Raw genomic sequence first — 72,089 nt, 5'->3', positions numbered from 1 at the left:
TTTTTTTTTTGGAGATGGAGACTCGCTTTGTCACCCAGGCTGGAGTGCAGTGGTGCGATCTTGGCTCACTGCAAGCTCTGCCTCCTGGGTTCACGCCATTCTGCCTCAGCCTCCTGAGTAGCTGGGATTACAGGCGCCTGCCACCACGCCTGGCTAATTTTTTGTATTTTTAGTAGAGACGGGCTTTCACCATGTTAGCCAGGATGGTCTCAATCTCCTGACCTCGTGATCCGCCTGCCTCGGCCTCCCAAAATGCTAGGATTACAGGCATGAGCCACCGCATCTGGCCACCCAGCTAATTTTTTTGTGTTTTTAGTAGAGACGGGGTTTCTCCAAGTTGATCAGGCTGGTCTTGAGCTCCCGACCTCAGGTGATCTGCCCACCTCAGCCTCTCAAAATGGTGGGATCACAGGCATGAGCCACGGCGCCTGGTCTACCATTATTATTATTTTTTTTAATTAAATACAGTTGTACCTAACATTTTGTGTATTCCAAGTTATGATGTGGTAAAAATTAAAATTCATATGAATAGCTTAGTGGAAAACAGCCATTATAAAGACTTTCTTAAGGTCAATGGTAACTCATCTTTTGAATTTAACCTTTTATTTTCTTGTCTTAGGTTTAAAGTTATCACTTGAGCAAAAAAATTTTATAGACTACAGTCTAGTAGACTAATGTTTCATACTTCAACATCTCAAGAAATTACATTTGTATCATATAAATACCTTTAATGTACTTTTGCTAGTTAGCTGCAAGCAGTTTTTATCTAAAGAACATATAGAAAAGTGATAAAAATAAATTATCTAATGTTTTACTGTTACTTTGTAAGTTAGTTCCCAAAAAACTGCAAAGAACGTTTATCAGTTTTCAATTTATCAAATGTTAGCATAGACTACATTTATCATTATCGTTTTTGGTAAAAATTCTTGGTTTATTCAAAAGATTTTTATTAGCAGATAAAAACTCTTCATTTTTATAAGTTTTAGATTTACAGAAAAATGAAACAACTGGTGCAGAGTTCCTATATGCCCTCCCCCTGCAGCTCTCCCCATTATTAACATCTTATGTAATATTTGTTATACAAAAATTATTTGTAACAAGTTATTTGTTACAAATAACAAACCAGTATTGATATACTAATAACATTAGCTAACATACATCATTTATTCAAATTGCCTTATTTAATGTTCTTTTTCTATCCCAGGATTTCATTCAGGTTACCATATTGAATTTAGTCATCATATGTCCTTAGGCGCCTCTTGGCTATGACAATTTCTCAAACTTTCCTGGTTTTTAATAACCCTGACAGTTTTGAGAGTAGAGGTATATTGTAACATGTCCTTCCATTGGAATTTATTTTATGTTTTTCTCATGATTAGACTGGGGTTATTGGTTGGTGGGAGGAAGAGCACAGAGATATTTAATACATTGTCATTTTCATCACATCGTCAATGGTACATACTATCAACATGATTTATCACTGTCCATGTTAACCTTGACCACGTGCTTGAAGTAGTGTTTGTCAGGTTTCTTTACTCTACAGTGACTCTATGTTACCTCTCTCTGTACTGTACTTCCTCTTTGGAAGGAAGTTACTATGGACAACACACATGGAGTGGGGAGTCGTGCTCACTCTCCATTAGAATGGAATCATTTTTATTTTTAAAGCACTTATTAGAAACTTACAACACATAAAGTTTTACATGTGTTTCAGAAAAACAATATAAATAGCATTTAAGGTGAAGTAAACAAAGGTCAAAGAAACAACAGTTCTTTTAAGGATTTTAATTTTATTTTGTCTTTACTTCAGTTTCTTGGATCACGTCTTCCTATCTCCATTTTCATCAACAACCTTCAGACTAGTCCTTAACCCAAGTTTTCTCAATTTTAGCAGTATGCATACGTTGAATATGCTATATAATGGTTTGTTGTTGGAGAATGCCCCGCACATCATAGGATGTTTATCAACATCCCTGGTGTCTACCTGCTGGATGCCTGCAGCATGCCTCCTGTACTTTGCCCAAGCTGTGACAATCCAAATTTCCTTCAGACATTTCCAAGTGGACTAATGAGACATTTGGCAAAATCAACCCACTTGAGAGCCACTGCTGTAAACTTTTACCCACCTTCTGAATTAGTGTCTTTTTCTTTAACTTATACATTTAACAAATCTATTCAGATGGCAATAAATATCCCAACTTAAACTTTTCCTATGTTATGTATACTCTCCAGCTATTTGTTATATTTGAAGATCTCACTACTCCCTAGAATGGAGAATTCTTTTCGGTGTCCCCATATCCTGAATGAAACATATTAAAGCTAACTTTCTGGTCTTTCACAACACTTTCCCACCTGTTCTATTTTTCCTTTGCAAAATACCTCCAATTTGCAGGTTAACAAGTCATCATTATACCTCTCTACCTCCTAATTTCAAAATCACTTCTTTGCATTCATTGAGGGATTTGACACTTGGCTCTCCACCTCAATCTTTGCCTGGTCTAATGGAATGCCAATAACACAGTTGTTATGTCTCAACATAAACCAAACATGTAACAATTTTATGGTGTATATATATTCCATGGTGTGTATGTAGCATATTTTCTTTATCTAACTCACTGTTGATGGGCATTTAGGTTGATTTCATGTATTTTCTATTGTGAATAGTGCTGCAGTGAACATATGCTTGTGTGTGTCTTTTTGGTAGAATGATTTATTTTCCTTTGGGTATACACAAATAATGAAATTTCTGGGTAGAGACATAGTTCCATTTTAAGTCATTTGAGAAATCTCCAGACTGGTTTCCACAGTGGCTAAACTATTTTACATTCCTACCATCAGTGTATAAGTGTTTTGTTTTCTTTGCTACCTTGCCAGTACCTGTTTTTTTTTTTATTTTTTTAATAATATCCATTGTGACTGGTGCGAAATGGTATCACATTTTGGTTTTGATTTACATTTCCCAATGATTAGTTATACTGAACATTTGTAAAATATGTTTGTTGGCTGCATGTATATCTTCTTTTGAAAAGTGTCTATTTATGTCCTTTCCCCATTTTCCAATGGAGTTTTTGCATTTTGCTTGTTAATTTGTTTAAGTTCCTTATAGATTCAGAATATTAGACCATTGACAGATGCATAGTTTGCAATCATTTTTCCCATTCTGTAAGTTGTCTATTTACTCTGTTGATTGTTTCTTGTGCTGTGCAGAAGACTTTAATTAGGTTTCACTTGTTAAGTTTTGCTTTTCGTGCAATTGCTTTTGGGGTTTTTGTCATGAGATCTTTGCCAGGGCCAGTGTCCAGAATGGAATTTGCTAGTTTTTCTTCAAGGTTTTTATTGTTTTAGGTTTTAAATTTAAATCTTTTATCTATCTTGAGTTGATTTTTACATATGGTGAAAGGTAAGGGTTCTGTTTTCTGCATATGGCTAACCAGTTAACCCAGCACCATTTATTGAATAGGCATTCATTTCCCCATTGTTTGCTATTGTTGGCTTTATGGAAGATCACATGGTTGAAGGTGTGGAGCTTTATTTCTGGGTTCTGTAACCTGTTCCATTCGTCTATGTTTCTGGTTTTGTACCAGTACCATGCTGTTTTAGTTACTGTAGCCTTGTAGTGTATTTTGACATCAAATAGCATGCTGCCTTCAGCTTTGTTCTTTTTGCTCAGGATTGCTTTGGCTATTCAAGCTCTTTTTTAGCTCTAAAGAATTTTAGATTTTTTTTTCTAATTCTTTGAAAAATGTCATTGGTAGTTTGATCGGAATAGCATTGGATATGTATATTGTTTTGGGCAGTATGGCCATTTTAACAACACTGATTCTACCTATCTGAGAGCATGGAATGTTTTTCTATTTTTTTTGTGTCATCTCTAATTTCTATTAGCAGTGTTTTGTATTTCTCATTGTAGAGATCTTTCACCTCTCTGGTTAGCTATATTCCTAGGTATTTTATTCTTTTTTGTGGCTATTGTGAATGAGATTGCATTCTTGATTTGGCTTTTAGCTTGGATGTTATTGATGTACAGAAATGCTACTAATTTTTGTACATTGGTTTTGTCTCCTGAAACTTTGCTGAAGTTGTTTATTAGATCTGTGAGCTACTGGGCAGAGACTATGGGGTTTTCTAGTTATAGAATCATATAGTCTCTGAAGCTAGACAGTTTGACTCCTTCTCTTTGTATTTGCATGCCTTTTATTTTATGGAATAGTATGCAGTCATAAGAAAGAATAAGATCATATCCCTTGCGGCAACTAAGATGAAGCTGAAGGTCAGTATCCTAAGTACATTAAAACAGGAACAGAAAATCAAATGCTACATGTTCTCTGTTATAAGTGGAATATAAACATTGAGTGCACATGGGCACAAAGAAGAGAACAATAGACACCAGGGCCTATACAATGGTGGAAGGTGAGAGGAGGGTGAGGACTGAAAAAATACCTAGCGGGGGCCGGGCCTGGTGGCTCACGCTTGTAATCCCAGCACTTTGGGAGGCCGAGGCAGGCGGATCACAAGGTCAGGAGATCGAGACCACGGTGAAACCCCGTCTCTACTAAAAATACAAAAAAAAAAATTAGCCGGGCGTGGTGGCGTGCGCCTGTAGTCCTAGCTACTCGGAGAGGCTGAGGCAGGAGAATGGCGTGAACCCGGGAGGCAGAACTTGCAGTGAGCCAAGATTGCACCACTGCACTCCAGCCTGGGCGACAGAGTGAGACTCCGTCTCAAAACAAAAACAAAAACAAAAAAACAACCTAGTGGGTATTATGCTGTTTACCTGGGTGACAAAATTATCTGCACATCAAACCCCCCTTTAACAAACCTGCACATGTGTTCCTTGAACTATACAATAAAAGTTAGAAAGTAAAAACAGAAAATGTGGTAATTGGATTTCTGACTGGGCAGGTGTTTTCTCATATAACCACATCTATTTATTCAATTATTCTGTGAAATCTTCTCCCTTTATTTATTTAAACTTATCTCTTCCCACATCCTCATGCTTTAGTTCTTATCTCAAACTCTTTCAATGAACACTTTCAACAAGGACATTCTCAATCTTTGTCCCTAGCTTTCACACTCCTTTATTTATTTACTACTATTCTACTACTCATTAAACTTATTTTCTCTTCTGCCGGAGTAATATTTTAAGTTTGATTGGATTTTTACTATGATAAAAGTCTTCTACTGCTTCCCAATGCTTGAAAAGCGAGACCTAATACGGCCATTCGAAAGCTTTTGTGATCTGATTATTATGTAACTGTAACTGTGAGTTCATCTTGTACATATGCTCTCCGACAAATAGAAACCTGGCATTGCAGTTTTATTTATTTATTGTTTTCTGAGCTGCTTTCCAACGGTTCTTTGCACTTTAATAATACTGTTTTGTTGCATAAAATAAAACTGAACCTTCAGTAAACCATAATTTTAAATATTTATTTCTAACATATGAATTTGTGGGTTAACTTGGCATCTCTACCCTAGGTTATACCTTTTTAAATCTGGGTCTGCTCTGCCTCTCTCCATCTTCTTTCAAGCAATGGGCTACCCATGGAAAGGGTAGAAGCTTATGACAGTGATAAAAAATATATGAATCATCTTTTGTCATAAGCATTATTGTTTTATCCTGTATTTTGTTAGTTAAATCAAGTTGCATGGTTATGCCCATAGATTAGAGAAGCACCTGCTGCCAAAGATGAGGCCATAGCAAGCATATACATCAGGGAGGGATGAAGAGTCTGGTCAATGTTTCCATCTATCCCAAATTCCATGCACTTTTATACCTCAGTTTCTTTGCATTTGCTGTTTCATTTGCCCCAATAATGCTTCATTGCTACCTTTCAATGATATTGAATATCGTTCAATATGCAGTTAAATAACATCTGTGAAATTACCCTTTTCAAGTGGGCAGACTAAGTTTCTGCTTTTACTGTGCTACCGTAGATAGCACCTTATACATTCTTCTTTGACAGATGTTTTATTAAATCATTTTAAATGTAGAAAATCTTTTATTATCCATGTACCTGACTCGTTCACAGAGAAAACAGGGGATTCTTTAGGTTAGGGGCTAGATAGTCCCTTTGTTGAACCCATGGTATGTATCCATCAAAAACTGCTGAAATACTAGAAAAATTTAACTCCATCTGTTTGGAGGGATGGATTTCTGGTCAGATCTGTGAGATATCAAAATCATTATGGATAAAGAGGTAACAGGAAAAATAGAAAGGAACTATTTTGTATTTTTTCTACTGTAAGACCCAAATTAATCATATCATTCTGTATGACTTTTAAGGAAAGAAAAGGCCAAATATATAGAGATAGAGAATATACAAAGATGGATAATAAAACATTAGTCATCAGGGGTGGTGAGGAAATGGGGAGGGAAAGGAAGGTCAAAAGATACAAAGTAGCAGTCATAAAGAATGAACAAGTCTAGAAATCTAATATACCACATGAAGACTATAGGTGATACAATTTTATTTTATTAGGGATTTTTTCTTGTTAAATACGTAGATTTAAGCTGTTCTTGTCATACACACAAAATAGTAACTATATGAGATGATAAATTATTTTAATTTGCTTCACTATGGTAACTATTTTACTATCCCTGTATATTCTATAACATTGTGTTGTAAACTTCAAATATACACAAGAAAATTTATTTTTTTAAAAAAGTGTATACTAGTGGCTATAAGCTTGTCTTCAAATTGATAGATCAATCTCTAAGAAGAGGACATTTTGTACAAATGTAAAAAGAGCGGTTTTGTAATTATAGAAGCTGTCCAGATAGAGATAGGCTACTGAACAGAAACACATGTTAAAATACAAAGAGAGAGATAATTGCTGAAGCTGACCTTGACACTACATCCTGAAATGCATTACTTAATAAGATAACTCCAACTCTTCTTACTTATCTCTAAACTTTATTAAGACTAAGATGGCCAGAAAACAATCACATGCATTTGACATTCAAAATAAAACGCAAAAACAACCAGACAAACTCAGAGAGAAGCTGTGAAACATTATGATATTCAGAAATTTTATCACACATCTGTTAAAACAGAGAACTGGACTTTATTGGTTTCCTTTGGGAAGACGATTTCATCTATGATACTGGAGATAAGAGATGAAAGTGAGATGTGGTGCAATTACATTTATCAGTGAGATAATCAACCTGGCCTGTAATTAAGGTGAATGGCTAGTTAGATTAATGAAAATAAACCACTATTAAATTAGTATGCTATGTACTTATGTACAGTGGGTTTTATTTTATTATTTTAAGACATCTTAAAATGTTACCTCTTTATCCATAACATCTTAGTCTCATGCCTAAAAACTCCGTACTCACATGAAAGTGTTTTTTAAAAAAGTAACCAAGCTTCCAGAGAGTCTCATTAGCAGTACTGGCACTAAGGAGTATGTGAACTATTTTAAGATTATGCATTATTTTTACATCGTTTTATTCTATTGAATTTTCTGTGAAGGTAACAAAAATTTCTCTCTATTTTCAAGTTTTAGGTAATAAAACAACATTTGCATTAAATAAGTAGTTTTACTTGAATACTGAATCTGTGCCTACAACTAAATAGATTACAGTCAGGTTGTAAATCTATCAGCAACTTAAATCAATAAGAACCATGAAATTACTGGATTTATGTTTCTAGCTAATTTATAATGATACACAAGTGACTTGTTGCTGTAGTAAGGTATTATATTTACTTCATTATAGGATGAATATATTACAATTAGTTATTGATTTCAACAAACTTTCATACATTATTTTCTTTTGTTATAAATGAGACTTATTTTGAACTTCCTCTCTTCCCCAGACCTATATATTATATTCTTAATCTTCAATCTATTGTTCCCTAGAGAAATTTTAGAATATACTGAACTATATGTGAAGCAAAGGTTTTTTTCAATAATAAAATGCTAAAAATTTGTAACTCACCAAAACTACCAAAAAACCCCTTTATTTTTTAAAGACAAGTAAAGAAATGACACAAATTAGAAGCATCTCATTAAACTTAATTCTGAGGTTAGACATGTGCTATAATACTTTTATAATCATCTTTATGATTTCACAGGCAAAATTCTCTAATTCAATGAGAACTAAGAGAACAGTCTAAGATATTTAAATGTAAATGTGAAACAAAGGAGGCACACTGTCTTAGTATGTTTGGACTATAGCAAAACACCATAAGCTGACTGCCTTATAAACAACAAAAATTTATTTCTCACAGTTCTGGAGGCTAGGAAGTCCAAGTTCAAGGATCCAGCAGATTTGGTGCCTAGGTGAGAGCCTGCTTCTTTGTTCATCACTGTCTATGTCTTTCCTCATGTGGTAGAAGTGGCAAGGCAGCCCTCTGGGGCCTCATTTATACGGGCACTAATCCCATTCACAAAGTCTCCCCTCTTATCACCTAATCAGCTCTCAAAGGCACCACCTCCTAATGTCATCACATTGGGGATTGGGTTTCAAAACATACATTTCATGGGGACACGAACATTTTGACCATAGAATATGGGGTGAATAAGCTATCACAGTGATCAGTATTCTTGAAGTTTCATCAAACCTCACAGACAATTATTTTCCCACAAAATAAAAGACATTGCTTTAAATAAACCATGCAGTTTTATATATATTACTTTAAATTTATTGTGATTGAATAACTTGAAAGGGAAAATGTCCTTGTAATAGAAAAAAAAGTTGGCTATTACTTCTTGACACATATGGTATCTATAATGATCTACTCTGTATAGATCATTTTTACTCAACCTTTCTACAACTATACTTGCTATGCAGATTTAGTTTTAGTTAGCTAAGGCTTTACAAAGCATATCTTTGTCAAATTATGTGTAGTTCATTTGAGTATATTATATACATCTGATCAACTCATCAAAATCTAAAAAAAGGTTTTGTGGTTATTGTTACTTTCGAATTTATGTTCATTAGTTTCCTTTTTACTTTTAATATTCTTATAAATATTTATATATATTTTAAAATGTTCGCAACTGCATTTAAAAAAATATGGTGTGCATGTATATATATATATATATATATATACACACACATATATATCTTAATCTTGGTATTAATCAATATTCATAAGTAATTAATAGAATCTCCTAAGACATATTGAAATATAATTTCCTGGCCGGGATGGTGGCTCATGCCTGTAATCCCAGAATTCTGGGAGGCCGAGGCAGGCGAATCACCTGAAGTCAGGAGTTTGAGACCAGCCTGGCCAACATGGTGAAACCCTGTCTCTATTAAAAATACAAAAATTAGCAGGGCATGGTGGAGCATGCTCTAATCCCATCTACTCGGGAAGCTGAGGCAGGAGAATCACTTGAACAAGAGAGGTGGAGGTTGCAGTGAGTCGAGATCATGCCATCCCACTCCAGCCTGGGTGACCAGAGTGAAATTCCATCTAAAAAACAAACAGAAATATAATTTCCCAAGGAAGATACACATATATTCCTGGGGAAACCAGTAATACCTTCATAATAATTTAGAAGCCCATCATTGCAGGAATTCTTAAATTTTCCAGAGCTAAGCACTGAGAATATGAGCAGATTTTGAGGTACTGACTCCAATAAATGAAATAGTTTACAGTATTTAGTTAATTTAGGAGGTCATCTGATATAGCCCAATGCCTCTAAACAGGCCTGCATTCAAATAACACAGTTAATTATTTGTACTACTTTTTTTAATTCTATGATTTCTGCCAGCACCTCAGTTAGGATCATGATGCCTCTGAGTGTAGTAAGATATGCTCTTTCCTAGAATTACTTACTTAGTTCACTCTCTGCCTCCATTATGGCCAATATGAGGACAAATTACCAGTTGAAATAAGACTTAATTCAGACCCATGATGATGGGCTAGATAAATACTTCAAATGCCTGATTATCCCAGAATCATCATCTTATAGAGGGTTCAGGCACAGGACTCAATGACTCTCCTTCACCATTTTCTCCCCCCACCAAACTCAGAAGACTTTGTCCAGCCTGAGAGGGGGATCTGGGATGGAAGACTACGTGGTCTTGTTGGCCATCAGTATTACATGTTCTGTCTGTAAAAAATGTGTAGATGTATATTTCACAGGCTCAACTGGATGGAGATGACACCACAGAGCACAGCATAGTCCTGTGACAACTAGTGACTATTATAATGATCACACGTAGTCGAAAGCATTTGCTTATTTAATATTTGAAAAGGTAGTCTAATTTTTTTGGTGGTATTTAGTATGTAGGCTAATTTGTGTTTCATGTATTTATTCACATAAATAAAAAGAGAAATAAACCAGATTATGTAATGACACAACTTTTGATCATGTGTTGAGTCAGGCCCTATTCACTGTGTCTACAAATAATTCTACCATTACAAGCCAAAAAAGTCTCTCATGGTGCTATGGGTTGCATATGGTTTGTCCCCACCAAAACTCATGTAGAAATTTAGTTTCCAATCTAATGGTGTTGGGAGGTGAGGCCTTTAAGAGGTATTTAGCCTGTTAAGATTGATTGATGTCTTTCTCATGAGACTGGGTTAGTACGCTTCAGACTGTCGTGAGATCAGGTTGTTTTAAAGTGAGTCGGCCTCCTTTGCCCCTGTCTCTTTTGCTGGCACTCATTTGCTGCTCTTGCAAGTGCTGCCACCCATGTGATGCCATCTGCCATATGACACAGCATGTCATGGTCCTTTCCAGAGGTGACTGCACAATCTTGAACTTACCGGTGTCCAGAACTGTGAGCTAGATAAACTTCTGTTCTTTATAAACTACCCAGTCTCAAGTATTCTGTTATAGCAACAGAAAATGGGCTAAAATACACATTTATGCTTTGAAACCAAGTAAGTAGAAAAGTGCAATCATAATATAACCTTGGAATAAGAGAACTGGCCATTTTGAACAGACCAAAAATTATTATATAGTATTTGAGTTGGCAGCTTAAACTTTTTGTTAAAAACAATAGTTGCAATTGTTGTTTAGGAATAATCCTGCCTTAGAAAAGAATTTAAGTCATATAGTTTTATAGATTAGCACCAAATTTGGACTTTAATTTTTTTGTGGCAATATGACTATTTAAAATCATCAGGAAATATAATAACTTAAGAGTTTCATACAATTAGTTGTGGATTGAAAAGTGTGTCCAAAGCTTATCTCATTTATTGAAATATTAAAACTTACTAATCATTAATGGATCTTTTTTTATGTATTTGCAGTTATATAAGCTTTGAAATTATGCAATATTTTCTTCTTTCATAGTACTTGTGACAGACATCATTGGTTAGATGATCTAAGAGTGAGCTATTCCCAACATCTTCTTAGTTGCTGATCTTGAAATACTAATAAAAGATAATAGATGAAACATATTTCCATCTGAGTCGCACCTAAGATTGGCCATAGCCGGCTAGATAAATTAAGAAGTCTGCTTGAGAGTTTATGGCTATTTTTCTCTCTTATTCATAAAAATAACATTTCTGGAAAAAAAGCCCTGTTTACTTCTGGCCACTGTTTACTGCTGCCTCTGAATGTCTTCATTAGTCATGATGGTAGGATCTGAAGTCTATTGCAACCATCGAATGAAAACTTTGGAAATGAAGACAAAGAAAAATCTGGACTCCTGCTGATATTTTTAATAGCTGAATGAATACTCAGTAAAGCCTACCTCTGACTTTCTTTTCAAGTGAGAAAAAAATACATCTCCTCCCACCTTGTTTAAATCTCTGTTACTTTTATCCACAAACATTGGTATTGCATACACTGTTCTCTGGAATAATCAAAATTAAACTCTCTCTGTAAGCATTTGGCTGTTTTGCTGAAACAGAATCATGATTTTCACTAATTTCTAAGAAATGTAACTAGTTTGATTTCCATGAATCAATGTCTTCCTTGGGGATTTCAGTTTTATCGCAAATTTTCATACTACTTTTATGGAATAAAATAGATATGCATTTCTCTTCTAGAGAAATTGATCAACATGAATATAAGCACTACTTTTTAGTTGCCCCTGGCATAATATATAATTATATTGGTTATATTAAAATACTGAGTCAATCCACAAATATTTGATTTAGAGCTTATTGATCTAGTGCTTCTTCAAATATCATTATTTTCTTTGCCTGTAGTGATGTACAAATTGTATCTTTTTAAAAAGAATAATATTGTTTATGATACAGAAAACAGCCTCCTTTATTTCTGCCACTTGTTTGGATTAGGCTGGCTTTATAGTAAAGTAAAGGATAAAGTGGAAAAATCTGGGTTCTTAGTTTGAGCTCCCAAAACATTTTCACTTAAAAATTTTAAAAGCATTTTGTATTTCTTTAGGACATTTAATGTCTTCTAAAGTCTTTTACATATATTACCACATTGAGCGTAAGAAGAATTTCATGTTTGTTTGAAATATTAACTTTATTTTTCAGGTTAGGAAATTAGAATTCAGAGATGCCAAAAAATTGCTGAAGTTCATCTAATTAATAAATGACAGACCTAGACTTGAATTTAGAACTTTTGACTCCTAGACTCTTTTGATTGTTTCCAAAGCAAAAAAGGTTTTATGAATAAATTATCTGTAGCATTTCAAGATTTTCTTTTTGTCTTTGACTCTCAGCATTTTTACTTTGGCATATTGGTTTGTGGGTCTCCTAATGTTTACCCTGTTTGAAGTTTTTCAAGCTTCCTATATGTGAACATATTGTTTTTTCACTAAATTTGGGGATTTCTCAGCCATTATTTTTTCGAGATTATTTTTTCTTCTCTTTCCCTCCTTCTAGTGGTACCATTATGAGTTTGTTGTTGTGCTTAATTGTGTCCCACATTACTCTGAGGCTCTCATTTCTTCCTTGGGTTGCCAAATCTCTATTACTCTGTCTTTAAATTTGCTTATTTTTTTCTTCTGTAAATTCAAATTTACTGAATAGCCCCTCTAGTGCATTTTTAATTTTCATTGTTACAACTTTTTAACTCCATAATTTTCATTTGTTAGTCTTCTATAATTCTTAACTCTTTATTGATAGTCTTTATTGGATGCCACATTGTTCTCATATCTGTCTTTTCTTCATTTTAGTTCTGTGAACATGTTTGTAACAGCTACTTTAAAGCCTTTTCCTGATAAAAATTGACATCTGGCATTCCTCACAGGCAGTTTTGTTGGCTGCATTTTTTTTTTTTTTTTCAGTGTACGGGTCTTATTATCTTTACATGTCTTAGAATTTTTTGTTGGGAGCTGGACATTTTAGACAGTACATTACAGCAACTCTGGGTACTGGTATCCCCCTCCTCTGGGCTATTATGATTTGCTTATCTATTTGTTTAGTGACTGAATGGATTATTTTAGTGAAATTCATCCTAACTTCCCCACCTCCCACTCCAATGTTCAGCTTCTGCCACTGTTTCTCAGGAAGATGCACACAGGAAAGACAATGCCATTGGCAGGACTGAATTTTTCTCTGAACATACCAAGCCATTACACTCCACTAATTGCTGGCTGATTGCTACATTGTTTTTGACAATGTTCTTGGGCATAAATTGCTCTGCGCACTAATTCATTTAATTCTGGCTCCTTTGAAGAAATAGTTTCTGAAGTCAGTGTGTGATTTTTGGTCTGACTCAAGGAGGACTCCTCTCAGATGTCATGACCTGGCTCTCTCCTACAACTTGCCTACCTACAGTTTAGCCTGTATTTTGAATCTCCTCAAAATTGCCTTTTACCACAACTCCACAATCCTCTGTTTTTGCTGTTGTTGTTTGTTTTTAGAGACAGGGTCTCATTCTTTTGCCCAGGTTGGTGTGCAGTGGTGCAATTATGGAAATTGATTTGAAATCTTGGGTTCAAGCAATCCTCCAATCTTAGCCTCCTGAAGTGGTGGAATTACAGGTGTGAGCCACCATGCCTGGACTCTACTGTTCTTGAGAGTACTTCTAGGCTTGAACTTATCCATTCCCTATTGCAAACACAGTCACTTTTTCTTTTTTGTCTTTCTTCTTCTTTTTTTTTTTTTTTTTTAAATTTTCCTGGGGAGGAGATTAAGAGCAGCCTGTTTTATGTTCTGTTTCTCCCTACAGGTAAAAATCTCTGAGCTAGAGCTCTGGAACTAGGGAACAGTGTCAAGCTTCTCTCTGAGTGACACAGCTGCTCTAGGAGCTTAGCAATGGGATTCGAAGGAACAAGAGCCTAGGTTCCCTTGTCTTGCCTCGCTGGCATGAAACAAGCACTCCATGAGCCCAGCACAGGTGATATGGCCCCAGGATTTTCACCATGCCACACACAAATAAATGAGACCCTCTGTTCTATACAAGTGTTCCACTTCACAATCCCACTTGTCTGGGACTTAGTCTCAGCAACAGATAGCTGGGGGTAGGATAAGAAATCCTGGCATCCAGCTCCTCCCAGGAAGAAAGCCCTCTATCTGGGCACTGGGAATAGAGGAAACCTGTGTTCCTGGTTGCAACAGTCTGAAGTGGGGTCTTTGGCTCATGGAGTTGGGAGAGGTGGGAGAGTGAATGCTCTTGGTTCAAATACCACAACCTCTTGCCTTTCTTTAAAAATATTTTGGATGTTTTTAAATAGATGTTGCTTCATTTGCTGACTGCCCCAAGACCATTTCCAGTTGCTTTAAATAGTTGTAATGTTGTTGTTGTTAGTTTCTTCACTTTCACTAGGGAGCAGATCAACCAACAGAGCTCCTCACGCTATTAAGCAAGAAGCTGGTTCCTTCTTTCTGTTTATTTGTAGATAGGGCTAAAGAGAAATGAGAAATAATAATTTGATTAGAGGTTAAAATAAAAGCATTCTAACTAACTAGAGTTTTGCATATATTTGTGGTGTGAATGATGTAATTTGTTAACTTAGATATACTTTTATGCTCTCTGTGCAAGTGAAAATACATGAAAATATAAACAGAGCTGGAATATCTGATTATAAATATAAGTATGCAAATTTCAACTTATTTGTGGAAATTGAAATATCCTGTAAAATTTACAAATAATGGCTAAGGTAGAATAAATCAATTTCAAATAAAAATTTATCTTAAATGATAATAGATGTGTAAAACAAGTGTATTACATATAAATTTGATTTTTTCTCTAAATTTCTGTCAACTTTTTATCTTTAACTGTGATACCTATAATACTGAAGTACAATCACCAGAAGGAATTATTTAAAGTCAGATTAAGAATTTGGGGAGGAAATAGACATAATATTTTATATGTTATACACATGAACTGCTTGACGGCTGGCCGGCTCAGTGCTGGCTGCGATCTCCTCCACCTTCATGATCTGGGTGGAGTGGGCCCAGGCGCGGTGCCGGGCGCCCATGTCTCGGTAGCACTGGGTGACAGCGCCCGCGGGGATCAGGTCCTGGTATTCCCGGTACATGTTGTGGATGCCGCTCCGGGAGTCATAGCGCGGCCAGATGCCGAAATTCTTCACCCGCAGGTAGGACTTCTCAAACACCTGCCCACAGTAGACAATCACCCCTAAAGACTTCTTCATCTTCTTTAACTGAGTTGCGAAGTACCGGAAGGGGGACTTGGCAACGACATGGGCGCGAAGATTCGCATGCGGTAGAGGGACGGTGTGTGGCATTTAGGGGCGGGCAGGCAGCGACTCGCCACCTTGTACTCTCGTATTGTGCCCGAGGCCTTCATGGCGTCTTTTCTGCGCTCGCCGCCACCCGCAAAAGGGAAAAATATATTTTTATATAGATGTTACATCTAGTCTGTTAAATGTCAAAAGAGGCTTCTCTTTTGAATAAAAAACGAAAACTGAGTAATTTCTAAAAAAAAATTCAAGAGAACAGTAAGATTTGATTTTCTTACAATTTTCTAGTTATAAATTTATTCTAATAATTCAGTGTCTCAGCCATCTTTTAATTTTATTATTATTATTTTGAGACAGAATGTCGCCCAGGCTGGAGTGCAGTGATGCAATCTTGGCTCACTGCAACCTCTGCCTCCCAGGTTCAGGAAATTCTTGAGCCTCAGCCTCCCGGGTAGCTGGGACTATAGGCACCTGCCACCACGCCTGGCTAATTTTTGTATTTTTAGTAGAGACAGGGTTTCACCATGTTGACCAGGCTTGTCTCCAACTCCTAATCTCAAGTGATCTGCCTGCCTCGGCCTCCTGAAGTGCTGGAATTATAGACGTGAGCCACTATGCCCGGCTAGCCATGTTTACACAGCTAACATAAACATGTAATACACAATTCTAAGAGTAAAGTGAAAAAATAATTTTTGTATTCTACTTAATTTTCATTTGAAAACCAAATGACTACTGCATAAGAAATTCGTATTCAAAATAAATGAGCACATAGATTTCACAGTTTATAAGGTGTCTTATTTATATAATCTCATTTAAGTTTACCAATAATTACCTAAGTGACATTATTATGAAATTCTTAAAAAAATTTAACTCCTCATGAGGTGCTTACTGTTCATTCATACAACTGACATGTTACTGAGCAAGTTTTCCTCAAAAAAGTAGAATGCTAGGATTCTAGAAAGATGATTAAAATAATATTTTCCCCTTAAAAGGAGCTATTAGCAAACTAGAAGGGATAGATATACATGAAAAATATATTTTACATACACATGTACAAGTATCAGATAACTTTATTTTAAATGTGTGTGTGTATACACACGTACAAATACGAAATAGTTTTTCGATTTACATTGTATCTTCTAAACAAAGAACCAACATGTTGCTTTATTGTTAAGAAATGGAAAAAAAAACATAACAATTAAGATAGAAATACAAACTACCCAGAATTTAAACAGATATTTTCCCACTTTATTCCTAAACAATTGTCAATATACAGTCAACGATAAGTCAGCATGAACCAAATGTGTTTGACAGCTAATAATGGATTTTATTTTCAACTTCTCTAATATTAAAACCTCATTTTTCATTCAAAATCAATAAACATATTAAGAATATTTCATTTTGAAACCCAATAGAAGTATGATGTCAGTCACACTTAGACTGTATTAAATTAGCAGTTTTTTTAAACTTGGTAAAATCATTTTCCATAGTTACAACTTTTAAGAGAAGAAAAGCTATAGTAGATCATTTGAGAATCTAAGAGAGCAGAATGAGTTTAAGTCAGTGTCTAATGGTCTATGGTAAGTATGTAAAAAATAAAATACATAAATTGAAAAATACATAATTCACTGTACAAGTACTTATTGAGTATCTATTATGTGTCACATACTAGTCTAAAATGCATTTATTTATTAGTTACTCTCATTTTCATATACTTTGGAAATTTTATGAATTCTGTGTTATAGTTTGGTCTAATGAGGTCTTTGAGTTCAAGCAATATTTGACTTCTAATCCTATATTCCTCCTTTGCTGCATCAACTTCTGCTTTAACGATAGCACTGTCATCCTCAGGTCTAACATAGGCTGAATTCTGGAAGAAAATAATGCATTAAACAACGGGGAGAGTCCTTTCCTCTTTAGCCTTAGGAAAGATAAATTTCTAACATTTAACTGTTAAGAGCTGTTTCCATATGCTAGACATTGCTATAATAGTAACTTTAAAATAAACACCGCTAGTCCTATGCTGTGGGTCATAGTTACCCCCCATCTTAAAGAACATGTTATGTAACTTTCCTAAAGTCATACAGCTAATGAGTGATGGAGCCTAGAGTCCCTGCACTGCACAGCCGGTGACCTAAGACAAAGATATTTCTATGATCCTGCGGTAACTTCCTTGCTTATAACTTTGGAACTCAAACAAATCTTTTCGTAAGTCAACTTTCCATTTGTATTTGGTAGTGAAACAAACAAGGGAGAAGAGCTTTTATCATTTCACCAACTGCAGCCTAACTCCTCCTATATGATTTCTGAAAGGGGGTAAATATTGTAGACTACGTGTTCATGAAAGGTGACATGGAACTCGTGGTTATTTCTTGAACTGTGACATTGTTGGCACAAGTGGATTTTTGGACTTTATTATTCATGTTGGCTACCTGTAATAACAAAATGTAACCCTTTCTCACTATTTTCACATCTTTAACCTTAGTCTAAACTACTGTCATTTTTTGCCTTTATTCATATTGTAGTAGCCTCCTACTTCTTCTTCTTACTTCCTCCCAGTTCCTTTTTATACTATGTGCAACACCATTGCTAGACTAATCCTGTCAAGGAAGATGATGTCATTCCTATTAAAAACTCCACAGTGAGTTTGCATGTCACTTAGGGTAAAATTGGCCCCCTCCTCTCTACCCTGTTCCTCTTCTGCTATCCTCCTTCTGGTTGGCCTCCTTACTGTTCCTTCATACATGCCAAGCATGATCACACTACATTTGCTCTTTGTGCTTTCAGCTGCCTGGGATGTGCTTCTCTCCAATATCCTCATATCTCAATTCCCTCTTTCCCTTCAAGTTTTAAAGTATCATCAGTGGTGTCTTCCCTGGCCATCTCTACCTGAGTAGAGTTTCCATCGCTCTTCCTGTTTCACTCTTTATTCTTAGAAAACATCAATGTCTGGTACAGTATATACTTCTTGTGTATCTTGCTTCCTGTCAACTGAAGAATGATGAGGTTTATACTTCTTGTGTATCTTGCTTCCTGTCAACTGAAGAATGATGAGGTTCATAAATTTGGAAGGGAGAGCTTTATTTCTCAAAAAGATTTGCAGCCTGCAGGGTGGCCATCAGGCTAGAAGCCAGAAACAGGCACTTGTAGGGTTGGAAGAATAATATAGGAATTTATGCTGAACAGAGAAGGTGAATATATGTATATACACACATATATATTTAATAAGCTATAAGAGGAGTTATGAACATTTATGAGAGGTGAAACATGTGCATTTGCAGATGATCTTCATGCTTTCCCAAGGGTACTTGTTCAAAAAATGGCAGTGTTAGCATAATTCAAGCGTGGAGTTTTCTGCCTCTTGACATCCAAAGGTGAAGCTGAGGACATGAAAACCCTCACTTCACGTCCTCTGTACACTGGCCAGAACCACTCCATGCTTGGTGGTCTGTTAACAGGAAGGAATGCTGGTCGGTAGTTTTATCACAACCACAAAAGGGAGGGGCAGTCACAAAGATGGTTCAAATCAGTGGTTGAGGAAGTCTTTCCAAAGGGTTAGTTTCTATGTGACCCTTTAGGAAAAAATAAAGTCTAATGGTGGTTAGCAGGAGAGGAGGTATAAAGAGACATGTCCAGCTTCCCATCTGGTCATGGCCGGGAACTCAGTTTGCAAGGTTTGTCTGGGTCCCCTTGGCTCACAGGGGGTCCATTCATTTAGTTGGCAGCTTAGGATTTTATTTTTATTTCTTTTTTCTTATGCATAATATTTTTTTTTTTTGGTAGCTGGAGACTAGACACGGAAAACAAAAATAGTCATATAGAAAGAACTCAATAAATATTTATTTGTTGAGTGATCTAAAGAATGAATCATCAGCTGGGCGCGGTGGCTCACGCCTGTAATCCCAGCACTTTGGGAGGCCAAGGTGGGCAGATCACCTGAGGTGAGGAGGCCGAGACCAGCCTGGCCAACATGGTGAAACCCCTTCTCTACTAAAAATACAAAAATTAGCAGGGTGTGGTGGGAGGCGCCTGTAATCCCAGCTACTCGGGAAGCCGAGGCAGGAGAATTGCTTGAACCCCGGAGGTGGAGGTTGCAGTGAGCCGAGATCACGCCATTGCACTCCAGCCTGAGGGACAAGAGCGAGACTTTGTCTCAAAAAAAAGAAAGAGAGAGAGAGAAAAAAAGAATGAACCATAAATCATCAGATGGGCAAAACACTGAACTGAGCTGACATACTCTAGGACAAAATATTTCAAATCAATTTGAAAATACTAGTTTTACCCATTCAGGCAAAAAATCAGACTGATTTTTAATTCTATTGTTTAAAGTATTTTTTAACGCTTTCTTGTAATTGTTGAATATACTGCTCCTGAAGTTGATATGGACCAGGGGAACACATAGGAACTATGAAATGTGCTTCCCTAACACCCTAACTGTCCAATATTGCCTGCTGATCCCTTCCCTCTTTAACCTTGCTTACTGAATTTGCACAGGGAATTCAAATCTTAGACTCTACCTGTAATAAAATAAATTATTATTCCCTTCAGTCTATAGAAACCTCTTTAAGGACAGTCTAGTGAATGATACTCTAGTAATTTTTTTTCACCCAGCACCTAGTGTTTCCATCCTATTCTGAGTCCCCCATTGCCAGAAAAGAAGCCAGCATAAAACAAACTGAAACACACACACAAAACCCAGAACTTCCTGTTTTCCATATATACCATACTTTCTCACAGCTACACAACTTTGAACATTTCCTTCCCTCCATCTTGTTTCTTCCCCCTTTTATCTGCCATCCCACCAGCTGAGTCTTTTCTCTCAACCTGTGGAACCATTGTTGGTTCTGTTCACCACTGGATCCTTAACACTAATTTCAGGGTCTGGGACCTGGTAGGTGATTAATATTTGGTGAGGCCTTGGGGTGACTTGGGTGCTGAAGTCCTTCTTTTTTGTATTCTGATTATTATGATTGTAGCAAATATTTTCAGACATTGATTTAAATTCCTAAACTTGAAACTTTTTGAAACAGTGTTTTGTTTTTGCTTTTTAAACAACATTCTTGCTTCACACTGAATGATGAGTAAAAACTCCCTAAGTGAAGGAATAAATGTTGGAGTCATGTGCGGTGGCAAATGTGAAAGAGAAGATATTTCAGATTGTGACAGGAAAGTTGTTATCAGGCTGCCTTAAAAAGCCATTACAATAACAAGCATGTTTACATAAAAATATCACTTTCTATGACCACATGTGGCTTTCCAGAAAGTGACTGAATGTATATTGAGCACAAAAGAAGAAGAAGAAGAAAAATCCAAACAGTAGAATAAGTAAGCAGAAACAAAGGGTAAAGATTTAAAATTCATGGAAATATTAAAATGAAAGAAAAAAAAATTATGGGTCTTGGAACCAAGGACCAAATGGATAAGGTTTGACATAAAGGGAGTGTGACAATCATTCTTTGTGGGGAAATTAAAAAAAAAAAATCTGGCCAGATGCAGTGTCTCATGCCTGTAATCCCAGCACTTTGGGAGGCTGAGGCAGGCAGATCACGAGGTCAGGAGATCAAGACCATCCTGGCTAACATGGTGAAAACTGTCTCTACTAAATATACAAAAAATTAGCTGGGCGTGGTGGTGGGCACCTGTAGTCCCAGCTACTCTGGAGGCTGAGGCAGGAGAATGGCCTGAACCCGGGAGGCGGAGCTTGCAGTGAGCGGAGATTGCGCCACTGCACTACAGTCTGGGTGACAGAGTGAGACTCCGTCTGAAAAACAAAAGAAAACAAACAAACCTGTCTATATTTCTCCTATTTACAAATAAAATGTAAAATAGGGCCGATTACATTTCTATTAACATAATTCTTGGCTTTACATAAAACTAAAAGTTTATTTTTAAGAAAAAAGTATCAATTTTAATTTTTCTATGCACAAAATAATAAAAGTGTTATTGTTTTATGGAAAGATCAAGTCTTATGAATAGCATACTTTATTTTAGCAATATTCATAACATTAATGTGTAAAACTCAAACATTTACTCGTTTACCACTGGGTGTTATATATGTTATAGACATTCTTTAGGGTATGGAGGAATAATTTTTCATTGTGTAGCTGTTTAATTATATACATTCATAAGAATGTTAAAATTATAATTTTACATAGCAATTTCGAGCAAAACTAAATTCAATTTCAGATATGTTTCACACAAATGTTTTAAATGATCAAAATCAAGTGTTCCTCCTTTATATAATGTTTCTATTTAATGTATTATTAAACAAAACCTTTAATTCACTTTTATGCTAAAATCTAAGAATCTTCTCTAGGGATCCAGGCTTTTTATTAAGCATCTTTTGTGAGCTAAGCCCTGGGTTAGAGGCGAGGGATGTAGATGAAAATGACATACAGTTCTGGATTTCCACAAGCTCAATTGTTACCAAAAAGAAAAAAAAATGTAGACATATAAATTGCAATGTAATTTTGTATGTACAAAACTGTGACAAAGAACTTAAAAGGTTTGGGGAACAGAGGAATGACCCTGCATAAGTAAGATGAGAAGATTTTTGAGAGAAATCATGTCTATGTTTGCTTTAGTGATTTTATTTTCTATTATTCATTGTCAAGGAAAAAGGGAGCGTTCTAGACAAAGAATTGCTCGAAATCACTGAGTAAATAAAAGGAGGAGTGTTGAGATTGATGCAAGTACAGGGTTGCTCAGAAAGCTATGGTGAGAAGAGGCCCTGAAGACACATTTCTGCAAACTCTAACAGGGCTTGAGTGTCATATGACAGGAGTTCAGATAAACTGGGAGTGAGAAAGCTGAGCTATGAGGTGTCTGAGTAGCCAACTAAAGCAAGAAGCCAAAAATGTGCAAGAAGTTAGGCTTTACTCTTTTATGATGGTATAAGCAAAAGGATAAAATCAGAGAAAGCGTGGACCCTCTGTTGCATTTTGCCCTATAAAACGGAGCACAGGTCAGAAGAGATGTGAGAGGCATCTTACTATTGAGGGAGTCCCAAACAAAAGCTCTAGCAGTTTTACGGACCTTAAAGTAGTGGAGAGGTTGAGGGAGAAGGCCTAAACATGGAAATGTACTGGGCATTGAGTCAGGGTCTCCCCAACCTCCCCTACCCAGCCGGCCACCGCTCCAAGGAGCATTTGGCAGGGGTACCTGAGAGGGACCTCAGCCCGGGGGGACTCAGATGAAATGACCTAGGAATGGAGGTATCCTGCTGGGGTTGGACATGCAAAGATGCAAAGAGCATGACTGCCCAGGTGGGGCCAGAGTCATTGCCTGCTGCTCCCTTCAGAGACTGCAGTGCTCTGACTATTCACCACGTCTGCTCTGAGGAAGGCAGCTTTTTCCTAAGCCTCCCAGGTGAAGGGTTTATAATCACCACACTTGATCTGGAAAATTACCCGAAGTTTTTCACTAGAAGCTGGACTCCTCACCATGATAAGAACAGTATAGACATCATGATTTAGACAGTGGGCAAGTATAAGTGATTTTGAAACGTGGGAGTGGCATGATGAAATTTTCAGGCTAACAACCCTGATGACAATGTGAGAGTGGACTGGTTGGGGGCTGTTGCCAACAAGAAAAATGGCTGAGAGACAGTCTCAATGGTTCAAGTATGCAATTTTAAACCCCCTGAAGGCCCTTTGTTCAGCTGAGAGATGTCCAGGATAATTTTGAAATCACTAAGGCTAGACATGAGGATTCTAAGCCACCCACCTTTCAACTCCTCTTTATTAAGGAAAAGGATGCTTAGAATTAAGGTATTGGGTTTGCTTCTTTGCCTGAGTCTGTACTTGTTGCAACTCTTCTTTTTCATTAATGACTGAGAGGTGGGAATTGGGTCCAGTGTTCTCATATACTTATTAAGGATTACCTTTTGATCTCTTTCTTGGCCTTCCAGAGCTTCTTTCAATATCTGACATGGAAATAGTATGATCAGTGGAGTTGTTATATAATATTAGGGCTTTAAGATCCATTGCACAGCTAGCTTTCTAGATGTTTGTTCCTGCAGCTGAAATAATCAAAAGTATTTTTGATCAGTGCTCGCTTCAGCAGCACATATACTAAAATTGGAATGATACAGAGAAGATTAGCATGGCCCCTGTGCAAGGATGACATGCAAATTCGTGAAGTGTTCCATTAAAAAAATAAACAAAAGTATTTGGATCATTGTATGATATTTATTTTAAAATGCAGCAATGTTGCAAATGCTGCAAACAAATTTATTATGAATCAATGTATTTATGAGTTGATATATTTATACATGTATTCAAATTTGAAAAAATATCAGTGAGTAGTAATGGTCTAAAACCATATAGTATGCTTTTAGAGTTGCTATGGTAACTTATTTCTTGGAAAATCTAATGGATGTCTGGAAATCTGCCATGGTTACTTACCAGCTATTGGAGAAATAGCACTGCATCTTATTTTTTAAAAAGATCTGCTTATTTATTAACTTTATTGTAAATTTCCATAAATTTTAGCAATATGAACTATTTTTAATTAGTATCAATCGAAAGGAATTATATTTTCAAATAGTTAAGAAAATATAAATAGAAATAATCAATAAAAGACTTTTTCGAAAAGACTTGTGTAGAGTGTCCAAAATTCAGAACAATGGAAATACCAACTACTGACAAGAATGTGTAGCAACAGGAACTCTTACTTATTGCTAATAGAAATATAAAATGGTACAGCCACTTTACAGGACAATTTGGTAATTTCTTATGAAATTAAACATACTCCTAGCATATGATCTAGCAATCTTGCCCCTTGCTATTCACCCAAAGTAGTTGAAAATATATGTCCACACAAAAATGTGGATGTTTGTAACAGCTTTACTCAAAATTATCAAAACTTGGAAGCAACCAACATGTCCTTCAATAGGTGAATGGATAAACTGAGGCACATCCTTGTCATCCAATGACAAGGAAATATTATTAAATGTTAAAAAATATGAACTATCAAGCCATGAAAAGACATGAGGGAAACTTAAATGTCTATTACTAGATGAAATAAGCCAATCTGAGAAGGCTCCATACTGTGTAATGCCAGCTATATGACATTCTGGAAAAGTCAAAACTATGGAGACAGTAAAAAGCTTGGTGGTTGTCAGAGTTTAGTGGAGAGTGAGGGGTAATAGGCAGAGCACAGATGATTTTTTAGGACAGTGAAACTACTCCATATGATAACTATAATTTCAGGTACGTGTCATCATACCTTGTTTCAAACCCATAAAATATACAACGTTAAGAATTAACCCTAATGTAAACTATGAACTTTGGGTGATTATGATGTGTCAGTGTAGGCTCATCAGTTGTAACAAATATTCTACCCTGGTGGGAAATGTTTAAAAAAGATCTGGGAAAATATAGCACAGACAAATTTTTGACAAATATTATTGAGAAAGAGAAGCAGAGAAAAATTACCATTCAATGAAATTATTAAAAAACAAGTAGACAGAACTTAAAATTTAGAAGGTTTATTGTTTGTACAAATTTTGAATTAAATAAGACAAAAGAAAAACATTTTTATGAGAAAATATACAATCCAGACTTTTTAGAAGTGATCAAGTTATAAATTAATAATTCAGAAAAATTAAAAATATTATAAAAACAAAAAATGACATAAATGTGTAAATGTTCAGATTACTTTTAAAGAAAGATATTTCACTATGTAAAACTATTTCAAAACATGGAAACATTGAAAAATTAATCAACTATTTTTCTTTTTTAAAAGCTGATCTTGCTGCTTTTATTTTTTATTTTTACTTTTAACTTTTAAGTTCAAGGGTACAGATGAGGATTTGTTTCGTAGGTAAACTTGTGTCATGGGGATGTGTTGTACAGATGATTTTATCATCCAGATATTAAATTTAGCACCCATTATTTATTTTTCCTGATCTTCTCCCTCCTCCTATCCTCTACCCTTCAATAGGCCCCATTGTGTGTTGCTCCCCTCTATGTGTCCCCGAGTTCTCATCATTTAGCTCTCACTTATAAATGAGAACATGCTGTATTTGGTTTTCTGTTTCTGCATTAGTTTGTTAGGGATAATGGCCTCCAGCTCTATCCATGTCCCTGCAAAGGACATGATTTTATTCTTTTATATGGCTACATAGTATTCTATAATGTATATGTACCCCATTTTCCTTATCCAGCCTATCACTGATGGGCATTTAGGTTAATTCCATGCCTTGCTATTGTGAATAGTGCTGCAATGAACATATACATGCATATGTCTTTATAATAGAATAGTTTGTATTCCTTTGGGTATAAATTAGGATATAGGTGGGGATACAAGCTAGAATAACTCAAATATACAAAGACAACAAAAGATAAATTATTGGCCAGATTAATTTATGTACATAGATTCAATATTCCCAAATAAAATGTCCTCAAACTCACCTCAGGTATTCTCTAAAAGAAGGCTATATCCAGAAGTATGATTTGATGTGGAAATGCCAGATTAATCAACATTAGAAAGTCTTATGTATATGATCTACTACATTTATTAAAAGAATAAATATGTGATAAGTTGCATCCAAAGTATTAACAAATATAAACATGCATTGATAGCAACTGCTCTAAGAAACAAGAAATGTGAATGAAGTGCCTCAATTTTGAGAAAAGGTATTTAGCAGAAATTTACATCAAATAGTATATTTAATAGTCAAAGATTATAATCATTCCAGTTAAAGTAAGAGATAAGAAAAAAAGTCACAATTTTTACCAATATTGAGGATGATACGGGAGCTCCTAATCAGCGTATTTAGAAAAAAAAAAAAAAGATATGTGAAGTATAAATATTGGAGAGAGTTAACATTCTCATTTTGTTCATACAATGCACTTCTCTTCATAGAAAACTCAATAATATGAACTGACAGTGTGACAAGATAGGTCAGCAGAGTGGCCAGAAACAAGGGCAAAATAGGAAAATCAATAATATCCCTGCACAAAAAGAGTATCCAATTAGAAAATATACTAGAGATCCCAAAACAATTGTGAAAAAAATTATAAAGTGCCTACTCATGTGCCTAATGAAAAATGTATAAGGTTTTATTGGAAAAATTTATAAAACACTACTAAAGGAGTAAAAGCTGTCATAGGTGAATAGAATCATAATCCACATTTGTAGATATAAAACTTTATATTTTAAAGATACCAGTTATCTTCCAAGTTAATCAAAAAATTTCTTACTCTCCCAATCGAATTTCCAATAGTTTTTTTTTAATTGAAGGAAGACTTGAATATGTCTTGCATTTATAGGAGTGTTAATACTGCAAGTCAGGGCCAGATACATTTTAGAGGAAAGAAAATGCAAGGCTAGGAAGATGGAGAGGTAGGGCTTGGGCTTCCCAGCTATCAAAATGTTTTTAAATGATTGTAATGAAAATAATATAATATCAGAATTAATGGAAAAATCAAGCAGTGCAGCTTATGAAAAATCGAGAAATAAATACTAGTAGATTAACATTTAATATATAATGAGTGACTTTCAGATTGAGAGAGATGATGTATTTGATAAGTCAAATCAGACAATTCATAACCCATTAAGAGAAAAATTAAAATTATATCTCAATTGCAACGAATATTAAAATCTAGTTTTAAAGAAACTGTGAAGTATTTGAGGAAAAGTTTAGAATATATTTAGGAGATTTAGGTTTTCATCTATAACTTCAAAGAATGAAGACTAGGTTCTGATCTCTATGACGGAAAAGCTCTTATATGAGACACAAATATTTGTTTAAAAATTGAAAAATTGAAGAGGCAATATAACTTAGCGAATGCTTCATTTTGAGAATTAGGTAAGTGATGACTTTGTACAAGAGACATAATCTCTATTAAGCTTTAATCTGGATTTTGAATAGAAGATATTCCATAACAATTTAAGTAAAAGAATGAATGTGTGATATTCTGGGTATATCCAGTTTCAAAAATTATCGAGAATGGCTGGAGTTCAAAATGCCCAGTAAAAGTTTATTTATTAGGATTTTACTAGTGGAGGAAATTCCATTCAATTCCCCTCTGATTTCTCTACTAAGAATTTAAAAATTATATATTTTCAATTAATCTTAGTAATACCACTCAGTAATACAAGTCATTCATTCTAAAATGGATCCATTCATTTAGACTGTAGACTTAGAGAGTAGTGCATAAAATTGAAAACAAATAAAAACAAAAGCAATCCGGTGGTGTACGGTTTCATGTAGCTTTGGTAATCAGCTCCAGAATATTCCATTTATCTTAATTTTTACAATGAATTAATTTCTCTTCAGTCATTGCTAGAAAGCTATTGACACAGTCTTGGATATAAAGAGCACTGATTTACCCTGAATTCAGACATGGCAGATTTAAGAAAAAGAACCAGATTTAATTTGATTTCATCTGTTCTTGCTCCTTTCTTGGTTATCGCAATCCTGCTCACTTTTAGCTTTTGGTATGGAGGTGACAAAATATTATTTCTTTCAGCACTTAAATTTGTCAGAGGATTGAAGAGAGGTACTCAAAACCCTGAAATTAAGATCTTCAGTGATGTTTTCTGCTGTTGAAATGAGTATATGAGTGTTATACCTACTGAGTCAATACTCGATATGATAAATCTTAAATTATTTAGAAATGAGCATAATTAGAGAAAAAATAATTAGCTATGTCAAGATTTGACTGGTTTATATTTTAATATCATTACTTGCAATGTGTCAGTCATATAATTATTATGGCTCAGCTAAGATTCCCATAGGCCTCTTTGGCATTATGATTTTATCACATACATAGGTAATTGAATTACACTTGAATTTAATGTTTTTGTTCGTCTAAGAAAGCGTATTTAGTTCACATATGTTGCAATCTAAACTGTACATTTGGATATTAGCTACAATTCTGCAGAGCACTTTTCAATGCAATAATTTTAGTGCTGCTTGCCCCAAAGAATCAGTGAAATAAACTGGAATGTTTTGGAATTTAAAAAGCAAGCTAATAGAATATCGAATATATTTGTAACATATTTACAAATATAAAATTTTGACATCACCAGACATAGTACTGAATATCATTTTCTTGAAAGCTTGCCAGTTTTTGTACATTTTTGTACAAATGTACATGATTGTACATTTAGGCATCATAAGTAGTATCAACACCATAAAAGCATATTAATCTTAAATTTCATATATGCAAAGATATATAGCAATTATAATATGCTTGTAATTGTTCTAAGCCTTAAACAAACATCAACTTAGATAACTATTGTAACTTGCATAAAGTCCGTTCTAGTACCCTCATTTTCTGATGAGAAAGCTGAGGCACAGATAATTAAATACTTAATTTGCATAGCAGGAAATGCTGGTGCTTAGATTACAACCTAGCCAGGTAAATTATCTAGGATCTGCATCTTACATCCTACCACATAATACTGTCTTTCATGTTACACTGGAAAATTTGACAGTTTACATTATTTTGCAAATAGTTCATACATTCTGAAGAAATACTATAGAATTTGTTTTACGCAGTAATATATTAATTTACTTTTTTTTTTTTTTTTTTTTTGGGACGGAGTCTCACTCTGTCGCCCAGGCTGGAGTGTAGTGGCGCGATCTCGGCTCACTGCAAGCTCCACCTCCCGGGTTCACGTCATTCTCCTGCCTCAGCCTCCCGAGTAGCTGGGACTACAGGCGCCCGCCACCACGCCTGGCTAACTTTTTGTGTTTTTAGTAGAGATGGGGTTTCACCGTGTTAGCCAGGATGGTCTCGATATCCTGACCTTGTGATCCGCCCGCCTCGGCCTCCCAAAGTGCTGGGATTACAGGTGTGAGACACTGCGCCGGCCTTGATTTACTTTTTAAATTTAAAAACATTCCAGAAGTTTATTTCACTGCTTCTTTAGGGCTAAGTGCATTATCTACTGGATACTCTAGAGGTCACTCTAAAATTTAATACAATTGAGGAATATATAAATTTCATATACTAATTTTATTTTTAAAGTAATAAGTAAGCCATAGTGTAGAAATTTTATTTTCCATTTAATATCTTTCCTATTTTTAATTTTATGTATTATAAATGTACATGTTAAATTGATTTTTAAACAGACGTTATAAATCTTGCTTTAACATAAATGTTGCTTTAATATAAATGCAAAAACATAACCTACAAAGAGCACATGATATATCTTTTAGAAAACTTTGCAAAAGACCTAGTTATTGTCATTTCAAATGCTGAAATTAAACTGGTGAATATTAGGGCAAATTAATTTTATTTTAAAAATTACATTTGAATGGCGTGACTTATTATCTGTGGTGGGCCTTCCCAGGATCAGAATCAGGAAGGCGAAATGGAGGCCACCAGATAAGGAGTCCATTCTAGATCCTAACTTGTACTCTAAACATTGGGAGGTCTGTGAGATTTTTCATACAGCTAGAGGAAAAGACAACAATAAAGCACTTTGGAGAGAAACAGCAGAAAAATATACATTGGGATACTTTTAATTTTATCCTATCGAGTGTCAGAAGGGTACAGAGAGTCAGCATGTTGTGTGTGTACAACACTAATACCACACCTGGGTAAACAATCTGTTTATCCTCTTGTGCTCTCTAAGGATGAGATACTAAATGAAGAAAAATAGCAGAACAGAAGCATCAATATGCTTAAGTCCCTGGAGTACTGAGTCTGATATAGAAGCTGTTGTTGGAAAAGGGAGACATCTCATTGATCATGGAGAAACACTGCTAAGTTTTTATATAGTACTTTACCAAGGGAGAAATAAAGATAGGACAGAAGCCAAAAAGTATGTTTTTGTCAACCATAGCCATCCCGAGAGAAGAAACAAAATAAACTTTCTCTTTTAATCGATACATTGTGAACACTAAAAATGAAAGAAGGTTAATCAGCTACAGTCAGAGTAGCCCATTCAAATATGTTATTAAAGATTAAGGCTGGCTACATAATTTGAGGGTTGGTGTATAAAATGAAAGTGCAGGGCCCCTTGTTTTAAAAGCAGGAAAATGTGTCATTACATGTACTTCCACCATCTCTCTCTCAACTTGTATTGGCATTTTAATTTCCTATTTAATTTCTAAATTAAAAATCTGCACACATTATTAGCATTAATTTTACCATTGTAGAAGCAATGCCAATTTCAAATGCAAATATTATACCATTTAACTCACACAAAGAATTACTGAAATTACACAATTTATATTTCATAGCTTGTACCTGCATATGTATTTCTTTCTTAGCAGAACAGCGAAAGTGCCACACAATAGTAGAAAGTCTAACTGACCTGTTTTGTTTTTGCTTTTGCTTGTTTTCACACACATTTTACTAAAAACCTCTATCTTTAGCTTACTGATAAGTAAGGAAGGACTGAAATAAAAAGGAACTGTGGGGTTGCCCTATCTTTTCATTTCCTTCTATTTCATCATTTTCAGCATAAGGGGTGGGCTAATACAGGGAAGTAACAGAAATAAGAAAAAATATGAAAAAGCTTCGTTTATTATTCATGCTTCTCAGAATGTCATTGTTTGTCTACATTTGAAGCAAATTCTCATTCTGATGGAAAGTTCGGCCTCTCTGGATTGTTGAGACCTCTGCTTACTCAGCTGTGGACAAAAAAAGCATATCTCATTCTCCCTTTGAATATCACTAAACTCCCATCCATTGTAGTTTCCACTGGAATTTTGTGCTATAGGGCCTTTGGATACTATACGTGAATAGGGTGGCAAGAAACAGCGGACATGTATATTGTAAACAAACTTCTCCACTCATGCACATGCTCCGTTGTCTCATTGGAATTCTCTTCAAAACACAAAATAAAAGATGAGATTATTAAGAATGTCAAGATGATGACAGGAGAGCATCAACCAGACATGGAACCTTTCTCAGCATGGGGTCTCATGTGACTGCACAGGTTGCGAGCCCATGAATCTAACCCTGTTAAAGATAGTATTACCCTTTCTAGAAATGTAGGAAACTGGGTTACAATACTTTTTAGGGCTACATATTTTATTCTGATATATATTCTTCAGGAACATAATTCAGAATGTTAAGTGAAGACTCGATTGCAATATAAACATAAATCAAGTTAAATGCAAATACATATTGCAAATCAGACAGAATTTTTCTTGGAGTTAAAGCAAAAGAAGGTGGCACAGCTATGGTGGATCATTAGCAGCATTAGAAAATAAGGGGATAAAAAGCCAACAGCAGAAGTACAGGCATGACAGATGAAGCAGAATATCTAAGGCACAGAATACAAAGAGCTATCCCTAGAATTGGAATGGATAACCTAAAATGAGGCAGAGAAGAATAGAGGCAAATCCTCTGTTGATCATCACTCGAATCAATGTATGGAGAGAAATGATTTCGGATAGACTTTTAGGCAGAGTCCACCCAGGAGTTTTGGACTCATAGCTAACTTCATAGCTCTTGGTTCTAGTGAATGTACTTAAACTGTACTTAAATACTTAATTTAAATTGTACTTACATACTTAAATTATAAACCACAAGGTTGGTATGTATAAGGCTGCCTTTACCATCCTGCTTAAACAGAGTTGTCTAAATACTGGATATTGCTGTATCCACAGGTGTGTGCTACATGGGGACACTGACTGCTAAGAAGACTAGAAAAGACAGAAAATAAAACCAAACAACAACAAGAAAAATAGGACACAGCATTGAATATTGTAGTCAAATTCTTCTGGGACTAAAGTATCCAGATAAACACCTTTATGTATCTCTTCCTTTTTAGGAATAGATGTTGATTTAAGTACACTAGACATTCAATTGGATAAGTGGAAAGGAGAAACAATCAGTCCCATTATTGACTCTAATGAATGTTAGATTAATTAATACTTGAGAAAATAAATATAAAATGTGTTAGAAGTTTTAGAATGCATTTTGAAAATCTTCCTGGAAATCATTAAATAAACATAGTAGGGGTCTTTGGTAAAGGAAAATGTTTTCATATACACAGACACATACATTTTCTAGCCATCTGCTTAGCTCATGTAAGAGAATAAATTAGAATTAATAGTAAATTAAGTTACAAGAAGTTCTTACCTTCTTAAAGGTTCTTGTCATTCAAATAAAGACACACAATGTTATAAGTAATTTCTTAATTCTTCATCAAGTGAAGGAATTGGAGTAAATTGTCTAATATGTGGAACCTTTGAAAATACCTGCAACTAACATATTTTATCAAATTAAATGTTTCATTTAAATCTTATTTAGATGAATATTGCAACTTATCAGTAAAGAAACTGAAGATAAGTTGCATAATTATCAAGTGCCAAAAAACAGGATTTATGTCTGCTTATTCTAAAAGCTAGCAACTGTTCATAATAAACTTTGCCTGTTTTGTGATAACATATAGGGTTGTCGATGTTAAATTTACATAATAGTTTATATGTATAAAATATGCACAAAGAGCAGAAAATAGTCTCAGTGATGTAAGATTTTTGTAAAGAAGTTTTCCCATCTGTCTCGTCTGTGCTAAACAGGATAATGTGGTAGCTGTATTCACACAGAGTTCTGTGTAAAACCATTAAGAATCCTTTACTTTTTCCCCTCTGGCATATTAGCCTAGAAGATATTCCTATCCAACTACTTAGGCTATATTTCAATAGTCTCTTCACCGTTTAGGATAGAGGGCAACTACTTTTATTGCAATTAATAGTCGGTTATGAGGCTTTGTTTGGAATGTGTTTAGGACAATTGCTAAGGCGTTTCCTGGGTCACCTTCTGATATAAATATACCGCGTACTATTTCTCATTTTTCACATTTCTTTTTCACATCTCTGTGCCATTCGTTTGAGAAAGAAGGCAGACCATTCTACTGGTTAGATAAGAGAAAACCAATATTTTGGGGAGAAAAACTCTATATAATCAAAGAGAAAAATTTGGAAGAAGCGTATTCCTAACATATTTCTCTAGGGAAAAACATTCCATTCTGAGATACTGCTGCTCAGATTCATATACGCATTCAAAATGTGTTCCCTTTTAAAACATTTTCCAATATGCAGCTATAACCGAATAAAAATCCAGACACTCAAAAACCATATTCATATCTAAGAAATTGGAATTTTTATTTAATATCTTTATAACGTCATTTTTTATGTAGATGAATAAGAGGCTATATGCCTCAGAGATAGATGAGGAAAAATTCGCTATTTCCCTGAAGTGAAAGAAAAATAACTAGAAAGGAATTGCACTTTCTTAGTAAAAGAATAAGTATTTGTGTGATAAAACATAATCTGCGTGACAAATTCTATATGTTGTTCCATATATGTTTTTTATACTCTAATGAGGTAACTGAGTTTCTAGATTATTTTGAGAGGTTTAGGAAGTTAGTGAAAAATTCTAGGAAACATAAACTACATGAATATTTTGCGGAGGGCATACATAATGATTAATGACATGGTTATAGAGGTTTTATGTAAGAAAAGCCAAATTTCCCAAACAATTATATAGACAAAAAAATAGGAAACAACAAAATGTATGCTGTGAGTTTATGAATATTTTAATGAAAATATTGGTCTTAAGTTATGATATAAACATTAAGGTATTTGATCTAATTCTTGAAAGCTATCCATTCAATTTTACTGTCTAGGTGAATTAGTCTTGAGCTTAAAGACGTGAACAATTTTAAATGAAGGATTTTCAGGTGGGTTTCCCAGAATAAGTCTACAATTTTAAAGTCCTTGAGGCAATTCTAAGTTTCTCAAGCTTGTTCTAAAATAATTGACATTTTCATAGGCTATTGAATCATGTAGTTCTGCATTTTAATACAGAGTTAAAATCTTGTTTACATAGAATAACAAATTGGAATTATTTTGGTCATCTTAGAGATACAGTACAATACATACTTACATCATGAATTTTTAGAGTTAGAATACAGTGAGATAAATTTGACATAAATTCTATACTATATAATCTGCCATTTTTGATGGCTGTTTGCTTCTCTGATGATATAATGTATATCGTATTTGGCAGAAGACTAATCATATACTCAAGAATGTATTTTTTTTTAAAAAAACAAAACCTTGATAACTTACTAGCTACTTTTTTTAACCTGGAAATATCCTTTGCAAAATTGTTTCATGATATTGTTTAGGTCATCAAATATATGAAGACTTCCCTATTCTATTTCTTCTGTAGTCCTTGTTGTCTAGTCTTCATATGTCTTCAAGAATGGGCAATCAGGCAGGAGAAGGAAGTAAAGGGCATTCAGTTAGGAAAAAAGAAAGTCAAATTGTCCCTGTTTGCAGATGACATGATTGTATATCTAGAAAACCCCATCGTCTCGGCCCAAAATCTCCTCAAGCTGATAAGCAACTTCAGTAAAGTCTCAAGATACAAAATCAATGTACAAAAATCACAAGCATTCATATACACCAATAACAGACAAACAGAGAGCCAAATCATGAGTGAACTCCCATTCACAATTGCTTCAAAGAGAATAAAATACCTAGGAATCCAACTCACAAGGCATGTGAAGGACCTCTTAATTAAGGAGAACTACAAACCACTGCTCACTGAAATAAAAGAGGATACAAACAAATGGAAGAACATTCCATGCTCATGGGTAGGAAGAATCAATATCGTGAAAATGGCCATACTGCCCAAGGTAATTTATAGATTCAATGCCATCTCTATCAAGCTACCAATGACTTTATTCACAGAATTGGAAAAAACTACAGTTCATATGGAACCAAAAAAGAGCCCACATTGCCAAATCAATCCTAAGCCAAAAGAACAAAACTGGAGGCATCACGCTACCTGACTTCAAACTATACTACAAGGCTACAGTAACCAAAACAGCATGGTACTGGTACCAAAACAGAGATATAGACCAATGGAACAGAACAGAGCCCTCAGAAATAATGCCACATATCTACAACTACCTGATCTTTGACAAACCTGACAAAAACAAGAAATGGGGAAAGGATTCTCTATTTAATAAATGGTGCTGGGAAAACTAGCTAGCCATATGTAGAAAGCTGAAACTGGATCCCTTCCTTACACCTTATACAAAAATTAATTCAAGATGGATTAAAGACTTACATGTTAGACCTAAAACCATAAAAACCCTAGAAGAAAACCTAGGCAATACCATTCAGGACATAGGCATGGGCAAGGACTTCATGTCTAAAACACCAAAAGCAATGGCAACAAAAGCCAAAATTGACAAATGGGATCTAATTAAACTCAAGAGCTTCTGCACAGCAAAAGAAACTACCATCAGAGTGAAGAGGCAACCTACAGAATGGGAGAAAATTTTTGCAATCTACTCATCTGACAAAGGGCTAATATCCAGAATCTACAATGAACTCAAACAAATTTACAAGAAAAAAACAAACAACCCCATCAAAAAGTGGGTGAAGGATATAAACAGACACTTCTCAAAAGAAGACATTTATGCAGCTAAAAACCACATGAAAAAATGCTCATCATCACTGGCCATCAGAGAAATGCAAATCAAAACCACAATGAGATACCATCTCACACCAGTTAGAATGGCCATCATTAAAAAGTCAGGAAACAACAGGTGCTGGAGATGATGTGGAGAAATAGGAACACTTTTACAGTGTTGGTGGGACAGTAAACTAGTTCAACCATTGTGGAAGTCAGTGTGGCAATTCCTCAGGGATCTAGAACTAGAAATACCATTTGACCCAGCCATCCCATTGCTGGGTATATACCCAAAGAATTATAAATCATGCTGCTATAAAGACACATGCACACGTATATTTATTGTGGCACTATTCACAATAGCAAGGACTTGGAACCAACCAAAATGTCCAACAAGGATAGTCTGGATTAAGAAAATGTGGCACATATACACCATGGAATACTATGCAGCCATAGAAAATGATGAGTTCATGTCCTTTGTAGGGACATGGATGAAACTGGAAACCATCATTCTCCGCAAACTATCGCAAGGACAAAAATACAAACACCGCATGTTCTTACTCACAGGTGGGAATTGAACAATGAGAACACATGGACACAGGAAGGGGAACATCACACACGGGGGACTGTTGTGGGGTGGGGGGAGGGGGAAGGGATAGCATTAGGAGATATACCTAATGCTAAATGACGAGTTAATGGGTGCAGCACACCAACATGGCACATGTATACATATGTAACAGACCTGCAAGTTGTGCACATGTACCCTAAATCTTAAAGTATAGTAATAATGAAATTAAAAAAAAATATAACTCACAGCACATTACTTCATACATTATATGTAGGTGTGAATATATATAGTATATGTATTTGTATGTACATGAGTGCATATGTATCTACTCACTTTTACTTCCTTTGTTTGTCTTTTCCATATTTGACACTGCTACTAATTATCTGAAATCTACCACTTTTTCATTATCCGACTCATTGTTTCATCCGTTTTGTCCTTCTTTCCCATGTACATTTACTTTATCTATATATTTCTCTATTTCCATAGTCTATATTTATATAGACTTTTAAGCCACTTTGAATCTTAAAAGCAAAGATAAAGATCTGCTTCAGATCTCAGTTATGTTTCTAGGCTACAGAAGGCTTTGTAAGAAAACCCCCCACTGCTTGACACCAACCTTTAATTCCTCATCACTTTTTTATGATTCATCCTTAATATTTTGCTAAAATTTCTTTCTTACAGTTCATGCATGACTACCTAATGATCAGATCCAATAACCTATTTTCAAAGAGGAGGAAGACTAAGAAAAATTGGATAAAGTACTCAACTTCTATAAACCACCTTTGTATAAGTTAGGGCACCACTTGCTGCAGTACTAAACAAACCTGAATCTACACGATGGTTTGAAGATCATAGTTGAAGTTAATTTGTTATTCTTGTGAAGTCCAAAATGAGTGTTCTTACTTGGCATATAGCTCTCTGTCAAGTCATGACCCAAGAACTCAGTCATTTTCTATCTTGTGGTTATGCCATTTTCTATCTTGTGGTTATGCCATTTTCAATGCGTGGATTCAAGGTCACTCTGCTAACCTGTATAAAGCTGCTGGAAATGCAAAGGGCACAGAATACTGTGTGTAAGTGGTATCCATTACTTCCACTCATATTTCTTGATTAGAACTTAGACTTTAGCTATATTTAATTGCAAAGGAGGGTGTGAAATGCACTCTAGTTGCATCCAGAAAGAATACAAAATGCATTTGATAAGCACGTGCCCAGTTCCTGTTGCATTAAGATTGTCTTTTCCAGCATTTTCTTTCTTCCATCCCCCTCCTTAATTTTTGAATTCCCTAATTAAGTATGGGTATTTCAAACGGGATCCTAACTGTAAATGACCTGAGCAACCTCTTATTATGCCTCTAACATTGAATAGCAAGGAAGAACATTCCATTATAAAGAACAACTAAAACTATTAATGCCAGCTGACTAGTTATACAGAAAGTAATATGTTTTGCAAAATAAAAGTTGATTTTAATTTCAAGTTATCATATACAGTTTGCATTGATTGAGGGATTCACAAGGGGCTCTTCTGCCCTATAAAGTTCTACTCACTAGCCACTAAATAGGCATGAAGAAACTTCCTTCTCAAAACCTGGTACTTTCGGACTGATAGCACATTCGCCTCTCTAATATTAGATTAACACACAATATTAGCCTTGCTCCTAAGAGACCTACTTTACCCAACTCCCTTCATTCTATCAGTTCACATATATAAATTTTGATGCTTGACATGCTGACAGATTAATTCATTCAGTACATTTTAGTATTAGTACTTTCTGATAGAGAGCAACGGTTGTCCTTCCATATACATATGTATACATTTGAAATTTTAGTGTCATATGAGTTCATTCTGACCCACTCTTCTGTGGACAAGTAATTCCATTAATCATATATTGTTAAAAACTCATTTGCTTCAATGTAGAAGAAAGGCATGCATCCTATTGCAATTCTTTAAGTTTTAGAAGATAACTGCATATTTGTTAAATAAATTAGATAATTCAATTATTATATGATTGCTTTAGCACTTATAAATATTAAAATAATTTTTAAAATGCATTCCCTAATACTGTGCTTTGCTAATTTTTAAGAAAGCAAAAAGCAACAATATATCAATTTAATTAACTTGATTATGTCAAAAGTCAGTGTCTAGAGCCAAAGTTGATTTTTAATAAAACTAATCCAGTTAAATTGTTTTCATTGATTTGCCAAGATTTACAAATCTTTATTTGTATTATTAAGGAGCAAAATACATTGTTAAATTTGTTTCACTTAGAATTTTTTGAAAATAAATGTCATATCTTTATTGTGAGAAAATGAATCCATGTAACAGTTATTGTCCAAAATTTCTTTAAAAACTCATCACCATAAAATATCAGATTTTTTTAAGCCATTCATTTTTATTTAAAATATCTAATTTAATTACTGTGGTAAGATTATTATAGTAAAAATTGCACAGTAGAATTCCAGTTATGATTGAGGAGTCACATAAACAACAATTGATGAAAAATAGAAGGTTTGTATTTTTGTGTAAACATTATTCTTAACTAAGGAGAAATCAAGAGTCGAAAACACCCACTATTAACATTAACTCATCTGTCTGGAGTTTAGCAAGTGTGTAAGAAAATTAAAACAAGTGTTAGTTCCATTTTAGATATGTGGGAAACCAAAGCACAGAGACTGCTTTGTTTGTCATCTGGCAAAAGTAGGCTCTAGAATCCAAATTTCCTAATATCTAAAACATTCTTTCTATGACTAAATTATCCTCAACTGAGTAAGGATTTGCAAACTATAGAACAGTAGAATAGTGGTAGTAGTAGTAGTAGTAGTAGTAACAAAAACAGTGTTTATTGAGGACTTATTTATTACTGTGTGATAGGCACTGGGCTAGATATTTTAAATTCTATCTTGTTAATCTTTAAAGTCTTATTGGTATAGTCTTGGTGTCTAATGCAGTGTCTGGTATAGAATAGGAGTTTGTAAGCATTTGTTAGTGAGTGAATGAATCCTTAAAGAAGCAAAATGTATAAAGCAGGTTTTTAACTGTTATGTTCATTGATAAAACTGTGATGGTTTAAGGCAGTATGAAAAATAAATACATTTGGAGAAAGGATGAGACGAAATAAACAAAAAACAGACTTCATTAAATGGACAACTACTGAAATGTTATAGGTTACATTGATAGCTGGCTGCAAGGAATTTCTAGATATACAGTGCTGCTATAAAGACACATGCACACGTATGTTTATTGCGGCACTATTCACAATAGCAAAGACTTGGAACCAACCCAAATGTCCAACAACGATAGACTGGATTAAGAAAATGTGGCACATACACACCGTGGAATACTATGCAGCCATAAAAAATGATGAGTTCATGTCCTTTGTAGGGACATGGATGAAACTGGAAATCATCATTCTCAGTAAACTATCGCAAGGTCAAAAAATCAAACACCGCATGTTCTCACTCATAGGTGGGAATTGAACAATGAGAACACATGGACACAGGAAGGGGAACATCACACTCCAGGGACTGTTGTGGGGCGGGGGGAGGGGGGAAGGATAGCATTAGGAGATACACCTAATGCTAAATGACGAGTTAATGGGTGCAGCACACCAACATGGCACATGGATACATATGTAACAAACCTGCACATTGTGCACATGTACCCTAAAACTTAAAGTACAATAAAAAAACAGATTTTTTTTTTAACATTTCAAGTTTGAGGAGTTTGATATAATTTAAAAAGGCACATTCTCAGTGATTACTTCTATTGAAAAAGACGTTGAGTGGTTCCATTTCAATTAGATGGTAACTTTTTTTCAAGAAGTTTTCAATTCACCCTCTGCTGCATCTGATATTTCTTCCAAATTAACACTAAACAATGAATGAGTCTGAGATATAGGGATGGTTCTTAAATGATAAATAATAACAATCTGCATTTGTGAAAAGTATTTTCATTATGTTAAAGAATCCTATAATTTTAGCAAGACTGGAAATATGCAGACATAGCATTATATATTTTGGATGCAAAAAGAAAATAAATTTTTATCTCTTTACTGACTTCAATTTAGTGGAAGATTCATATATGGTACCTGTGGGGTATGCTCATCTGTTTCAGAGGTACCAATTTCTATGTGATTACATGATTCAATTTAGCTGTGCAAAATTCATGAGTGAAAACCAATTACATTATGGATTGGATAATCACACAACTTGCTTTACTTTGGAAAGTGCAGGATTATGTTAAGATTGAACTGGTATAATAATTAATAAGGCTTCCCTTTGCTCTCAAAAGATCCCAATTTGAATGCTTTATTATTGGATGATGCATTACCCAGCCACCCTGATTATTAAAAAGCCAATTTAAAACAGCTATAAATACTATATTTTATACATAATTCATAAGTTATTGGCTGGTGAAAAATATGCTTTATTTCTTATAGATAAAATTCAATATCTCATCTTAATATGAGTTGTTAATATTTCTTATGAACCTATCTTATCCATGACACTGTGCTATAGATATTATATAATTTAATTTTATATCATATGATTTTATCTGTATAGTATCTTTATTAGACAGATGCTATGAATATCCCCATTTTACAGTTGATGTAACCAAGGCTGTGAAAGTTTAAGTGGTAATCTCACAGTTACACAATGGTAAATGATGGAGTGGAGATGTGAATCCATTGTAGACACCAAAAGTGGAGAGCTAAACCATTAGATAGGCTAATCAAATCTAATTATTAGTTTTATATAGTATTTAATAATACTATGTAGAATTTTGACCACTAATAACATTAAATTTGAAAATGTATTTCTTCCTATTAATGAAAAAATTAATATTTTTGTTACCACGCTCAACTATTAAAGTAAATTTTAGATTGTTTTATCCTATTTTGAATGTTAGTGCTTTTACTGTATGAGAACCATGTATTTTTTATTCTAGAAAACTCTGTTATCCTTTTTTAAAACATTTGCTTCCATTTACCCCTTCTATTCTTTTCCTCTGAAAAATCTATGAGTCATATGTCTAGATTCCAGAGTTTCTTCTCATCTATTGTTCATATTCCTGTGTTGCTTTCCTCATGGTTAGTAACTATTTGTATTTCCCTCTTAAATGATGTCCTTTATTAGCGGGCAACCTATAAATTTTATCTGACACATTTTGTTTTCTGTAATGATACTTAATTATTTGATGCATGCTGTCTTTTTTTAAATCTCTTTGAACCTGGTGTTTCCTCAGGTTTCTGATTTTGCACTTTGGCTCTATATGCCTCAATGATTTTCTTTCTTTCTTTTTTTTTTTTTTTTTTTGGTCTCAGGTTCCTTTTAGTACTAAGACCCTAGGCATGAAGATTTTCAGAGATACAATAGAATTACCCAGGTTCTTGGTTTTACGTGGAGAACCACATTTTCACTACATTAAACAATACATTGAGACTCTAGGCTTTGAAGCATATTTCCTATTCTGGTATACCTTTGAGCTGTACAGCTTCAGCTTCCAGTTGCATTGGGTAAGGAATATCTTCATTCATTCCTGATATGGGTAGATTTTTTGTTTTGTTTTGTTTTCAAACTCAACTAGGTATTATTAAAATTCTTCTACCTACTAATTTATAAGATTTATAGTACTGGAATGTGTGTGTGTGTAGCATGTAAATATGTAGTATATGTGTTTGATATGTGTGCTTGTAGTACCATTTCTCATGTCTGCTCAGTCTGCCATTTGATCTGGAAGTCCCCAAATTTTAAGTTGGATATATTGAATTTGAATGAAAGGCCTTTAAGTCCATAAGTCTTATAAGTAATTTTGGAATGATCATCAGTTTAGACCCATCAATCTTGGGTCTTAGAGTAATGCAAGCCAAATAAATTAAATGAAGCATAATTATTGAAGAGATGATTAATGAAAGACAATTTAGCTGATCATTTATGACTTACCAAGAAGAGGAAGAGAAGACATTAAAAATTCTCAAGAAGAGAGTAAAAATAATTTAAAGGGAGAGAAATTACATCACAGAATCAAAGAGATAAGAGATTTAAAGAAGAAAGTGGTTTATTTTTTTTGCAAAGACAAGAAGTCGGCATAGAACCAAGAGGAAGTCTCTCATCTTTTGATGATTGGTTGTCTCCTGATTTATAAAGCAGATTGCCGTATAACATTGAGAATATAGTTTTAATGAAAGGCTGGCATGGGAGCTATTTTGTAGTAGACTGATTCTTCTGAAGTTGTTTTCATTCAACAAAATATATATTGGTTGCCTGTTTCTCAGATATTGTTCTAGTTGATTAGAATGGAAAAGAAGTGTCTTCCCTCAGTGAACTTACATTCTGGGTAAAAAGACAAACAGTAAGCAGGTATAGCACACACGTAAAATGTACTGTTTCTTTGGAAAGTATCATCAATATATAATATGATCACATTACACAATGTAGTGTGAAGGCATAAGGAATGGAGAAAGAAGTGAAATACAAATGTAACTTTCAAAAGATTTATCACAAAAAGTTTAGCTTCTAAGGAGGTGACATTTAAGCAACGCTCTAAATAAAATAGGGATGTCATTGTGGTTTTATGATAAAGATGTTTTAAAACAATGACATCTAGTTATTTTTTATAATTATTTAATAAATTGCTGATGCTTTGATTAAAAAAATCCCTAAATGAAATATTATACAGATAGAAGTTATTTGTTTTTACGTTGCTTAAAAATAATCCATTTGTCTTAGCCCAACTGGGCTGCTATTACAAGTTACCATGGAATGTGTGGCTCACACATAACAGAAGTTTATTTCTCACAGTTCTGGAGGCTGGGAAGTTCAAAATTAAGGTATGCAGATTTGGGGTTTGGGTGAGTGTTTGCTTCTTGATTCATAGATGGCTGTCTTGTTTCTGGGTCCTCACATTGCAGAAAGGGGAAAGAAGTTCTTTGGGGTCCCTTTTATGAGGGCACTAATTCTGATAATGAGGGCTCCACCTTCATAACCTAATCACCTTCCAAAAGCCCTACCTTCAAAGGCCTTACCATCACACTGGGGATTTGGTTTCAATATATACATTTTCAGCGGGTGCACAATCATTGAATCAATAACAGAATTTTTCATTTTTGTCAGCATTTCCCAGGGCCTAAAATTATAGCCAAGGAAGCTATATGAATCCTTGTATTCATATGCTGCCTCAAATTTTGACTTTATATCCAAATTTACTGTCAAGGTTAAAAGAATAATTTTTTTGTCACATAACTCGCGGTTGGTATTGTGAATGCTCAACTGTATCCAGTTTTCCTTTTCTTCTTGACTCAGAGAAGCTACACTTTCTACTCTCCCTTCAGTCATCAGCAATCAGGGCCATGAACTCTTTCTAGACTATGGACTGTAGTGGAAGTTAAAAATATCACATCTGGCCCACACAGGTATTCCAGGAGTACCTTTCCTCCACTGCAGCAACCAAGGAATCTACCTATTTCAAATTCTAGAGCTATAAATTTGGGGAGTTTGTTTTAGTTTGGGTCACTGAGTGACAGATTGGGAAAGATACTTGAAGTGATAAACAAATCTGTATTATGTTAAATCCCGGAAATATTCTTTGGCACAAGAGCTGTGGTTACATATAGAAGTTCCATGGATGAACTATAATTGCCCAGATGATCTGTTGAGGAACAACTTGTAGGAATGAAAAGAAAGTAAAGGGAAAGGATAGGAAGATAAAGACACATGGCAAAGTTTTCTGGATTTTGCCTATCTCATTTTAGAAAGTTTACAGAAGGAAATGAACAAGAGCCTAATTTTCAATGAAAAGAGATGCCAAAAGAACAGTCAATGAGCATAATAGGTTAACAACCTTTTCTACTGCTCACTTCAGATACATGCAGGTGGGAGCCATTCAGGCAGATGTTTTGGGGAAAGGAGGACAAAATATTGGAAAGCTTATGGAAAGAAGAAATTTGTTTTCTTTTTCCCCTATGGGAGTGATATTTACTTACATCTTCAAAGTGGGAGGAGTATATCCCTCCTTTGGGTCTTCAAGGATGGTGACTTACTCTTCCTCAATTGGTGGCTATTTTTGAGAGACCTAGTCATCAAAAAGCAGGTCTTGGATTTGTGGGCCAGGTTGTTGCTATCACTGATAAGTTATGGAATGGCCTCTAGAAAAAGCCATACCAGTTCTGCAAGTCTCTTTCTATGTGGTCTATAAACATATGGAAAAATGGGATTGAGAATATACCCCTCATAGGAGATATGCTCTTTAAGACACTCTAACACATTGCTGCTATAAAATCGATTACATTTTGTCATGTGTCAACACAATTTTCCTGGAATCTCCTTGACTTAGATATGCCAAATATGAACCATTAATGATGCCCTTAAAAATCCAGTAATATTTTACTTAGGGTGTGGGGATGGTGGTAAAAACTTATGAAAGAACTAGGCATCACTTTTGAAAGTACTAGGTCTGGCGATCTTGCTTCCTGATGCTCCAATTTGGCTTGATTTTACAAACACTGAATATTACCTGAGTAGGTATTCATTCAGAAACAATACCTGTGTGGTAGATTCTAGATTTAATATATTACTCCAGTGAAGAGGTTGGATGAATATTTCCTTTCCTTTAAGCTGGCAGCCCTTTGACACTGCTTTGAACATGCTGGAAGTGATGATCTGTCAGTTTCTGGTCCCAAGTCATGAGAGATGGACAGCTTCCACACTTCCTGTGTCTTCTTAACACTTCCTCCTGAAGTTCTGAGCCACCACCTAAGAAGTCCTGCTGCCCAGATAGAGAGACAACTTGAAAGGGGTCTGAGACTACATGTGGATGGACGCAGGCCCATTTGAGATCAGTGTTTCAGCCATCCCCATCAAACACCAGCTCATCTTAATACACCAGGTAACTAACTAGTCAATACCATGTAAATCTGTGGAATAATCCAGTCACTATATGCTTAAATTCCTGGACCCCAAATATTACAAACCATAATAAAATGATTGTTGTTTTAAGCAATTAATGTGTAAAGTAATGAAATTCTTTGTTACACAGCAATAGGTAACTGAAATAGCAAGGCTTGCAAAAGGGGAGACTAGTAAGACATTTTTAGGATTAGGAAGGAATAATAACATGTACGTTTATAAAGGAGAGAAAAAAAGCTTGAATTATTAAATTATTAGTAGGGAATACAGCTCAGAATAAAAAGAAAACAGAAGTTTTTAGTAAAAAGGACCAATGGTTTTGATTGTTAAAACATGGAATAATGAGCCATATAAGCTCTAATTAAGAAAAGCTAATAAAAACTGAGGGAATAAAAGACAGGCCCATGTGCATTGTCTTAAAACCTGTATCTAGCTTCAAAGTTTTGAGATTGGGTTAGGAAACAATGTTTCAGGGACTATTAGAAAATAGGAGCCAAATTATAACTGACCTTTGTAGCTTTCAGTAACATCACCATAGTACATCAAGTCAGGAGTATTTAGTGGTGATTTTACACAGGGGCGTGAAGTAGAATAGAAATCAAATTTGGACTACAATGACTGTGGCTTCACAGTTGGAGGAGTAAAGAATGTTATGGATAAGGGGCATAAATTTAAAGGTTAGATAAACATTGGAGGAAAGAGTATGTTGGAAGTCACTAGCGGTTCCCTAGTTCCAGAAAAATACTACATTTAAGAGGATGTGATAAAAATATCTTTTTGCTATTCATGAAGATGTGAGAATTATGTCCTGGTAAACACAAAATACTCTTACAAAACCCAGCTTTTCTCACAATGCACTCTGAAGTATCTTAAGGAGATCTTGAAGATAGGCAGTGAGCTATAGATGTCTACAAAAGGTGGTTTCTCCTATTGCTATGTCTTTGAAATGATTATTGTCATTTCATATCATATGATCTCTCCAAGAGTACCATTCCTCCATTAATGATCATTTGAAATGATCATTATAGTAGAATAAGAGTCTCAGTTACATGGGGAAATTTATTTGACCAACGCCTTTTACCTCTATTTGTCTAACAGAGTAAGTCAACTGCATTTTATTTATTTATTTATTTTACCTACAGTACTTCCTTAAGAGTATTCAAATTCATTAGATTGCTACCACAATATAGTATGGAATGGTCAGGAAGTTTGTGTTTATCCTCTCACCACTTTAACTGTATTTCCTGACAGAAGGAAGAAGGATATCAATAAACTCTTGGAAGGGAATAGGGGTAGGAAAGAAGCCCTAAAGTGTTCAAAGTCCAGGTAAGTCATCCATATTCTAGAGGATCCATGCAGTGGCATGAACACATTCAAAACACAGGACACAAATTCCTGTAATAGTGGATAAAATAAGATTGATACTTAATTGAAGTATGTAAACTTTGGAGAGTTAAATAAAGTTACATAAAATATATAGTAATTTAAGAAGAATCAATACAAACCGCTGTCCTGAAGGAAATTAAAAATGGGCAGTTCAAAAAGCCCTTGTCCAGAGACCCCATGAATATTACAGAGATACAACTTGGGAGGTTTCAACTGCAATACTCATGTTCTTTAGCATCTGTCACTACAGACTGCTGGGAGGGGAGATATTTGATAGATTCAGGTTTGGAGAAGTCACATCCTTAAAGCAAGGGTGTGTTAGAGACAGAACTTACGTTCAGGTTGTATACACTTGTTCAGCCTTAGTAATTGTATTAGTCAGGGTTCTCTAGAGGGACAGAACTAATAGGATAGATGTATGTATGAAGGGGAGTTTCTTAAGGAGTATTGACCCACATGATCACAAAATGAAGTCCCACAATAGGCCATCTGCAAGCCGAGGAGCAAGAAAGCCAGTCCAAGTCCCCAAACCTCAAAAGTAGAGAAGATGACAGTGCAGCCTTCAGTCTATGACTGAAGGCCCGAGAGCCCCTGGAAAATCACTGGTGTAAGTCCAAGAGTCCAAAATCTGAAGAATTTAGAGTCTGATGTTTGAGGGCAAGAAGCATCCACTATGGGAGAAAGATGGAGGCTGGAAGATTCAGTGAGTCTACTCGTTCCAACTTCTGCCTGCTTTATTCTAGCTGTGCTGGCAACTGATTAGATGGTGCCCGCCCAGACTGATGGTGAGTCTGCCTCTCCCAGTCCACTGACTCAAATGTTAATCTCCTTTGGCAATACCCTCACAGACACACCCAGGAATGACACTTTGCATGCTTCAATCCAATCAAGTTGACAAAACATTAAACATTGCAGTAATTGTTAAAATATTGAAGTATTTCAGTACTGACTCCAAGCCATGTTGTCCCTCTGTGAGAGGGCTTCCCTTTTATTCAGCAATTAAATGGTTAATTTCAGCAACGTCTAAGACCCTGTTCTAGCTCTGTGGCTTGTCTTGATTTTTTTTTTTTTGATCAGTAATTATGTTGTCTGTTATTTATGTTGTTTGTTTATTATCTCCTGAATTCAATACCCCAGGAGATTTCTGGAGATGATTCTGGCAAACTTCTCTAAGTTATCCTAATTTGGAGAGATGTTAGTTTGAATCTATCATTGATGGAGTAGATGTAATTTGGCCAATTTTAAGTAAATTTCTTTGCCACAGAACGTTATTTTGAGTTTAAAAGTGATAGCAAGGTTGGTATGCAGAGTGCAATACATTCAGTTTTTGTCTTTGAGTGGAATAATTTGCATGTTGCTTATTTCTTTTAATTGTAATGTTTCTATTATTGATGTTTTGCTTTTTAAATTCGTCATATTAAATGTCAATTTAAATTAGTAAAAATGAAAACATAATTACCATGATTTAGCCTCATTTTTACCCTGCTATCCTGGAATGCTATAATTTGAATTAGAGCAAATACATATGAAATACAGTTTAAACTTTATTGAATTAATAATTGTACAGTGAAATTGTCTTATGCTCCATACTACTTGAAAATCTATCAATAATAACTAGCAAAATGTGTGTTTAAATTATGCTTACACTTTTGTGACTATAAAATACTGGTGAGTTGTAAGAGAATCACTGTAACCTTATTGTTGGAATGATTCTTGTTAAAGTATAAATATCCACTTTATTGAAGTTAATGGCAAAAACATTGATTCATTAAAATTCGATTTGTTCCCAGGCAAAAATACCTAGTGATTGCTTTTATTGAATGATAGGATGTCCACAAATAATGGAAACAGTAGTGATTTCTTAAAGGAAGAAAAATATACTGGTATTCCTGGAGGTAATCTCATCATAAAAACTGAATTTACTAGGAGATGAACATGTGTATGTTTGCTTTGATGTATTTTTATAGTTGGTTCACATTGTCCTTCCCAGATCTCGTATTTTTGATTATGTTCATAATGCTGACCTTAAGTGAATAATATGTTTTAACCACAGGAGAGAGTTAGAAAGTTATGATGTTTTGAACTGAGAATATATTAGTTTTTTCTTCAAAATTTCAGACAGGGAAAGCTGTCAGAAGAGCAAACACTAGAGAGATCCGGTAATAAGGAAGAATCACTAGAAAACTAATCTTCAATAAAGTTCACTCAGAAACTATTCTTCAGGGCTCGTTTATTCCAATTCCTATGAAAAGAAGTGATGACTTTTGTTTGACTATAATAGTAACCTTTTCCTAATGTAGATACAACCATAGAAAGCACCATTGCATTCTATCTGTTTTCCAGTATGGACTACTAAAAATTTAAGTATGCACTGGAAGAGAGATGTAAAGAATGATCACCCTTCTATAATTTGTTATATCTTTGAAAATGTTGTGAACTTTTAAATAAATCACCCTAAATTAGAATTGCAATAACAATCATAGCTATTGGAAACACTGTCTGTGTTCCTGTTGTGAAGTAATTTTATATAATTTTATTGTGTTGTCCTGTTATTTCACTCTTACGGTATTTATTTTTTCCAGGGTTATATAGCTTCCAGGGTTATGTATTTTACAATAATTTTTTCTCCCTATTTCTCCCTCTTTCTGCCCTCTAATAAATATATGTGCTCCCTAATTTCAAATATGTCCTTCTTATAATTTGAAGTTCTTTTCAGTAAGCAGTTGCCCTGTTCATCTCTAATTTTTATTCAACTATGTGGTGCTGGAAATACTAAATGACCTTCACATACATATTAATAAGTTTGATTATTATTTATTCATCTTGCTTGGTGAAAGCATAATTTGATATTTATTTGATTTTTTCTTTTGTAAGTTTTACGTTGATTAGGTATGTAACACTGTAGAATATAGAAGAATTTTTAGACTTAATCATCACTTTTGTATCAGTTCAGAAATAAGTGATATCATTTTCTATGTTAGGCTATCTTAAGGATACATTCCTCTAAAATTGTCTATTACTGTTGATGTTAATCTTGGTCACCTGGTTGAGGTAATGTGGGTCAATTTTCCCTACTGCAAAGCTCACCTTTTTCCCCTTTTCCTTTTGGTGCTCTTTGAAAAGAAGTTACTATGCATAGCCTACACTTAAGAAGTGAAGAAGTATGTTCTACCTCCTTGAAAACAGTATCTACCGAAATTATTCATAATCATTCTGGATAGAGATTTGTCTATACTATGATAATGAGTTAACTTCTTCTAAATAAAATTAAAAATATGAATTTTAATTGTTTTGCACTTATACTTCCTTGAGAAGAAATTACCTGCTAGAATCTGGGCATTTATAAGTGATGCATCTGACTTCGTGAATGCCAAACATATTGAATACAAAAATATTTGAAGAAATATCTACCATTTTTCTTGAATCAAATTTTCACTGAATCTCGTTTATCTATTCAATTATTTAACAAATATTTATTGACTCTCTAATATTTGCTAGACAATCTTCAAGAATTTATAAATCTATTATTTTTATAAATGCTAACGCAAGAATTCACATAATAGTGGGTATTACAGACAACAAATATTTAAGTATAATGTAGTATGCCACATAGTTCTAAGTGCTAAGGAGAATATAAATCAGAGAACAGGAATAGTGAGTGTTGAGTTGCTATTTTAAGTAGTTTCATTAAGGTAACATTTGTGCAGAGAATGTACAAGAGTGATGGAGGAAGTCTGGGACTATCTGGAGAAAGCATTTCAGGCAGTCAGAGCAGTAAGTACAATGACCTGGCATGTTTTATCATTAGCTAGGTGAAAGGATGGCTACAATCGTATAAAACAAGCAAAGAAGGTGAGGCCAAAGAGGTAATGGGGGTGGGGAAGGTAGTGGTGACTACCTTCACCTGGATCTTTAGGTAATTATGGGAATTTTGGATTAAAATCTGGTGAACATGGGGAACCATTGGATTGTATGAAGTTTGTACAGAGATGTGATCGCTGTGAGTGTTAGTTGCTAACTAAATGCAGGGGTAGCATAGATTATCATTTAGAAGCCCACAGCTAGAATTTGATGGTAGTTTGATCTAGGGTGCCCACATGTTTTGCTCTGCCTGGAGTCTCAGTTTGAAGCTGTTTATCTGGCAAATAATTGCTTATGTAGCGTTCCTGAAAATGTGTCACTGGGGATGACTTTATGGTGGCCTTATGTATAGTAGGATGGTGGTGTTGGAAATGGTAAGAACTGGTTGTAATCTGTATCTATTCGGAAGATGATACCAAAAGAATGAGCTGATGCTTTGAGTAAAGACTCTGAGAGGGAGAAATGGGTGAAAAATAACCTCTGGATTTTTTTCCTGAGAAACCGAATGTATAAGTTTCCCATTTATTAGAGACGTGATGTCACACAAAGAGCAGGAGGGTGTGAGAATTTTAGTCGTGGTGAACTTTAGATGTCCATAAGGGTGTTAGATAATCACTTGTACATAGTCATTACATTTGAGAGTTAAGGGTCTAGTTAGAGACACACATTTGTCAACATAATGTCATGGCAGGAGAGGAAGATCTCTTGGAATTGATTTAATGACGTGAAGGAGAGTAATTGAAAATTCAGAATAGAGGCAGTGCTTTCAAGCAATTTTGCTGTAATAGGTTATTAATAATATTTACCTCATAGGGTTTTTATGAGTATTAAATGTTCTTGGAAATGTGCCAGAGTATTGAAAGAGTCATCTATGTAGATATTATTATAACTAAATGTTATGACTCAGGTAAGCATTTTGACATTGAATTTGAAATTTAAGTTTTGGGAGATTGTTGGCAAGATGGCTGAATAGGAACAGATCCGGTCTGCAGCTCCCAGCGAGATCGATGCAGAAAGCAGGTGATTTCTGCGTGTCCAACTAAGGTGCTGAGGTACTCAGCTCATCTCACTGGGATTGGTTGGACAGGGGTGCAGCCCATGGAAGGCGAGCCGAAGCAGGGTGGGGCATTGTCTCACCCAGGAAGTGCAAGAGGTCGGGGAATTTTCTTCCCTACCCAAGGGAAGCTGTGAAGGACGGAGCCTGAGGAACTCTGGCACAGATACTATGTTTTTCCCATGGTCTTCACTATGCACAAACCAGGAGATTCCATCCGGTGCCTACCCCACCAGGGCCCTGGGTTTCAAGCGCAAAACTAAGCGGCCATTTGGGCAGACACTGAACTAGCTGCAGGAGTTTTTTTTTTTTTTTTCCATACCCCAGCGGTGCCTGGAATGCCAGCGAGACAGAACCATTCACTCCCCTGGAAAGCGGTGTTGAAGACAGGGAGCCAAGTGGTCTGGCTTGGCAGGTCCCACTCCCACAGAGCCCAGAAAACTATGATCCTCTGGCCTGAAATTCTTGCTGCAAGCAGAAGTCTGAGATTGACCTGGGACTCTCCAGCTTGATGGAGGGAGAGGAATCCACCATTGTTGAGGATTGAGTAGGCGGTTTTACATTCGCAGTGTAAACAAAGTCTCTGGGAAGTTCAAACTGGGTAGAGCCCACTGCAGTACAGCAAGGCTGCTGTGGCCAGACTGCCAGATTTATCTTCTCTGGGAAGGCATCTCTGAAAAAAAGGCAGCAGCGCCAGTCAGGGACTTACAGATAAAACCCCCATCTCCCTGTGACAGAGCACCTGGGGAAAGGGGCAGTTGTGGGCACAGCTTCAGCAGACTAAAATGTCCCTGTCTGATGGCTCTGAATAGAGCAGCGGACCTCCCAGCACAGAGTTTGAGCTCTGCTAAGCGTCAGACTGCCTCCTCAAATGGGTGCCTGACCCCTGTGTGTCCTGACTGGGAGACACCTCCCAGTAGGGGCTGGAAGACACCTCATACAGGAGAGCTCTGGCTGGCATCTGGCAGGTGCCCCTCTGGAACAAAGCTTCCAGAGGACAGAACAGGCAACAATCTTTGCTGTTCTGCAGCCTCTGCCGGTGATACCCAGGCAAACAGGGTCTGGAGTGGACCTCCAGCAAACTCTAGCAGACGGGTAGCAGAGGGGCCTGACTGTCAGAAGGAAAACTAATAATCAGAAAGGAATAGCATGTCCTCTCAAAGACCCCATCTGAAGGTCACCAACATCCAAGACCAAAGGCAGATAAATCCACACAAATGGGGAGAAACCAGCACAAAAAGGCTGAAAATTCCAAAAACCAGAAAGCTTCTTCTCCGCCAAAGAATAACAACTCCTCACCAGCAAGGGAACAAAACTAGACAGAGAATGAATTTGATGAACTGACAGAAGTAGGCTTCAGAAGGTGGGTAATAACAACCTCCTCTGAGCTAAAGGAGCATGTTCGAACCCAATGCAAGGAAGCTAAGAACCTTGAAAAAAAGTTAAAGGAATTGCTAACTAGAATAACCAGTGTAGAGAAGAACATATATGACCTGATGGAGCTGAAAAACATAGCACAAGAACTTTATGAAGCATACACAAGTTTCAATAGATGAATTGATCAAGCAGAAAAAAGCATATCAGTGATTGAAGATCAACTTCATGGAATAAAGAGAGAAGACAAGATTAGAGAAAAAAGAATAAAAACAAATGAACAAAGCTTCCAAGAAATATGGGACTATATGAAAAGACCAAATCTATGTTTGATTACTGTACGTGAAAGTAATGAGGAGAATGGAACCAAGTTGGAAAACACTCTTCAGGATATTATCCAGGAGAACTTCCCCAACCTAGCAAGGCGTCTAAATTCAAATTCAGGAAATACAGAGAACACCACAAAGTTACTCCTCAAGAAAAGTGACCTGAAGACATGTAATTGTCAGATTCATCAAGATTGAAATGAAGGAAAAAATGTTAAGGGTAGCCAGAGAGAAAGGTCGGGTTACCCACAAAGGGAAGCCCATCAGACTAACAGTGGATCTCTTGGCAGAAACCCTGAAAGCCAGAAGAGAGTGGGGGCCAATATTCAACATTCTTAAAGAAAGGAATTTTCAACTCGGAATTTTAAATCCAGCCAAGCTAAGCTTCATAAGCAAAGGAGAAATAAAATCCTTTACAGACAAGCAAATGCTGAGAGATTTTGTCACCACCAGCCCTGCCTAACAAGAGCTCCTGAAGGAAACACAAAACATGAAAAGGAACAACTGGTACCAGACACTGCAAAAACATACCAAATTGTAAAGAACATCAACACTATCAAGATACTGCATCAACTAAAGGGCAAAACAACCAGCTAGGATCATAATGATAGGATCAAATTCATACATAACAGTATTAACCTTAAATGTAAATGGACTAAATGGGCCAAATAAAAGACACAGACTGGCAAATTGGATAAAGAGTCAAGACCCATCAGTGTGCTGTATTCAGGAGACCCATCTCACAAGCAAAATGGCTAACATTTACCAAGCAAATGGAAAGTAAAAAAAAAAAACAAACAAAAAACATACAAACAAACAAAAAAAACAAAAGCAGGACTTGCAATCCTAATCTCTGATAAAACAGACTTTACCAACAAAGATCAAAAGAGGTTAAAAAGGGCATTACATAATGGTAAAGGGATCAGTGCAGCAGGAAGAGCTAACTATCCTAAATATATATCTGCCCAATACAGGAGAACTCAGATACATAAAGCAAGTTCTTAGAGACCTACAAAGAGACTTAGACACCCACACAATAATAATGGGAGACTTTAACACCACACTGTCAATATTAGGTCAACGAGACAGAAAATTAACAAGGATATTCAGGACTTGAACTCAGCTATGGACCAAGAGGACCTAATAGACATCTACAGAATTCTCCACCCCAAATCAACAGAATATACATTCTTCTCAGCACCTCATTGTTGCAGGAAGTCAGGGACCCTGAACGGAGGGACTGGCTGGAGCCACGGCAGAGGAACATAAATTGTGAAGATTTCATGGACATTTATCAGTTCCCAAATAATACTCCTATAATTTCTTATGCCTGTCTTACTTTAATCTCTTAATCCTGTTATCTTCGTAAGCTGAGGATGTACATCACCTCAGGACCACTATTGTGTTAACTGTACAAACTGATCGTAAAACATTTGTCTTTGAACAATATGAAATCAATGCATCTTGAAAAAGAACAGAGTAACAGTGATTTTAGGGAACAAAGGAAGACAACCATAAGGTCTGACTGCCTTTGGGGTCTGGCAGAATAGAGCCATATTTTTCTTATTGCAGAGAGCCAATAAATGGACTTGCAAGTAGGGAAGCTATTGCTAAATTCCTTTCCTAGCAAGGAATATTAATAATTAATACCCTGGGGAAGGAATGCATTCCTGGGGGGAGGCCTATAAATGGCCACTCTGGGAGTGTCTGTTTTATGCAGTTGAGATAAGGACTGAAATATGCCCTGGTCTCCTGCAGTACCCTCAGGCTTATTAGGGTGGGGTAAAAACCCCACCCTGGTAAATTTGAGGTCAGACCAGTGCTCTGCTCTCTAACCCTGTTTTCTGTTATTTAAGATGTTTATCAAGACAACATGTGCACAGCTGAACATAGACCCTTATCAGTAGTTCTGTTTTGCCTTTTGTCCTGTTTCCTCAGAAGCATGTGATCTTTGTTCTCCTTTTTGCCCTTTGAAGCATGTGATCTTTGTGACCTACTCCCCAATCGTACACTCCCTCCCCTTTTGAAACCCTTAATAAAAGCCTGCTGGTTTTGTGGCTTGGGTGGGCATCACAGCCCTACCGATATGTGATGTCACCCCCGGAGGCACAGCTGTAAAATTCCTCTCTTTGTACTCTTTCTCTTTATTTCTCAGCCAGCTGACACTTATGGAAAATAGAAGGAACGCACACTGAATATTGGGAGAGGGTTCCCCCAATAACTCATCGCACTTATTCTAAAATTGACCACAAAAATGGAAGTAAAACACTACTCAGCAAATGCAAAAGAATGAAAATCATAACAAACAGTCTCTCAGACCACAGTGCAATCAAGCTAGAACTCAGGATTAATAAACTCACTCAAAACCACACAAATACATGGAAACTGAACAACCTGCTGCTGAATGACTACTGGGTAAATAACGAAATGAAGGCAGAAATAAAGACGTTATTTGAAACCAATGAGAATGAAGGCACAATGTACCAGAACCTCTGGGACACATTTAAAGCAGTGTGTAGAGGGAAATTTATTGCACTAAATGCCCACAAAAGAAAGCAGGAAAGATCTAAAATTGACACGTAACATCACAATTAGAAGAACTAGAGAAGCAACAGCAAACAAATTCAAAAGCTAGCAGAAGACAAGAAATAACTAAGATCAGAGCTAAACTGATGGGGATAGATACACGAAAAACCCTTCAAAAAATCTATGAATCCAGGAGCTGGTCTTTTGAAAAGATCAGCAAACTAGATAGACCATTAGCCAGAATAATAAACAAGGAATGAGAGAAAAATCAAATAGATTCAATAAAAAACCATATAGGGGATATCATCACTAATCCCACAGAAATACAAACTACCAACAGGGAATACTATAAGCACTTCTATGCAAATAAACCAGAAAATCTAGAAGCAAAGAATAAATTCCTGGACATATACATGCACCTAAGTCCAAACCAGGAAGAAGTCAAATCCCTGAATAAATCAATAACAAGTTCTGAAGTTGAGGCAGTAATTAATAGCCTACCAACCAAACAAAGTCCAGGACCAGATGGATTCACAGCTGAATTCTACAAGAGGTAAAAAGAGGAGCTGATATGATTCCTTCTGAAATTATTCCAAACAATAGAAAAAGAGTGAATCCTCCCTAACTCATTTTATGAGTCCAGCATCATCCTGACACCAAAACCAGGAAAAGACACAACAAAAAAAAGAAAATTTCAGGCCAATATCCTTGATGAAGATTGATGGGAAAATCCTCAATAAAATACAGCAAGCCAAATCCAGCAGCACATCAAAAAGCTTATCCACCATGATCAAGTTGGCTTAATCCCTGGGATGCAAGGCTGGTTCAACATACACAAATCAATAAATGTAATCCATCACATAAACCACATGATTATCTCAACAGATGCAGAAAAGGCCTTCAACAAAATTCAACACCCTTTCATGATAAAACCTCTCAATAAAATGGGTATCGTATCGATGGAACATATCTCAAAATAATAAGAGCTATTTATAACAAACCCACAGCCAATATCATACTGGATGGTCAAAAACTGGAAGTATTCCCTTTGAAAACTGACATAAGACAAGGATTCCCTCTCCCACTGCTCCTATTCAACATAGTGTTGGAAGTTCTGGCCAGGGCAATCAGGCAAGAGAAAGAAATAAAGGTTATTCAAATGGGAAGAGAGGAAGTCAAATTGTCTCTGTTTGCAGATGATGTGATTGTATATTACAAAACCCCATTGTCTCAGCCCCAAATCTCCTTAAGCTGATAAGTAATTTCAGCAAAGTCTCAAGATACAAAATCAATGTGCAAAAATCAGAAGCATTCCTATACACCAATAACAGACAAACAGAGAGCCAAATCATGAGTGAACTCCCATTCACAATTGCTACTAAAAGAATAAAATACCTAGGAATACAACTTACAAAGGATATAAAGGACCTCTTCAAGGATAACTACAAACCATTGCTCAAGGAAATGAGACAACACAACCAAATCGAAAAACATTCCATGCTCACTGATAGGAAGAGTCAATATCATGAAAATGGCCATACTGCCTAAAGTAATTTATAGATTCAGTGCTACCCCCATCAAGCTACCACTGACTTTCTTCACAGAATTGGAAAAAACTACTTTAAACTACATATGGAACCAAAAAGTGCTTGCATAGCCAAGACAATCCTGGGCAAGAAGAACAAAGCTGGAGGCATCATGCTACCTGACTTCAAACTACACTACAAGGTTACAGTAACCAAAACAGTGTGGTACTGGTACCAAAACAGATATATAGACCAATGGAATAGAACAGAGGCCTCAGAAATGACACCACACCTCTACAACCATCTGATCTTTGACAAACCTGACATAAGCAATGGGGAAAATGTTCCCTATTTAATAAATGTTGTTGGCAAAAATGGCTAGCCATATGCAGAAAACTGAAATGGAGCCCCTTACTTACACCTTATACAAAAATCAACTCAAGATGGATCAAAGACTTAAATAGAAGACATAGGACCATAAAAATTCTAGAAGAAAACCTGGGCAATACCATTCAGGATGTAGGCATGGGCAAAGGCTTCATGTCTAAAACACCAAAAGCAATGGCAACAGAAGCCAAAATTGACAAATGAGATCTAATTAAACTAAAGAGCTTCTGTACAGCAAAAGAATCTATCATCAGAATGAACAGGCAACCTACAGAATGGGAGAAAATTTTTGTAATCTATCTGACAAGGGGCTAATATCCAGAATCTACAAAAAACTTAAACAAATTTACAAGAAGAAAACAACTCCATCAAAAAATGTGCAAAGTATATGAACAGACACTTCCCAAAAGAAGACATTTATGCAGCCAACAGACATATGAAAAAATGCTTATCATCCCTGGTCATTAGAGAAATGCAAATCAAAACCACAATGAAATAGCATCTCATGCCGGTTAGAATGGCAATCATTAAAAAATCAGGAAACAACAGATGCTGGAGAGGATGTGGAGAAATAGGAACTCTTTTACACTGTTGGTGGGACTGTAAATTAGTTCACCCTTTGTGGAAGACAGTGTGGTGATTCCTCAAGGATCTAGAACTAGAAATACCATTTGTCCCAACAATTCCATTACTGGATATATACCCAAAGGATTATAAATAATTCTACTATAAAGACACCTGCACATGTATGTTTATTGCAGCACTATTCACAATAGCAAAGACATGGAACCAACCCAAATGTCCATCAATGATAGACTGGATAAAGAAAATGTGGCACATATACACCATGGAATACTATGCAGCCATAAAAAAGGGATGAGTTAATGTCCTTTGCAGGGACATGAGTGCAGCTGGAAACCATCATTCTCAGCAAACTATCACAAGAACAGAAAACCAAAGACCACATGTTCTCACTCATAAGTGGGAAATAAACAATGAGAACACATGGACATAGGGAGGGGAACATCACACACACGGGGGCCTGTTGGGGGTGGGGGACTAGGGGAGGGATTACATTAGGAGAAATACCTAATGTAGGTGCCAGGTTGATGGGTACAGCAAACCACCATGGGACGTGTATACCTATGTAACAAAACTGCATGTTCTGCACATGTACCCCAAAACTTAAAGTATAATAATAAGAAAAAAGAATTTTAAGTTTTGGGGAGGAGGCAGTGAGAATGATTTGGATATAGTAATGAGGTACAGGTCTGACCCTTCTTTCAAGATAATTTAACTTGAACGTTTCCCAGGGATTCATAAGACAGAGCCAGTTCTTGGCTGAAAGTAAAAGGAGGGTGAAGATAATATCAAAGCAGTTGAGAATGGAGGTGATTCTGGTTGATGAAGGATTGCAGTTGCGGAAGGAAGAATGACAGAAAAGGGAAGTTTGGGAGAGGTGGGGTTAGGAGCTATACATGACAAGAAGTATTTGTCAGGTTTGGATGTATATGACAAGAGACAGGAGGAAGGAAAGCCTGGATTTATAGCAATGTCACGATGCATGAACTACACTAGTAGAAGAGAGACGGCAATTTTAATAGTTGCTATATTGGAAATACTGGGAAGAGGAAAAGATTAAAAAATGATTTTTAGAAACATTTAATACGTAATCAGCTGTGTAAACTCATACTCTGCTATACAATGAAGACCATAGTAAAGATCTAAATTATTAAAAATTCAGATTTTGCTTTTTAATGATGGTACCCAGCTCTATGTGAGTGATACTAAAAAACACATTTAGGCATATCCAACTCTCTTTTTCATATCTTCCTAAAACCAATGTAGCAATCATAGTGACAAGAACACAGAAGAATTCTATTAATATTTTGAATGAATAGAAAAATAGTTAAATGATTCCTTTTGGTCCCTCCTATCCTCTATCCTGTATCTCAGACACATGCTCCCTGAACAGAAATCACTATTTACAATAGAATGTTAAAATTTTTGCTCTAATGTAAAATAAGAAGCTATACATTCACAAGAAAAGTGAAATACTTGTACTTTTAGTTCAAATAATAGTATGAAACTTTAACTGAGAAAAGAGGAATACTTAGATTTCTCAGGTGAGTTAAATACTTCTATTAATACCTCAGAGTCTTCCATTTTGCTTATTTGAAAAGACAATTTATCATCAGTTAATAATAAGGTATTCTTTTCAGAGGCATCTTAGAAATAACAATTGCACAGGATAAAGAAATTCAGGTTCTAAAGTTTTTGTGGTATTATTGTATCCATGGATTCTGAGCTAAAAAGATAATTTTTCATCAGTTAATAAGGTATTTCCAAAGACATCTTGGAAATAGCATTTGCACAGGATAAAGAAAGTCAGGCTCTAAAGTGTTTGTGGTTTTTATTGTATCTGTGGATTTGGGGATTTGTTTTCTAAGCTTATTTATGAAACTGAGTATCATTATATTTTAATATAATTGCAGTATTTCATGCAGGATGCTTGATGATCCAGAAGGTTTGCTGTGTCAAGTGGAGCACTGTAATGGGCTCCTTTTTCCTCACCATAAGCCAGATGACTTAAAAACCTTTTTGCATCCTAATTTAATTTGAAATATTCAGAAGTCATAACTTTGGAAGAAACACACTAAATTATACTGCAATGCTGTGAGATTTTTAAAAAAATGTTTTGGAAACAACATAAAGTCAGAAGCATCAAAGTTCTTCTTTGATGATGTTTCTCAGACATTCTCAAAGTGTGTACACAATGATTCAGAAACTTTCTTAACTACAGAAGGCCCTCTGCAGCATTAACAACCAGACATTCAATAAGTTATACACACCACACACACACACACACACACACACACTCACATAAATACATATATACACATATATATGGTTTTTGTTTTTTCAATGGAAAAAGCGATTTGTTCCATTTTAAGCATTTACACAGTTAGTCATGGACAGTAACAGGCCTGCTGGTGAAACAGGTCACCCAAAATGGAGACAGCATCAAACTAGTTGTCAAGGACTAACTTCTAAAAAAAAAAAAAAAAGTCACTCTTATCAAGGATTAATTTAATTTTAAAAACAAATACTAGTTATTGACTCACTCTTCTCAACTTGAGCCTGAAAAACTTGGGGATATAGCATAAGAAGAAAAATAATCGCAAATAATATTTCCCTTTCTATAGCTCCTTTAGTCCTGGGTTTTCTACTAGAAAATTCCTGAAGAAAATTTCAATGTAAGACTGTGGCTTTTCCAAATCAAGTCCACCCATTAATATTTAGAAAATACCCACTGGTTGGGCTAATAGCATGCCTAGTGGTATCTATTATAGAGGGATACTAATCAAACAATACTTCCAAACAGAGACTCATGGAACAGATGACTGGAAGCATCTTTAGCATAGTAAAGATCTAAATGGAAGATTACTATGGTAAAGATGACTGGAAGCATCTCTATCTCCAAATACTGCTGTATGCCCTGTAAAGATGGTCTTTACATCCAACACTTTTTCTTCATTTGAAACAGCACTGATGTCCCATAGGCAGAAGGTGTGGTCATCTGAAGTAATAAGTAAGTGTCCACTGAGATTTGGGTTCCTTAAAAGCCCACAGCCTGCCTTCTGATGTCCATGGAGATGCAAATCTGGGATGCACTCTTCAGAGGGTCTGGTTTAGAAGGATGTTTTGTATAGTCAAAGACAAGAACATAACTTGATGAAGTCTTTGTTGTGATGATACAAGGGTGTTGGGAAATATATCAGGCCCTGTTTACTTCTTCAGCTTGGTGTTGATTTCTATTTCAATTTTTCCACTAACTGAACCTCAACCTCCACATTCTCCTTTCTTGCTGTTGTAGTGTGATGGGTCAAGCTGAGCATCATCCTTAGGAAGCTGCACGAGGTGGTTTTGTTCAACTGATGTGTGTGTACCCGGGACAGGTCAATGACTGCTGAAATCTTTCCCTTTTGGTCTGGTTACATCTGGAAGCCACTGTGCAGTTAGGCTGGGCGTACTCCTCCTTGATCACATGTTCTTCCACTGCGTTGTCAAAGGCTGCTTCCATGTTGGCCATGGCAGGCAGGTGAGCCAGGGAAATCCTGGAGTTGAGCATTGTGGGATGCGCAGGGAGCCTGCGGATTATATATATAACTGTTAATAACGATGTATAAATTATATTCACAACTCTTAATTGCTGCTAGTAGCAAGAGAAATAGAAGCTTAAAATATCCAACTAGTTAATAAGGCATCGAAGCGGAAAATTTCCATCATTGTAAATAGAGTCCTAGGAATCACACTAGATTTCTTTATAAGTTTAAAATAAAAAGACATTACATTGAATAGGCTAATAAATAATAAAGAGATTGCCAAACTAAATTTCCTTTATTAAATATATATGTTTGGTTACTTTTTATGATGGAAGATGTGCCAGCTTATAATGCCCTACATTTTTACTAATTTCACTACATTTATCTAAGTGAATATTTAGCTTTGGAATAGAGCATTCCTTGCCATAATCCAACTTAAATAAAACTACACATGTATGTTTAAGCAATTAGTTATCAAATATGCTTTAAAAACTTCTGAATAATTTCAGAGATCCTCCACACTTAAAGAATTCTTGTCACAACAAACCTTAACCTAGACATTTCAAAAGGTTATGCCATTCCTCCAGAAAGAAAAATAATTAAAGCAGTAAATAAATATGTGAATAAAGGAGAGGACTCTATGCCATTTATGTTTCTTTACTGTGCTAATTTGTATTTATCAGATTTTTGAAATTCATCAAAAAATATATTATTATCTTTTTGCTATTGAGTCTTCCTATATATTAATCTGGTTTATCACTCCATTTATTTATTAGGTCTTTTTTACATGCATTAGTTATTTTTGAAAAATAATTTTATCTATAAAGATCTTGAATATATTTAATTTGACTTATTCCTATATGTCACTTGGGATGCTGTTTCTGTGAGTTTGGTTTTTTAAATTTTTATTTTGAAATCAGTTTTACTAAATATTAAAATATTGATTTTTACATTGATTTTATATATTTTAATTTTGTTTATTTAGCTTTATTTTATCTGTAGATTCTACTGAGTTTTCAGTATTGACAATAATTGTAGAAAATTATGAAAAAATTTAAAATAATTCATTAGCTATTTCTGTATGATTTATTCCTTTTTCTACTTTTATTGGGCTACATAGGACTTCCAGTAAAATATCCTGTTGAATAGAATCCATGTTAGTGGGTAATTTTGTTTTGTCTCTTACTTTTAGATAATATTTTTATAATTATTTTATCACACGCATGTTCGCTACAGATTTTTTGATAAGTAGCTTTTGTTCAATAAAATAGTTTTTCTTATAATTCTGCATGTGTTTCATGCATGAGCTTTAAATTTTACCAAATTCTTTTATTTTAACTACCACTAAAATCACTTTAAATGATTCATGTATCAAAATTAATTAGATCTCTTTGCATTCCTAGGAATCCACCTGATCATGGTGTGTGTGCATGTGTGTGTGTGTACATAAACATATATGCATTTATATCACTGGTATTCTATTATTTTATTTATGGTTTTGTGTTTATCTTTATAAAAGCAATTGACCCACAATTTTCTTTGCTTTCAATACTGAACCACTGATATTAGGTTGGGCAATCTGATTTATTCATTCTACCAATTTAAATATCAATTTTACTTAAAACTCATCCTCACAGAAACACCCAGAATAATGTTTGACCAAATACCTGGGCAACCTGTGGCCCACTCAAGTTATAAGAGTAACCATCACAAATGCCCTTCTCTATTATTAGTATTACATTAAACTAGATATGTAAAAATACCTGTAATCTTTTGTCTTTTAAAATATTTAATCAACATTTTACATATGACAGAATTTATCCATTTCTTAAAAATTCCAATATATATCAATTGTAAACTATATCATGTGGTCATGGTGTTATTTATGTGAATAGATTCCTTATTAATGTTCCAGATTCAAGTTATTAGTCTTCTCAAGGAACTAGCATATGATTTTGTTGATAAGATCTATTATTTCTTTGCTTTCCATTTCATCTGTTTCTGCTTTTATGTTTATATTTTCCTCCTTCTTTCTTGGATTTATGTTGCTCATGAATTGAATACTTAGCTTATGAACTTCAGATCTTTCATTTTTTTCTAATGTGAGTATTACAGTTATTACACTCTAAGTATCTCTTGCTTCATATCTCAAATTTTTGTAGAATTTCTTTTTCATTTAGAATGGAATATTTAATACTTTACATTATGATGTTATCTGTAACTTTTGAATGTTCCAATCATTCAAAAGGGACAGATCAGCAGTGTAGTTTTAAATTTTAAACCATAAAACTCTCTTCGTACTATTCGTACTAGAGAAGGCAAAACTGCTATAAATGGAGAAGCCAAAACTTCATGTTTGCATCCAACAGTCGCTTATTTGTTTATTTCTTGCTCAACAGAGGTTAGTGAACTCTTCATATCGTGATCATCTGAGAACTCCTCCTTCCATCTTCCAACCTACCTGAGAACTGGTGATTTTAAAAGCTCCTCACTAGTTTTGAAATCACATATTTTACCATTCTCAATTTTACTGTATTTTGTTGTTTTTACAACAGAGATAATATCTATTTCTCAGTGTTGTTGTCATCAAAATATAAAATTATGTAGAAAAAAGTTTGAAAGCTATAAAGGATCACATTCCAATTTATAATATATCATATACAGCAGAATTTAAATATTATACTCTGAGGAGAAAGAAAAAAATTATTTCTCAGTGGGTGTTCTTTCTGTTAGATAGTTAGCTTGTATATGGTCTTGTAAATTTTGTATTATAATGTGTTTTATTTTTGGTCAATATTTTTCAACTTTTCTTTCCTGTAACTAGTGGTATAACAAATGTCACTGTGCTTGTATCCTTCAGTATTTGTGTCTTCATTCTTGGAGAAAATGCTTAAAGATGGGGCAACTGTGTCAAATTGACTACTTGATCAAATTCTAACCAACAATGACTGGGACTTCAATCTCTACTGCACTGGTTGTAATTAGATTTCAGAGCCTAGAAATTCTGGAATGTTAGTTTTCAGTTGTTAAATTTTGTTTTTCAGATTAGTGCTCTGCAAAAGGAGATAGGAAATTATGAATAATAAATGTTCATTCATTTTATCATTGACCCTGGGAAAGTGACTTGTAGGCACTAATGTTATTTGTCCTCAGCCTATATTCTCGATCTAATTTCCTTCTACTCTTCTGCTCAAATTAATTCAGCTATAACAGTCTCTATTTGTACCGTTACAAAGCCATTGAACTTTACTGCTTTTGACTAAAATATTACCTCCTGAGAGAGGATTTCTGGGACTACTGTATTTGTTTTCTAGAGTTGCCATAACAAAGTATTACACACTGAGTGCCTGAAACAATATAAATTTATTTTCTCACAATTCTGGAGGCTAAAATGAGATCAAGATGTTGGCAGTGTTGATTTCGTCCTAAACCTCTGTCTTTCACTTGTAAATAACCATCTTCTGTGTCCTCATGTCATCTTCTCTGTGTCCAAATTTACTCTTCTTATAAAGACACCAATCATATTTTATTAAACCTCACCCTAATGACCTCACTTTAACTAATTACCTCCCTAAAGTCTCCATCTCCAAATACAATCATATTCTGAGGTACTGGGGATTAGAGCTTCAGCCTATGAATTTGGGAGGAACATAATTCTGCCCATAGTAGTATATATCTCTACCTCAGAGTCACATTATTATTATTGTTGTTATTGTTATGAAATAAAATGACACCTTGAATATCCATTTTCAGAATGAATTAATCATTCAATGGCTTAACTGTAAGTGGATTGTATCCAATTATTTTTGTAGTTATTTGGACCTGTCATATTTACTTGGATTCTGAATAATAACCATAGTGTTAAATATATTCATCACTTTATAATAAAACATATTCAGTCAATTCGGCTTGCATTTACATATTGTATGACTAAGATTTCTAATTCTATATCAGTGCTTTAAAAAATTGAATTTTATGCAATAATACTGCTCTGATTGGCTAGAAAGATAGGGATTAATAATGGAGGTTCATAAACAGACTTCTTAAACACTAGTTGGAGATATTCTGCAGTGGGTGGAAACTTTAAATTGGGAATTATATCAGATGTTCTGGAGTTTCCTTCTACAGCTCAGAAATGGCTATTTAATTCATCTTCCTATTCCTATATTTCTAAAGTCATATGTGCATGAAATGACTGCTTCCATGTGCTAAGATTAACTAAATTAAGTCTGGATATCCATCTACCCACCTACTCATCGATAAAACCTTCCACAAAAATTAAGTTTTTAAACATTTTAGAGCTATTAATTAAAAATACACACACACACACACACACACACACGTAATTATTTGAGTAAAATTAACTGATATTTAAAATGTAGTTGAACTGGTCATATATGTCATGGCTTATCCCTAGATATGAAACACATGTAATGCATTTTAATGCTTTTAATATAGTGCATGGTTTGTTATACTAACTGCAAATATTAAATGGTATTTTGCTAACTTTATACATGTGAGAAAAACATCTAGTACATATGTGAGTGAAATTTTAATTGAATAGATGGTTCTTACAGGTGAAGACTAAACAATAAAAAAATTCTAAGTTATTTAAGTGGTTTGTGCTATAATATTTGATTAAGTTCTTTCTAGGGATCAGAAAATATTTAGAAATATATACCTTTAGAAGTTTGTAGAAACAGCTTTATACGTGAAAAAAATACTAATTTCTTTAAAACTCATTCATTCAGTTGGTTACCAGCAAAATTCTGTAGTCAATTAATATAGCTTATATGAAGTATTCATCTCTCAGCAATCATTACATTACAAATTAAATTTTAGTACACTTCAACTTGTGTAAGTGCCATCAAAGACTGAAGTCCTATTGGCTAAAGCATCATTGTCATCTCTGTATTTTTCCCTTTGGAGATGTGAATTATTCCTTTCTTATGATGTTACAGAAAGATAGATTATGAAATGCTTCATTTCTCTGCATTTTTTTAGTAGTTCACTTTTAATAAATTTGAACTTAAATTTAATCTTACATTGATGTCTAGATGGTCATAAATATGTAGTAATCATAAAACTCTTTTCTTGTGAAGCTAATTTACAAATAGGGAGAATACATTTTATAATTTACACCTTAAACCTGAGGAAGCCTTATAAATATATGCTGCATTGAGCAAAGACTATACTGATGCATTTAAATCACTCAATCTTACTTTTTTATGGCCAAATTCTGAAATATGATCATTTTGAAATTGTAATTTGTGGGTAGAACAGATGTGTAAGGCTTAGTTAAAAGTGAAATATCTATAAAAGTAATCTTAGTTGTCAAGTGACTGCTCACCTACAAAAGGGGTTTTTATTCACAGGAGAGGATTTGAAACCAAGTTAAAGTACTTAAAGAAATATTTTAAGTAGATGTTCTTATAGCATGCATGCAAAGCCAGATGATTTACTAAGAATGGGTATATTCTTTCCCAAGTGGAGTTTATTATTGACCTAAGAATGAAGGAATTTATGAAATAAATATGCATACAAATTTTAATCTCTTAGAGTTGAATCTTCTTATGCTAAAAATACAACTTTTTAAAAACTTGATCAAATAGGAAGTAAAATTTAAACACCTTTGAAAATTATCGTCATCAAACATTCAGCCAAATGTACTTTTAAAAACTTGACTGAATATAATTGATATATTAGACATAAGAGCCAACACAATTTGGTATTATAAATAAATAATAAATTAATTGAATTAATTCATTGAAAATTCTTCCTCCAGAATATTTCCAACTTTGTCTTGCCAGTATCAATGTATTCTAGTGTCAGGTTCCTCATAGCCTTGCCAGAAGAATGTGATGTCATTCTTTGTCATTTTCACCAATATGATAGACGAGAAGTATTATCTTAATGTTGTTTTAATTTGCACTTCTCTAATTATAAGTGAGGTTAAATATTGTTACACGTGTTTGAGAGCCCAGTTACATACCTTTAATGTGTTTTCTGTGTGTGTCTTTCTCTTAATTTTCCATTTTTTTGCCTAGTGTCGCTAATTTTTAAAAGTTCTTTATATTATTAGGAACATTAGCCCTTCGTTTGTAGTATATGTTGCAAATATTCATTTCAAGTGTTGCAGTGGTCTTTTGAGTATATGGTGTTTTTTAGCCATAAAATTTGCTGTCATTTTTTAGGTAAAGTTACTGATATTTTATTTACCTGATTTTTGAAATTTAACTAGAAAGTCTTTTTTTTTTTTCACACTGAGATTAAAGAGGAATTCACAGGTGTTTTCTTCCACAACTTGTATGGCTACATTATTTTCTACATTTAGATCTATAATCCATTTGGAGTTAAGTTCTTGAGTATGGTAGTGAATTATGGATCTAATTTTATCTTTTTCCAAATGGTTAACCAATTGTCCCTGAACCATTTATTAAGATGTCTTTTATTGCCTTGGTAATTTGAAATGCCACCTTTATCATGCACTGTATGATAAATTTCTATATATACTTGGGTCTACTTCTGGAAGTTTATTCTATTCCAGTGATCTACTTGCCTATTCATATGCCAGCATCTCATAGTTTTAGTTTATTAATAGAGCACTTATCCCAACAGCTTTTCAAATTGATCCTGTTTGTTGGATATATCAATAGTTGTTATTTTCTATTCCTGATAGTATTCCAGCGTAAGAATATTTCACAGTTGTTTAGCCATTTTTCTATTGATGGCCACCTGAAGTGTCTCCAGGTTTGTTTATATATTGAGTAAAGATGTTAGGAACATTCTGGTAAAAAATTTTTTGAGGGTAGATATTTCAAATTCTATTGGTTAAATACCTACAGGTGGAATGACTGTGATGTAGGATAAAAAATTTTGTTTATTTGTTTTGCTTTAGTTAGTTTTCAAGTTTTACAAGAAACTGCCACACATTTGCCAAACATGGTTTACTACTTTATAATCTCACCAATGATGTATGAGAGTCCCAATTGCTGCACACCCTTGATAATATTTGGATGTTAGTCTGTTTTTCTTTTCTGCCTTTCCGATGGATATGAGCTCTCATTGTGGGTTTATTTTTTATTTGCCTCATAACAAATAATGTTGAACATTTTTCTAATGTTTATTGGCAGCTTTTATATTTCCCTTATGAGGTATCTATAATTATGATGTTGGCTATACAATTTTCATGCATGCCTTTATCAGTTGAAGGAAGCCTTTATATATTTGCAATTGGCTGAGTTATTGTAGGTATGGATTGCATCTTAACAAATTCTTTTTCCAGATTTATTAAAATGGCCTTATGCTTTTTTCTTTTAATTCTGTTAATAGTGTGCCTTATGAGAACAGATTTTCAAATTTTAAACCAATTTTGCCTTAATAGTTTATTGTCTTTTCAATTTTTTATTGGATATATTGGCTAACATGTGGTAAGTATTTTTTCATCTACATTCATAAGGGGTATTGGTCTGAAATTTTCTCTTATTTTAATATCTGTTAGATTTGGGTTTCAAGTTATGTCAGTCTCATATAACGCATTTGGATGTATTTCTTTTTCATCCTCAGAAGAATCTCTGTACTACTATTGATATATATTTGATATGGTTTGGCGGTGTCCCCACCCAAATATCACCTTGAATTGTAATAATCCCACGTGCCAAGGGTGGGGCCAAGTGGAGAAAATTGAATCATGGGTGTGAATTCCCTCATACTGTTTCATGGTAGTGAATAACACTCACAAGATCTAATGGTTTTATATATGGGAATTCCCCTGCACAAGTTCTCTTGCCTGCCGCCATGTAAGACATGACTCCTCATTCACCTTCAGTCATGCTTGTGAGGCCTCTCCAGCCACGTGGAACTGTGAGTCCATTAAAACTTTTTTTCTTTATAAATTATCCACTCTCACATATGTTTTATTAGCAGCCTGAGAACAGACTAACACAATATTCAAATCATGTTTGTTAGAATTCACCAGTGATATCATGTGGGGTTGAAGTTTCCTTTATGTGACTATGCTTTATAGCAAATTCAATTTCTTGAATAGAAACTGGGATACTCAGATTTTATATTTCATCATGTGTCAGTTTTTATAAGTTACATCTGTAAGAATATTTTCTATTAGATTTAAGTAGTCACACCCCTTGGGGGAATCCAGTTTTTTAAATGATATTCACTTATTATCTTTTTAATATCAAAAGGATATGTAGCCACTTTCCAGATTTTATTCTTGATATTGCTAACTTGTGGTGTCTCTCTTTTTCTCTTAATCAGTTATAGATAGTTATCGATTTTGTTGATATTTCTTAAAAAATAAATTTTGTCTTTAATGTCAGCTACTATATGTCTGTTTTTATCATTTTAATTTTTTTATTATTTGTTCTATGAATTTCAAATATACTTTAGTCTTAATTATTTAACAAAATCTCTTCTTAAGAAGAGATTCAGGTATTTGATTATAGACCTTTCTTCTTCTCTAACACAATAATTTTATTTTATTTGTTTATTTTATTCCCTCATCTTTTATTTTAAGTTCAGGGGTACATGTGCCATCAGGTTTGTTACATAGGTAAACGTGCACCATGGTGGTTTGCTGCACAGATCATCCCATCACCTAGGTATTAAACCCAAAATTCATTAGCTATTCTTCCTGATGCTCTCCCTCCCCCAATCCCTGTAATGACAGGCCCCAGTACGTGTTGTTCCCCACCATGTGTCCATGTGTTTCATCATTCAGCTCTCACTTATAAGTGAGAACATGTGGTGTTTGGTTTTCTGTTACTGCGTTAGTTTGCTGAAGTTAATGGCTTCCAGCTCCATCCATGTCCCTTCAAAGGATATAATCTCCTGACTTTTTATGGCTGCATAGTATTCCATGGTACCATCTTTCCTTTATTCAGTCTATCATTGATGGGCATTTAGGTTGATTACATGTCTTTGCTGTTGTGAATAGTGCTGCAACGAACATACATATGCATGTATCTTCATAATAGAATGATTTATATTCCTTTGGGTACATACCTAGTAATGGTATTGCTGGTTCAAACGATATTTCTGCCTCCAGGTCCTTGCGGAATTGCCACACTGTCTTCCACAATGACTGACTTAATTTACACTTCCAAAAACTGTGTAAAGGTGTTCTTTTTTTCTCCACAACCTTGCCAGCATCTGTTGTTTCTTGACGTTTTAATAGCCATTCGGACTGGTGTGTGATGGTATCTCATTGTGGTTTTGATTTGCATTTCTCTAATGATCAGTAATGTTGAACTTTTTTTCGTGTTTGTTGGCCACATGTATTTCTTCTTTTGAGAAGTGTCTATGTCCTTTGCCCACTGTTTAACAGGGTTGTCTGTTTTTTTCTTGTGAATTTGTTTAAGTTATAGGTGGTTGCTGGATATTAGATCTTTGTCAGATGGATAGATTGCAAAACTTTTCTCCCCTTCTCTAGGTTGTCTGTTCATTCTGATGACAGTTCCTTTTGCTGTGCAGAAGCTCTTTAGTTTAATTAGATCCCATTTGTAAAGTTTTGCTTTTGCTGCAATCGCTTTTGGCATTTTTGTGCAGAAATACTTGCCTGGGCCTATATTCTAAATGGTATTGCCTATATTTTCTTATAGGGTTTATATAGGTTTTGATTTTATATTTAAGCCTTTGAGCCATCTTGAGTTAATTTTGGTATATGATGTAAGGAAAGGGTCCAGTTTCAATTTTCTGCATATGGCCAGCCTGTTCTACCAGCACCATTAATTAAACAGGGCGTCCTTTCCCTATTTCTTGTTTTTGTCAGGTTTGTTGAAGATCAGATGGTTGTAGGTGTGTGGTCTTATTTCTACGTTCTCTATTCTGTTCCCCTGATTGATGTGTCTGTTCTCGTATAAGGATCATGCTGTTTCCATTACTGTAGCCTTATACTATATTTTGAAGTCGTGTAGGGTGATGCCTCCAGCTTTGATCTTTTTGCTTAAGATTGTCTTGGTCGTTTGGACTCTTTTTGGGTTCCATATGAATTTTAAGATAGTTTTATTCTAATTCTGTGAAGAATGTCCAAAAACAGTTTAAATGGGAATAGCATTGAATCCATCTATTACTTTGGGCAGTATGACCATTTTTACAATATTGTTTCTT

The 72,089-nt window shown here is 35.0% G+C and overlaps 1 non-coding gene and 2 pseudogenes across 1 annotated transcript; 1 reads left to right on the top strand and 2 right to left on the bottom strand.

The window, feature by feature from the left end:
* Nucleotides 1-15,199: 15,199 nt before the first annotated feature.
* On the bottom strand, nucleotides 15,200-15,660 carry LOC129471188 (large ribosomal subunit protein eL20-like; annotated as a pseudogene).
* Nucleotides 15,661-23,586: 7,926 nt separating this feature from the next.
* LOC129471798 (U6 spliceosomal RNA) lies at nucleotides 23,587-23,693 on the top strand. Its single transcript, XR_008653746.1, has one exon. It is a non-coding gene; the product is annotated as a U6 spliceosomal RNA (small nuclear RNA).
* Nucleotides 23,694-50,865: 27,172 nt separating this feature from the next.
* On the bottom strand, nucleotides 50,866-62,003 carry LOC129471187 (histone-binding protein RBBP4-like; annotated as a pseudogene).
* Between the last annotated feature and the right edge of the window lie 10,086 nt (nucleotides 62,004-72,089).

This window comes from Symphalangus syndactylus, chromosome 21 (genome assembly GCF_028878055.3).
Source record: "Symphalangus syndactylus isolate Jambi chromosome 21, NHGRI_mSymSyn1-v2.1_pri, whole genome shotgun sequence".
In the NCBI taxonomy this organism is placed as follows: Eukaryota; Metazoa; Chordata; class Mammalia; order Primates; family Hylobatidae; genus Symphalangus; species Symphalangus syndactylus.
Note: the sequence above shows the minus strand (reverse complement) of the source record. Positions and strands in the feature narration are given on the sequence as shown.